Source organism: Schistocerca nitens, unplaced genomic scaffold (assembly GCF_023898315.1).
Source record: "Schistocerca nitens isolate TAMUIC-IGC-003100 unplaced genomic scaffold, iqSchNite1.1 HiC_scaffold_412, whole genome shotgun sequence".
In the NCBI taxonomy this organism is placed as follows: Eukaryota; Metazoa; Arthropoda; class Insecta; order Orthoptera; family Acrididae; genus Schistocerca; species Schistocerca nitens.
This window is the reverse complement of record NW_026045945.1, coordinates 117996-190084: the sequence shown is the minus strand read 5'-3', so window position 1 is coordinate 190084 and position 72089 is coordinate 117996.

Genomic DNA, 72089 nt, shown 5'->3' with positions numbered 1-72089 from the left:
GTCAGTACGCAATACACGTTTCGTCGTCTGTACTACGACGTTAATTCTTTTATAAGTGAAAAGCCGAGCCAACGCCTCTAAATAAGGAAGAAAAGTTAGTGATATAAGGTAAGGTGATAGGACAGTCAGCAGAATGTGTCCTGGCTACGAAGGAGACATTTTCTCCACCCTCATTCTCCGAGTCACGTACTGTATCTGATTAGAAGTTGTAGTGCTCTCTGACGGCAGTCGTTATGGATCTCTTACACTGACGAGGAATAAGCGTTCAGATGGGAGAGAGATGCAGTGTTGAACAACCAGAGACTTTCATCAGAGGTAGAGGTCGCTTGGTAGCTCCATGGTTTCTAGACGTTGTCTGGAAGATTTTGTTTTTCAGTCTTCCAGGTGAAACAAGCAAAAACCGAGTTTGAGGTAGTAGACAGTAGTCTTTAGTACATATATTCCCAGATCCATTGTTTGGAAACTACGAACAGTTACTTGCTGAACATAAGGCATCATAGTAAGAACAACTCCTCTGTCCTATCCTGCTACAGTGCAATTTTAGGTAGTCAAGGTGTAAATGAAGTCAGCTGCTTTACGTCAGTCGTTAGGTATCTCAGCTCCACAGAGAGCGTTCCCCGTACAACGGAGAGACATGAATGGCAGAATTATTCTTAGAAATGCATATAGCCAACATGGTGTCATAAAATTAATTACGTAATTGTTAAAGGTTGAGTATTCAAGCACTTTAAGCTGTAAAGAATACAGTCTTTAATAAAAGGGCCTACAGATAAAAATTTGATTAGAAACTTGGAACAACAGTTTTCTTAATGTAGCCAGATCTACTGCATAAAGCCAAATAATGAACTCCCGCTGAACAACTGCCTTCTGGAATAGGAAGGCGCTGCACAAATGCGAAGCAACTGGAAGCTAGAATACAAAAAACTTGAAACTCACCCATTAGAAGATGGTGAAGAGAGAATGCTGGCGAGCGGCAGCCCCAACTGTGAGTACTCAGCAGGGTGTCGATTAGTGAAGAGCTATTCTGCACATCGTACAAGGGCAACGTCAAGCAGCACTTTCCGTACGTAATGCTACAGTCAAGAGTAGTAACGTAATAACTCGAAAAAAATTGTATGACGTCCTAACAGCTGTGTAGGACATGGAAACAATCCAGGGCTGACCAGAGTACTTAAAACGAACTAGTCTATTGCCCACTTAAGAAAAAAAACGAAAGGCTTCGACAGCAACAAGCAGTACTACACCTTATGAAGTGGCTGGAGAATGGAGAGAGGGGCTTTAGTGACTGGTAGACGGTTGCGCTGAATACTTTCATTTTAAACCTTAACAGCAAGGTAAGTCCGCTCATGTCTTGGGGATCTCTACTTCCTGCTTTCTGGTCGCGGGCGACGACGCCACTGCACTGGTGGAAAGCAACCAAAGGACAGACGCAGTTTACGTAGAAACATCCAAGTAACGTGGCCTTACTAACTGTGAAACTATAGCATGGTTTTAACTGTGACAGGTGGCTAAATTTAAATATGAAGTATCCCCATAAAACAGGAAGGTAACCATGTCAACACCCGAGAAGGATAAATGAATACAGGTAAACGACAACAAGGTTTAGTTCACACGCAGCCTTTTCATTATGACTGCATTAATTAAATTTCTGATATCACCACCCAGTACCAAAAGCTTTGCTCCAAGATGACGCAACTAGTACTTATTCCATAGCGCATTTTACAGTTCGTAACTCAATAAAATACTGGTAAGCAGCCCCGTACTAGCCGTTTGTGGCTTGTTTTCACTTAGCCCACCTGGGACTCTCCCGCCTGTCCACAGGTACCATTAGCCTACTGTACTGGTATCTTCGTTACTTGTAGCGATTAGCCCCACTCTTCCCAAGATGATTTCAGCTTAAGTATTTCTTACGGTACAGATTCAATCGCAACTAGGCAGTTTTCTTACTAACGCTGCTCGCCACTGAAACGTTTTGCACGAAAGCGGGTATTACTTAAGATACATTGAGACGAACACGGTGATTATACAGTACACATTAATTCATGTCTTGCACACCAATCAACACAACAGACAAGAATTCCACCAAGAACTGAAGTATAGGAATAAAAGACTCGCATCTGAACAACGGCTTTTTCCATCCACTGGAGCTCAACAGCTCTTAAGATTTCTCAGCACAAGTGAAAATTGATAAGACAAATCGAAGCAGCAATCCAAGATACGTAAAACAGAATCCAAACAATGTCACGTACCTCACTCTTACTACTCGCATTGGACCTCGCCCAGGTGACAGACCAGAGCACACTTGCCAACAGTTCTGCGTCAACACTACGTCGCAAGTTTCTGAAATCAAGACGACCAATACTATCGTGACGCGGTTGTACAATGTGCAGGATACCTCTTCACCGATCGGCAGCCTGCTGAGTACTGACAGCGACCGTGATCGAGGAATAGAATACAGTTCCGATGCGAATGCCTACGATACGTGGTCAACAGCGGAGAGTACGAACTAACAGACAAATGCGACCAACGGAGAAACGCAACTTAGATTCTTTAGTCGGACAATAAATCACCGAAACTCAAGTCACATAACTGTGGAAATGACTCCATCTAAAGAACCCGATTTCCCAAAACATGATTTCACTGTGCTCCGGGACATGCACTCACGCGCACATCGACTGGCATGCGACCAAACTCGTGCAGTTGTGGAAATCACACCATTAAACAAACTTCCGAAGACGTGATCATACTGTGCTCCAGGAAAACCTACACAAGTACGCATTAACAGCCTTTACGTGGACTCCACCTCTGAAACATACCTCATCTATACAAGTCACAGCTCGCCGAAACCACCTTCGGACCCCTTCATACACATGCCTGGTTGTACTGAATCCGCAAGTGCACTCTCCTACATCTAACAGCACGTGGGAAATCAATCAGCACGACGTATACATATGCCACGGACGTCGTCAACGTTTAATCGTAAAGTACACGGCTCGGTAACGTGGAAAGCGATTTCGACTAACAGCCGCTTTCTCACCAGTCAGCAGGACAAGAGAGACTGGTGGGCTCTCTCTCGGTCCTTCTACCGCTCCAGGAAAAACGACCGCCATGGCTCGCCACAAATGTGAACAGCGCAGCGTTACAGCGCTACCAGATGCGGCGGGAATTCAAATCCTCTCAAATGCTGAGCACTGGGCCAGTACCAACGTCATATGTTGCAGCTGCTGCTATACCGGCACCGAAACCAACACCAAAAGACCAAATTAAATCCAATATACACTCCTGGAAATTGAAATAAGAACACCGTGAATTCATTGTCCCAGGAAGGGGAAACTTTATTGACACATTCCTGGGGTCAGATTTATCACATGATCACACTGACAGAACCACAGGCACATAGACACAGGCAACAGAGCATGCACAATGTCGGCACTGGTCAGTGTATATCCACCCTTCGCAGCAATGCAGGCTGCTATTCTCCCATGGAGACGATCGTAGAGATGCTGGATGTAGTCCTGTGGAACGGCTTGCCATGCCATTTCCACCTGGCGCCTCAGTTGGACCAGCGTTCGTGCTGGACGTGCAGACCGCGTGAGACGACGCTTCATCCAGTCCCAAACATGCTCAATGGGGGACAGATCCGGAGATCTTGCTGGCCAGCGTAGTTGACTTACACCTTCTACAGCACGTTGGGTGGCACGGGATACGTGCGGACGTGCATTGTCCTGTTGGAACAGCAAGTTCCCTTGCCGGTCTAGGAATGGTAGAACGATGGGTTCGATGACGGTTTGGATGTACCGTGCACTATTCAGTGTCCCCTCGACGATCACCAGTGGTGTACGGCCAGTGTAGGAGATCGCTCCCCACACCATGATGCCGGGTGTTGGCCCTGTGTGCCTCGGTCGTATGCAGTCCTGATTGTGGCGCTCACCTGCACGGCGCCAAACACGCATACGACCATCATTGGCACCAAGGCAGAAGCGACTCTCATCGCTGAAGACGACACGTCTCCATTCGTCCCTCCATTCACGCCTGTCGCGACACCACTGGAGGCGGGCTGCACGATGTTGGGGCGTGAGCGGAAGACGGCCTAACGGTGTGCGGGACCGTAGCCCAGCTTCATGGAGACGGTTGCGAATGGTCCTCGCCGATACCCCAGGAGCAACAGTGTCCCTAATTTGCTGGGAAGTGGCGGTGCGGTCCCCTACGGCACTGCGTAGGATCCTACGGTCTTGGCGTGGATCCATGCGTCGCTGCGGTCCGGTCCCAGGTCGACGGGCACGTGCACCTTCCGCCGACCACTGGCGACATCATCGATGTACTGTGGAGACCTCACGCCCCACGTGTTGAGTAATTCGGCGGTACGTCCACCCGGTCTCCCGCATGCCCACTATACGCCCTCGCTCAAAGTCCGTCAACTGCACATACGGTTCACGTCCACGCTGTCGCGGCGTGCTACCAGTGTTAAAGACTGCGATGGAGCTCCGTATGCCACGGCAAACTGGCTGACACTGACGGCGGCGGTGCACAAATGCTGCGCAGCTAGCGCCATTCGACGGCCAACACCGCGGTTCCTGGTGTGTCCGCTGAGCCGTGCGTGTGATCATTGCTTGTACAGCCCTCTCGCAGTGTCCGGAGCAAGTATGGAGGGTCTGACACACCGGTGTCAATGTGTTCTTTTTTCCATTTCTAGGAGTGTACAACGAAGTATACACATACTATTTACGAAACCAAGTAAATGCAATGATTAAAACAAATATCAATGATAATTCTGAAAAGAGTATTAACCAAAAAATTGACAATACATGAATCAACGGAATTCGTACTGCAAAAATTTACACTTTGTAGAAGATGAAAAACAACAAGACATTGAGAAGTTCTTGAACAGGACCAGAATAAAGGAGAAGTTAGCTTGTTAACTTAAGGGAAGCTTTGTTTGTGAACGTCCCAGAAAACGAATTTTAATGACAATATACGGTGTGATATTCTATGATGTCACTCCTCGCTGCAGTGGGTAAAAACTGAATTCTTATGTGTACATATAGCTACAAGTGACTAACCCTCGTACATTGTGCATTTACGAGCTGCTACATGATCTTCAGGAAGCAGAGGACCTCACTGAGTGCATTTTTAGTCAAAATAGTGAACAGAGCATGTCAACAAAACTGTGTAATACAATCAGAGTTATTATTTAAGTTAGGTTCAGCAGAACGGCATACAGTTCCCCATGCTGCCGAAATATATTGTGGCTACAGTACCATATTGATTTAACATCATGTAGCAGTTCCAAAATACACCATGTCTGTGGATTACTCAGATGTATCCAGGTGTTATCCAAATAAGATTTCAGTTTTTGCCCACTGCAACAAGGAGGGACATAATAGAAAAAAATGTCCTACTGCAACAAAACCACCAGACGGTCCATTGCAAAAAAAGAAAAGTATATGTAACACTATTGGCAGGCAGTTCCTCAAGTACACGATGTTTTTGGAGCGTCGAATACGAAGAAGCGATTATGGCAACTCTCAGTAAGATCTCCAAGTACATACCATCTAACAAGATGCAAAGGGACGCAGAGCGAAGGCAGAGGCTATTATCAACGCAGGACTTCGTTTCAGAGGTTCTCTCCCTGTCAGCGTTTCGGCGAAGATGGATAAAGACGTCGATCCGGTAGAGGGTCTATCCATCGCATGATTGTCGGTCGTGAAGGAAGACGTCGACAAGATAACATCCAGAGTAGGAGAGACATTAATATCTATAAACATAACTCCCTCATCCTCTGTTAGAAATATAGCAGATAATGCTTGTGAACTACGTAATAATTACTGCGTATGTGATGAGGTCATAAGAGTTTCTAAACTATGGATCCGCATCTATAACGGTCACACTTAGGAAACTTGTGCCGTCTGGGCATCCATGTGGCAGCAGTAGCACATCGCCATCTTTGAAGACGTACACGTGGACTGCATTCAGCTGGCATCGTCCAACGTGTCATGCAAGCATGAGGAGCCCCCCTGAGCCCTTGTTGAGATGTATGGCAGTGTATTGTTCGAAGGGTCGCAGCGTTGGCCCAATAACCATTACTACCCAAGGCATTCGTAATGGTTAATTCAAAGTAGGTTAGATTAATGTCAGAAGTTTCACGGTCGCACAAGAATTGAGTAAATAGGCAGATGACGAGGAGGAGGTTGATATCGCTGTCATGCAGTTGCCCAACGCATCCTTCGACAACATCTCTGGTCTTCATGTAACTGCAGAGGTAATTTCATGGGATAACATTCATTCAAATGTCTGCCGTAATAATTCTCAAAAAGTTCTTAAAACAATACTGTTTTTCACTGAACACGTAACTGTTGTTCAACCACATATCCATAACGCTATTTGGTACTGAATTAGCTTGTATTATCAGTTTAGATTACCAACAGGTGACTACTTAATTCATCTGCGTTGGGTTGTAAAAAGTTTAGCGAGAAAACACTCATTAATAACAATGGACAGTAACGCCAAGTCCCTCCTTTTTGGGGAGCATCCTCAGGGGCGACCGTAACATCGCCTCTGAAGACGTTTATAGAGTTACAGTTAGTTGTGGTCATTCAACCTCCAACTTACAGAAGAAGTCTGTGGCCTACACAAAACTCTGCTGTAATATTGCACGAAATGTACCAGACAAAATTTTGAATTGCAAAGATCTCGGTGGATGAACCACAAGTGACCATAAAATGACTCTGATGTATCTACTGATCGTCGACCTGCGCCCGAGGAGTGTGGGGGTGGCCCTCCACGAATTCCCCTCCTGCGCCAACCTCTATCTCAAATACTTCCGTTCCCTTCTGTTCTGGTTACCCCACTGTACATTATTCACTACCACACAATGCAGCGCTCTAAACGTATATTCTCACGAATCTGTCTCTCTAACTAATGTTTGTTGGTTGATTGGTTGAAGGGACCAGACTACAAAGCCATCGGTCCCTTTTCCCACGATCATGAAACACCCACAAAGAATAAAAAACAACTGAGATGACAAGGGACAACGCATCAAGAAAGACGTAGACAAAGACTAGAAAAGAGGAATTAAAAGCACAAAGAAGGTTACAGTGGTTAGCCGACCACAGAAAAACAAAAAGAAAAAGCCAACCACCAAGCGACACACTAAAAACCCCAATCGAAAACCGTAGGCCGAAGGCCAGGCGCAACACACAAAAGGACAAGCCCATCGAACCGTCGGTATAGACCACTTCAGAGCCGTGAAACGCGGCAAGGATGGAAAGAAAGCGGCGGTGGAGGTCTCAGGAGGGACTGAGCCCTTCAGGCCCTGAGCCACATCCAGCCGAATGCACGGACGGGGCGCACACCACGGGGGTATACGTATATGGGCCCTGAAAAGAGGTGGGAGAAGGAAAAATTCAAGCCCAAAGAGAAGATCTCTGACGTGAACCGCGATAGTACACCCTGAACTGGGCCGCCATTCTGGAAGATGGACGACCGAGTTGGGGAACAAGGGAAGGTAATCTGGATGCCCAGGCAAGCTACGAACATGTGCAGCATAAGCAGAACGTAGACGTAGGCACCGGATCCGCAATGGAAGGACACCAGCCTCCACAAGTATGCTGTTTACAGGGCTTGTGCGGAAAACTCCAGTTTCGAGTCGGATCCCGCATTGCAGTATGGGGTCAAGCAACCACAACGCAGAAGGCGATGCCGAACCATACGCCAGGCTCCTGTAATCGAGACGGAAGTGAATCCACGACTGATACAGTTGTAGAAGGGAAGACTGATCGGCACCAGAGCTAGTGTGACTCAAGCATCTAAGAGTGTTAAGATGGCACCGGCACGTTTGTTTAAGCTGCCTAATATAAGGGCACCAAGTCAACCGGATATCGTAAAGCAAGCCGAAAAACAGTGCGTCTCCACCACAGCAAGAGTTTCGTCACAAGATAAAGCCGTGGCTCAGGGTGAACAGTGCGACTCCGGCAGAATACATGACGCTGGCCTTGGCGGCCGAGAATTGGAAGCTGTGCGTGACGGCACAAGACTGCGCCCTGTGGATAGCGCCCTGTAGCTGCAGTTCAGCAGCCGCAATGCCAGTGGAGCTATAGTACAGCCAAAAGTCATCACCACACAAAGAAGCCAATACGGACGTTCCCGCAGCGGCAGCTAGCATATTGATAGCAACTAAAGACAGGCAGACACTCAAGACAGAGCCTTGCGGGACCCCATTCTTCTGAACTCAAGATGAACTATGGGAGGAACCACCCTGCATGTAGAAGGAACAAAGCGACAGAAAATTTTGAATAAAAATCGGGAGCAGGCCCCTAAGACCCCACCCACGAAGCGTGGTGATGATGTGGTGTCACCATGTGGTATCGTATGCCTTCCACATGTCCAAAAAATGGCAACAAGATGCTGATGGTGGGCAAAGGCCATACACATGGCAGACTCCAGGCACACCACATTATCGGTGGCAGAGTGGCCCTTACGAAACCCACCTTGAGACAGACACAGAAGGCCCAAAGACTCAGGTAGCCAACTCAATCTCTGGCTCACCATGCGTTTGAGCAACTTGTACGCAATGGTTGGTTGGTTTGTGAGATTAAAAGGACCAGACTGCTACGGTCATTGGTCATTTTTTCCAAAACTTGAAAAATCACCCACACAGAGTAAAAGCGAACAAGGAACAGATGGCAGATGACACAGGAAGACAAGAGAAACAGACAAACACCAGACAAAACGAATTACAATCACACAGAGTGTGACGGTTGGTTGGCCGACCAGTGAGAAAAAAAGGAAAAGCCAGTCACCGAGAAAAATGTTAAAAACTCAGTCTAAAACCGTAGGCCAGAAGACAGACTCAACACTAAATAATGAGAAATACATAAAGCAATGGTAAAAGCCCCTTGCCCGAATAAAATGCAAAACTAAGCCTGCCATAGCAAAGTCATCAGTTAAAAGGGCAGGGAGCGTATCAGGAAGCGCAAATGTCTGCCTGAGCAGAGTTAAAAGTGGACAGGCGAAAAAAATGTGGACCACCATCAAACCCGACCCGGAGTGACATAGGGGCGGGTCCGCATGGCTGTGTGTCAAGTGGGTGTGGCCAATTCGGAGCTGACAGAGGACTACTGAGTCCCTGCGAGTGGGCCGCATGGACGACCGCCACACATCCGTCGTCTCCTTGATAGGACGGAGTATGTCTGGTGCGGTCAGGTTGCGCCATTCAGTGTCTTATAGCTCGAAAATTTTGCGGCGTAAGATTGCCCGCAAATCAGTCGCCGGGAGGCCAATGTCCAGAGATGGTTTACTGGTGGCCTCTTTCGCCAGGCGGTCTACATGTTCATTGCCGGGTATCCCAACATGGCCTGGGGTCCACACAAAGACCACAGAGCGGCCGCAACGGGCAAGAGCATAGAGGGACTCCTGAATACCCATCACCAGACAAGAGCGAGGGAAACACTGGTCTATAGCTCGTAAACTGCTCAGGGAGTCGCTACTGATCAGGAGCGGATAAAATCTAGGGCACGAAAGATGGCGACCAGCTCAGCAGTGAAAATGCTGCAGCCAGCAGGCTAGGGTCGTTGTTCGTAATGGTCCCCTAGAGTTAGAGCATAACCGACATGACCAGCAACCATCGAACCGTCAGTGTAAAACACGCCAGAGCCCTGATATGTGGCTAGGATAGAATAAAAGCGGCGGCGAAGGCCTCCGGAGGGACTGAGTCCTACGGGCCCTGTGCCAATTCGAGCCAAAAGCATAGGTGGGGCACAAACCATGGGAGTGTATGCATAGCGGCCCGGAATGGAGGTGTAAGAGGGAAAACCCCAAGCCTGATGAGAAGCTCTCCGATGCAACCGCAATCGTACAACCCGACCGGGGCCAACGTTTTGGGAGATGGACGACCGATTGTGGAAACAGAAGACGATAGTTAGGATATCCGGGCAAGCTACAAACATGCGTAGCAAAGCGGCCAGTAAACGTTGGCGCCGTAACTGCAGTGGAAGGACACCTGCCCCCACAAGTATGCTGTCCATAGGGCTGGTGCAGAAATCACCAGTGGCAAGTCGAATCACGCTGTGAAGAATTGGGTCCAGCACCCGCAACACAGATCGCAGAGCATTTAGATGCTGCCAACACATCTGTTTAAGCTGCCGAATATGAGGCAGCCAAGTCAACCGGGCATCAAAAACCACACCCAAAAACCTATGTGACACCACCACAGCAAGAAGTTCGCCATCAAGGTAAAGACACGTCTCCGGATGAACAGTGCGTCGCCGGCAGAAATGCATAACGCTGGTCTTGGCTTCCGAAAACTGGAAGCCATGTGCTACAGCCCAAGACTGCGCCTTGCGGATAGCGCCCTGCAGCTGACGTTCAGGAGCTGCAATGCCATGAGAACTATAGTAAACGCAGAAGTCGTCAGCATCCGAAGACGCTGAGACAGACGTTCCCACCGCTGCAGCGATCCCGTTAATTGCTATTAAAAACAGGCAGACACTGAGCACAGATCCCTGTGACACCCCATTGTCCTGAGGTCGGGAGGAACTATGGGAGGCCGCGACTTGCACGCGGAAGGTTCGATGCGACACAATATTTCGTTGGAAAATCGGCAGTGGACCCGGAAGACCCCAACCATGAACCGTAGAGAGGATGTGATGACGCCATGTCGTATCATACGCCTTCGCCATGTCGAAAAAGACAGCTACCAGTTGCTGATGGCGGGCAAAGGCCTGACGAATGGCCGACTCCAGGCTCACCAGATTGTCGGTGGCAGAGCGGCCTTTTCGAAACCCACACTGAGACGGAGCCAGGAGTCCCCGTGACTCCAGTACCCAGGTCAACCGCCGGCTCACCATCCATTCAAGCAACTTGCAGACAACGTTGGTAAGGCTAATGGGACGGTAGCTGTCCACCTCCGAAGGGTTTTTCCCAGGTTTCAGAATGGGGATAACAATACTTTCCCGCCATTGCGACGGAAACTCACCCTCGACCCAAATACGGTTGTAAAGGTCGAGGAGCCGTCGCTGGCAGTCCACTGAAAGGTGTTTCAGCATCTCACAGTGGATGCGATCCGGGCCAGGAGCGGTAACACGACAATCAGCGAGGGCACTGTGAAATTCCCACTCACTGAATGGAACATTGTAGGATTCAGGATGGTGGTTCGAAAAGAAAGGCTCCGACGTTACATCCACTCTCTAATGGAGCGGAAGGCCAGAGGGTAATTCGCAGAAGCGGAACTCTGAGCAAAATGCTCCGCCAAACGGTATGCAATGACGTTGGAGTCAGTACAAAGTGCTCCATTCAGTGAGATCGCAGGGACGCTGACTGGGGTCCGGAAGCCATAGACGCGTCGAATCTTGGCCCAGACCTGCGATGGAGTAACATGGAGGCCAATGGTGGACACATACCGCTCCCAGCACTCCTGCTTGCCTTGGTGGATAAGGAGGCGGGCTCGCGCACGCAGGCGTTTGAAGGTGATGTGTTCTATGGAGGGATGTCGCTTGTGACGCTGGAGCACCTGCCGGCGATCTTTAATCGCTTCAGCGATCTCAGGCGACCACCAAGGCACAGTCCGCCGCCGAGGGGACCCAGAAGAACGAGGAATGGCAGAGTCGGCGGCAGTAACAATGCCCATGGTGACCGATTGAACCACCGCATCAATGTCATCACTAGAGAAGCTCGATAGCGGCAGTGGCGGAAAACAAGTCCCAGTCAGCCTTATTCATAGCCCACCTACAAGGGCGCAGAGAAGTCTGACGCTGTGGCAGTGACAGAAAGATCGGAAAGTGGTCACTACCACACAGGTCGTCATGCGCTCGCCATTGGACAGACGGTAAGAGGCTAGGGCTGCAGATGGAAAGGTCAATGGCGGAGTACGAGCTATGCGCCACGCTAAAGTGTGTGGAGGAACCATCATTTAAAAGCGAAAGATCGAGCTGTGCTAATAAATGCTCAATGGTGGCACCTCGACCTGTCGCCACTGACCCACCCCACAGAGGGTTATGGGCGTTGAAGTCGCCCAGTAGCAAGAAAGGCTGTGGCAACTGGGCTATCAGAGCAGCCAGGACATGCTGCGCGACAGACCATCCAGTGGTAGGTAAAGACTGCAGACGGTAACAGCCTGTGGCGTCCACACCCGAACAGCGACAGCCTCTAAAGGTGTTTGGAGAGGAACAGACTCGCTGTGCAGAGTGTGAAGGACAGAGGCAGACGCCACCAGACACCCTTTCATAAGCTGCTTGGTTCTTATAATAACCCCGATAGCCACGGAGGGCGGGGGTTCGCATTGCTGGAAACCAAGTTTCCTGAAGAGCAATGAAGAAGAAAGGGTCAAGGCTGATAAGTTGTCGGAGCTCAGCTAGATGGTGGAAGAAACCGCTGCAGTTCCACTGGAGGATGGTATTGTCCATGGCGGAGAAAGGCGTGACGGGACTAGGAAGGCAGATTACGCCACTGGGTCACCTGCTGCCTCCGATGGAGCACCCATGCTAGTGCTATCCATGGTGTCTGAGGGACTGGCGAGATCGAGGTCCTCAGCAGACGTCAGAATCTCCACCTCGTCCTCAGACGCAGGGCTGGAAGGTTGCTATAGGGTGGGTGCCACCCCTAGTTCCTTGGGCTTAGAGCTGCTCTTCTTAGGTTTCTCACGCTGCTCGTTGGGTTTCATGGGCTGGGAGGCCTTCACTGATTCCGTCTCAGAGACTGAGGAGGATCGCAAAGCTGTACGATCAGCTGATTGTGGGCACTTACGCCACTGTTGGTCGTCAGCCTTCCCGCTGGTGGAAACCTGGGAAGGGAGGGTTCCAAGGGACCCCTTGCGAGCGTGAGAAGCCGAAGAAGTTGGACACTTCTCTGGCGTAGAAGCGGGGACGGACGTCCACGATGGGTGGGATGGTGTTGCTCCTGAGGTAGGTGGCGCAGGAGCAACCCAGTGGGTAGAGCCCCCCACTGGCAAGGGGGCAGGGGGAGTTGTACCACTCGTCGATCCGGCCGGAATTCGCGAAACTAATGGGGCTAGCACAGGAGTTGCAGCAGCGGCGTAGGAAGATGTCATTCTCACAGGATGTGATCTGTCCTATTTCCTTTTGGCCTCAGCGTAGGTCAGTCGGCCCAGGGTCTTATATTCCATGATTTTGCGCTCTTTCTGGAAGATTCTGCAGTCTGGCGAGCAAGGTGAATGGTGCTCCCTGCGGTTGACAGATAGGAGGCGGGGTACATGGACTACTGGGATGTGATGGGCGTCCGCAATCTCGACATGTGAGGCTGGAAGTGTAGCGGGAAGACATATGGCCGAACGTGCACCACTTTAAGCACCGCATCGGGGAAGGGATATAGGGCTTGACGTCACATCGGTAGACCATCACCTTGGCCTTTTCCGGACATTTATCACCCTCGAAGGCCAAGATGAAGGCACTGGTAGTAATCTAATTTTCCTTCGGACCGCGATGAACGCGCCGGACGAAATGTACACCTAAGCGCTCTAAATTGGCGCGCAGCTCGTCATCAGATTGCAAAAGAAGATCCCTATGGTAAATAACTCCCTGGACCATATTTAAACTCTTATGGGGTGTGATCGTAACGGCAACATTCCCCAACCTGTCACAAGCAAGTAACCGTCGTGACTAGGCAGAGGATGCCGTTCGTATCAGCACTGACCCAGAGCGCATTTTGGACTAGCCCTCCACGTCCCCAAACTTGTCCTCTAAATGCTCGACGAAGAACTGAGGCTTTGTGGAGAGGAAAGACTCCCCATCAGCTCTCGTACAAACTAAGAATTGGGGGCGAATAACTGCTACTGCCATCCTGAGACATTTCTCCCACGGTGTTGCCAGGGAGGGGAACGTTTTCGGATCGTACTTCTGAGCATTAAATTGAGCCCCAGAACGCCTAGAGACTGCTGACTGCTGGCGGCTGGCCACCAGCGAGAGACGATGTACCACGCTTCATTGCGGGTCATCCGCCCTGATGCCACCTACTCCGACCAAGGGCCCTCCCCACGGGCGCCACCCAGCCGCAGCAAGAGCCACCTGGCAGGATGGCCGTTGCCGAAAGTCCCGATACCCCAGGAGGATAGGCACCTACTCCTTGGCATACGTGGGGATTTAATAGCGCAGGCCTAAGTAGAGCGATCCCTGTGTTGTCAGGGGGCTACAAACAGGGGTACATGGCTGCCCCACCACAACGGACTGGCTACCGTGCTGGATGTTAGGTAACATGTGGTCCATGGTCACCGTCAGTGCAGAAAGAGGCACCACACAGTGCAAGGTGTAAACTGCACGCAGGAACGTAGTCATGCCCAAGAGATGGAGAGCGGACAGGACTGCAATTCAACGACGAAGAAGATGGCGAAAGGTCTGATCGCAAGATGGACACAATGCACTAAGTAAGGCGTCCTTCCCCAATCGGCTCGCTCTTCGGAAAATTTTCAGAGATTGTGGTCAAACCCAACAGAGGACCATCACGTAAGGCCTAAAAGTTTGAGACTCCTTTTAGTCGCCTCTTACGACAGGCAGGAATACCGCGGGCCTATTCTAACCCCCGAACCCGCAGGGGGGGGGCTCTTCATGGTGGAGAACTGAGTCGGCACTTCAAAATCGAAAACAAATTACGGTGATGAGAGAACAATAAGGAAGAGTTGTCAGCGGAAAGATGAGAATGTGAGTGTCAATGTGGGTGTTTAGAGATTCTCAGTGGCGAGGTTGGGAACACCCTTACAAGTAGTAAGGCAGCCAGATGTGGTTAAAATGTTACCACACACCGAAGAGTAAACCGTCCCCGTCCCCCTCTCTCTGTCTCCGTCTCTCTCTGTCTCCACTCGTGCTGATCCACACACGCCATAGAAGAAAGCTATACTTGGGACAAAATATTCAGCAAAACGACAGACTACCTAGATTAACGGTACAGGAAAATGTGACTTGGTGACCATTTACAAAAGACAGGTAAGCCAGTCACCCTGTTAACATAGAAAGAAAGTCTCCCAATAATTTTACGAAACACGCTGGACATGTTACAAAACCCGCATGGTGTGGAGTGCCGTATCTAATCGTGACCTAATGCCAAAATGTATCACGTATTTATTCGAGACTGGTAAGAGCCAAGGTTTTCCCTCCAGCGTTAAAAACAATTTAGGTATGCTAGCTACATTTTTAAATAGCAATTAGCGCTGCAAAATGCAGCACAAGTGAAGTGGCTGGTAGCAACGTTTTCCATTGCAAAGTTTGAAATGTATGTACAGCGCTGTAGTTTGAACAATCACAGTAGCTAGAGCAGTAACTAACAGAAAACCATGCAATGTGAACTGTAAAAGGTGGACCTTTTTTTTTTTGCCGGATGGTCCCTCAAATGACGTACTTCATTGGGAAACGTGAGTGAATCCGAAAATTGTGGTTTTTTTATGCGAAAATTAAAAGCTCTTTTGCGAAACTAACTACACAGGTGGATGTAGCTTAGCTTCTTATACGTTACAGGTTTTTCCAGGTGAATCTGATGACTTTAAATTTCCCTCCGGGGTATGACTAAAGTTTTATGAAGCAACCGCATGCTTATGTTGCGCCGAATGATTTAGTAGACATACAGATCGGTGTTGTATCGCGACATTTTATTGTCAACCAATTATGTCGGTTCCATTAGGTTTTTGTGTATTCCGCCGATGCGGGTTGTGTACGCATTCTCTACCGCAGTTTTACTGCCTCAGTGTGAACAACGCCTTCAGGCTCAAATAGGTTAGTATTGATTTTCCAAGTTTACTGTAATGGATGCACAATGGAGTGGGGTACAAAATCGAGTAGAGCTGTAGGGGAATTAGTAAGGTTCGTCTACGTGAACACTATGTGCACGAATTCCCTACGACCTTACCCTTAAGTAAATGCTAACAATGGAAACTACTTTTCGCAACCCTCACAATTTAGTTGGTAGGTGGCCCAGTGAACAGCTCGTCAAAAACGGAACAGAACTAGTATGAAAACCAGAGGGTGCTCTGACCTAAAAAAAGTGGCGGAACAGAAACAGTGAATAGTCCAAGCTCAGGATGTGCAACAGCGCGAATCTCAAGAGCTACAGCGTTGACAAAATTGTGAACTGTCCCTCCGATCATATAAGTGTCTGTTCCCCCGACAGTGAAGAATCAGAGGTGGAATCTGTTGCAACGTAGCTGTCGAACAGGAATTAAACAATACTTCCACTGTCCCGAAGGTGATCACAAAGCTTTTCCCCTTAGTGTTGTAAGTGCTGATGTGTGAACAAATTAGGAGCCAACTTTTATTCAAATAAATTGAACTAATTTTAAATTATCCTTTCCCCCTCCAACTTCACTAAGGTGCTACTGGCGAACATCTTTCAACCCAGCTTCAGTACAAATGTCCCAATGAATACTGCCTGCAACACCTACGAGCAACTACAAATACATTGATTATTTTAGACAGTACCTGCACAATGACGTATTCCAACTAATTGCTGAGAAAACCTGTCTAACGTACACTAAAGTGAATGGAAGACCTTCGGGCTTAGATTTCATGTTTATTTTCGCATGCCTCGTCGTGAGCTGCTTACACTATCCTGTTATCTGTATGTATTGAGATAACAGATGGAGAATACCTGTCGTAAGTGATAACATGGCTACGAACAGATTCTTTGTAATGATGACCATTTTGAAAGCTGTGTTTGATGATGTCTAAAAACGAAGAAAAATAGACAGGCTATGGAAATTGCGCCAATTGATCACAGAAATTAGAGAAGTTAGTTTGGAGTAAGGAAAAAAGGCAGATGTGTCAGCAAGTGAGATGGTATGTTCTTGCAAATCACAATGGACTTGTGACAGACGTTACGTTTTATCAGAGGGAAACCACATACCGTGACTAATCAAGGATTTGGCTTAGGTGAAACGGCTGTAATCCAACTGATCGAAAGTGTTACCCCTGGACATACAATCTCTCGTGAGATTTTCTGCAGTCTGAAGCTGGTATGTGAGCTTCTGAATAGAGGTTTCACTTCATCAGGTACTATCCAGAAAAACAGAATACCCAAGGATGCAAGACTCTAAACCGACAAGGAACTTACTATTGCAGGCTGAGGGTCATCACATATGCCTGTCCATTATGACTGAAATGTGTATAATTAAATGCATGCATAGAAAGAGCAATGATTGTATCATCTGCCCATGGTATCAACCCATCAGACAAGTGCCTACGGTTCAGAAAAAAGGATAACACTCAGACTGAAGTCACCAGACCAATGGCCATCCAATCATAGAGTGCTATAATATGTGGGGGTGGGAGGCGAGGGGGGGGGGGGGGGGGAGTGGATCTTGGAAATATGGAGGTCAATCCCGAGAGGGGACCAACATATGTAGGCCGAATCGTTCGCAGCATAGAACAGTAATCCTGCAAGTTTACTAACTTATAGACGGATTCTTATGACCACTCATTAAACAGTTAATTACAGCGAGTGCCAGATCAAACAACTTCATAAATGAAAATTTAAAGCAAAATAGTTTTAACGACACTTTTCCTGTCAGTGCGTAACACACGTTTCGTCGTCTGTACAACGATGTTAATTCTTTTAGAAGTGAAGAGTCTAGCCAAAGCCTCCAAATAAGGATGAAAAAGTAGTGACTCAAGGTAAGTTGAAAGAACCGCCAGCAGAATGTGTCCTGGCTACGAAGGAGACATTTTCTCTATCCTCATTCTCTGAAGAGTCACTCCTGTACATAACGAGAAGCTGTAGTGCCATCTGACGGCAGTCAGTATGGAGCTCTTACACTGAGGAGGAATAAGCGTTCAGATGGGAGAGAGATGTTGCTGTTGCTCGTTTCAGTGTTGAACAACCAGAAACTTTCATCAGAGGTAGAGGTCGTTTGGTAGCTCCATGGTTTCTTGACGATGCTCTGTCTGGAAGAGTTTGTTTTTCAGCCTTCCAGGTGAAACAAGCAAAAACAGAGTTTGTGGTAGTAGAGAGTGGGCTATACTATATATATTCTCAGATCCATTATTTGTAAATTAAGAGGTTACTTGCTGAAATTAACGCACCATAGTAAGAACAACTCCTCTGTCCTATCCCGCTGTAGTGAAATTTTATATAGTCAAAGAGTAAATGAAGTCAGCTGATTTGTGTCAGCTGTCAGGTGCCTCAGCTCCAGAGATCGTGTTCTCCATACAACGGAGGGACATGAATCGAAGAATTATTCTTAGAAATGCATATAGCTAACATGGTGATGTAAAACTAATTACGTAATTGTTACAGGTTCAGTATTCAAGCTTTTTAAGCGGTATAGAATACAGCCATTAATGAAGAGAGGCCTACAGGTACAAATTTGATTACTAACTTGTTGTAACAGTTTTTTTAATGTAGACATATCTACAGCATTAAGCCAAATAGTGCACTCCCGCTGAACATCCGCCTTCTGGAGTAGGGAGGCGCTGCACAAATGCGAACTAACTGGAAGCGAGAATAGAAAATACTTGAAACTCACCCATTAGAAGATGGTGAGGAGACAATGCTGGCAGGCGGCAGGCAGAACTTACGCCACAGGACAGGCTGTGGGTCCTCAACTTCATTGTCGTAAAAAGGTCAGTGAGTTTCCTCCCTACGTCTAAGGGACCGGTGCAGAATCTCCGTTGTGTAGTGTTTTATAAAGAGTTCACAATTTCTTTATTTGAGAGGAAAATTTGTTAGGTCGAGATAATTAAATGACAACATCGACGCAGGTTTCCGTGGTCACTCATTAACAGGGTGACCTCGTTTTAGTAGTAGTGAATCGCCAATGCTAGTATGCATAAAAATCCTCCAATCAATCGTCATCTGACTTCGTGAATCATGAAAACCTAATGAAGGTCGGTTTTCTGATCATACAAATTCTGACATACGCAGCTATAATGATGGCCGATCAATCTGATCTGCGTATCGAAACTTCCATGTCGACTCGCCTTACGAATTGTAAAACCAAAACTGGATTAGGGAAAGGAAATTAAAAATGTTAGTAAACATTGTTCCATTTTAATGTGTAAATTGTCATAAAAAATACAAGAATAAGGAACAGGGCACCTCATTACGTTAGGTGTCAATGGAGGGGGTGGGAGGGGAAGGGGATGAGAGGTGGAGGGGGAGGGGGGAGGAGGGGGAGGGGGAGGGAGAGAGAGAGAGAGAGAGAGAGAGAGAGAGAGAGAGAGAGAGAGAGAGAGACTGAAGGATACGAAAGCTCTCACTAAGGAAATTAATGTTTGTTTCCAAGGTTACAACGTAGCGTTATTCCATATCCTGAATGATCGATAGTTGAGTAAATCTTGAAGAAAGAGGTATTACAGATGCGTGTCGCTGGTCACCTTTGTCATCATTGATAGTCGGACAAGGCGCTCATTTAGGATGCATTTGTCTCGCCCCATCCCTTCGGGTGGGGATGCGCTGCGCTGCGCTCACACCTGGCCGGAAGGGCGGTATGTAGGTGGGGCGTACCGACAGTACCATCGAGTCACTCGCGACCAGCACTTACTTCAATACTCCCGCTGCCGATTTGGGTTTTACTGCAGGGGTCGCCCGAGTAAATTTGTTGCCACACTGGCAAGACTTGGGCCCCTGCAGCCACGTGACTGTATCCATAGCCTGCAATGATTGGAGGGGTGTCAAGTGGTCTCCGCGTTGGTCCCATCATCTGGCTTAATAACAATCCGGTTTGAGAGACCTGAGTTTCTCCTGGCGTATACAACTTTCAAATAATGCCTTTTTACCTTACGTAGGAAACACGTCCAATAAGATCGGTCGTATTTTACGGAAATACGATATGAAATGTGTTTTCCGACCTCCATCTAAAATTAGAGCACTTTTGAGTTCCGTTAAGGATGATCTTGGATTGCGTAAGGCGGGTGTATATCGTATTCCCTGTAGCTGCGGTATGGCATATATTGGTCAAACTATCAGGACCGTGGAGGACAGATGTACTGAGCATAAACGGCACACACGATTACAGCAGCCAAATAGATCTGCTATTGCCGAACATTGCTTGGATACTGGTCACCCCATGTTATATAATAACACCGAGATATTGGCATGCACGTCCAGCTATTGGGACAGTGTCATTAGGGAGGCAGTTGAGATTAAACTAGCGAGCAACCTCGTTAACAGGGATGGAGGTTTCTGTTTAAACTCTGTTTGGAATCCGGCTCTCTCCCTTGTCAAAAAACAGAGGAACAGAGTCAATGCTGCCTCACCTGTGAATTCATAGTCTCACTATCGATAGCTCTGACTTTGGTCATCTTTGGTGGCACTAGTGTTCAGTGTGTGTGTTATCTTTCCTGCTTCTGTCGCAGAACCGAGGTATTAAATTTGCATGTACGCCGCCTGTCCGTTGCAGTTTGCCTTGAAAATGGCGGGGTGTTCTCCCGCCGAAATATCGGCGGTCGCTGAAAGTGTTACCTGGCTGAATTCCCGGAAGTTATTTGAATCCGGTTTGAGTTGGTATGTATCTACTTCAGTTTCTGTGTTTTGCAAGGCTTTGCATAAGAACCTATTGGGTGTCGCAGGGCACCGTTTTCATTCTTTTGCTGATTAGCTATGAAGGTTATTTCTGCGTACATCCGGACTGAAATTTGTGAGCATAACATATCTTACAGCGTCTCAATCGCCGTTTTTCAGTGGGCACAAGTCTTGTTGGAGGACTGTGTTTTTCTCCGTCGGCCAGCTGATTACTTCGTTATTTTATGACGCCCTTTCATTGTTTGATGAACGTCAGTTCTTGTCATTCCATATTTTGGTACCCTTCCCTTATGTTATTAATATTTAATAGGGTATGAGGCCGTAATTTGTGTATTTGGTACCTTATACTGTATTTGCGTATGACTCGGGACTTTTCTAGACGGGAGTTAGTAACCGTTTCTCGAGTATTAAGAGACATAATATTTAAAGTAAATGCATTAAAGGCATTCATTCTGCAATGTGGACCCAACTGGTCAAGCTACGACTGAGAAGATCCCTTCTGTGTGTTATTTGATTAATTTTTTCGTTTCCTTTTGTGTAATTATCTCTCAACCCCGAAACACCACTCCAAATTTAGTTCAGCTATGTTGGTAGCAGTGGGTAAGCAAGATAGTGGTAGGGACCTGCGCACCTCTGGGTGACGGGCTCCAGCACGTTTCCACAGGTGTTGCAATTGAGGCAGCAATGATTAGTGCAACAGCGATGGCAATGTAGACAGACCTGTCAACAGGTGGATGTGAAATAGGACCCCACTGCACTGTTGCCACGGAGTTGTGACCTGGATCTGTGGCACAAATGACAAAAAAGGAAACAGTGTTTGTGAAAACCATGGATGCCACGTTCCTGTCTTCGCTTCTTGTGCGATTTCTGACGCCACGATTCAACGTCCTGGCGTGCACACTAGTGGAACGGAGCCTCCTGAGGTGTCACGCCTTTGACGAGAAGGAAAGACATTGACGGATCATTCGTTAGCCACCGATCCGACTGTTTTGTACAAAGGTGAGGTTCCAGAGGAACACTGTACTACCAACAATGACGATTTTAAATGCGTTTATTACTGTTGCACTAGTTGCAGTGACTGTGCCAACAGATGCCTCGTTTCTGAAAGAACTAACTCACAGAGTAAGATCAAAGTCCTGCAAGACCAAATAATGTTCTTGACGGATCGTTATGAGTACTTCCTGAAACACTTTATGTCCCTTAAATGATAATCTAAAGCAAAATAGTAGTAACGAAAATTTTCTCTTCTGTACGCAACACACACGTACCCCATTTAGTGCTAAGATTTTGATTCTCTTCATGGTGGAGAACGGAATCAGCACTTCCAAATCGGAAAGAAAATACGGTAATGAGAGAACAATAAAGAAGAGTTGTGAACGGAGAGATGAGAATGTGAGTGTCAATTAGGGTAGTTTACATATTCTCTGTGGCAAGGTTGTGAAGTCCCTTACAAATAGTAAGGCAGCCAGATGTGGCGAAAATGGTTAATAATGTTATCACACAGTGAAGAGTAAACATACAAAATGGCTTTCACGCTCTCGCTCACCACTCGTGCTGATCGACACACGCCGTAGGAGAAGGAAGCTATACTTGGGACAAAATTTTAAGTAAAACGACAGACGAGCTACAATAACGGTATAGGAAAATGTGACCAGGAGACCATTTACAAAAGACAGGTAGGCCAGTCACCTTGTTAACATACAGGGAACGTCTCCCAATAATTTTACGAAACACGTTGGAAGTGTTATGACACCCGCACGGTGTGGAGTGTCATATCTAATCGCGGTCTAATGCCAAAATGTATCACGTATTTATTCGAGACTGGTAAGAGCTACAGTTTCCGGTCCAGCGTTAAAAACTATTTAGGTATGCTAGCTACATGTTTTAAATAGCAATAAGCGCTGCAAAATGCGGCACAAGTGAAGTGGCTGGTAGCAACGTTCTCCATTGCAAAATGTGGAATGTATGTACAGCGCTGTAGTTCGAACCATTACTGTAGCTAGAGCAGTAACTAACAGATAACCAGGCAATGTGAACTGTAAAAGGTGGAATTATGTTTTATATTTTTTGCAGCATCGTCTCCTCAAAATGAGATACTTTAGTGGGAAACCTGAGTGAATCCGAAAATAGTGGTTATTTTTTTTATGCGAAAATTAAAAGCTCTTCTGCCAAACTATCTACACAGGTGGATGTAGCTTAGCTTCTTATACGTTACAGTATTTTCGAGGCAAATCGGATGACTTGAAATTTCCCTCCAGGGAATGGCGGAAGTTGTATGACGCAAACGGATGCTTATGTTGCGTCGAATGATCTGGCAGACATACAGATCGGTGTTGTATCGCGACGTTCTATTGTGAACCAATTGCGTCGCTTCCATTATGTTTGTGTGCGCGCGTGCGCACTGACTGTGTGAACCACGCCTTCAGGCCCCAATATTTAAGTACTGGAGTTTCCTAGTTTACTGTAATGGACGCACAATGGCGGGGGGTACAAAATCGAGTAGAGCTGTAGGGAAATTACTAAAGGTCGTCTACGGGGAACCCTATATGCACGAATTCTCTACAACCTTACCCTTCAGTAACTGCTAACAAGTGAAACTACTTTCCGGAACCCTCACAATTTAGTTGGTAGATGGCCCAGTCAACAGCTCGCCAAAAACCAATCGCAAGACAAGCATGATAACCAGAAGGTGCTCTGACAACAAAAGAAAAAAAAAGAGGCAGATCAGAAACAGTGAATAGTCCAAGCTCAGGATGAGCATCATAGCGCGAATCTGAAGAGCTACGGCGTTTGAAGTTATGAACTGTCCCTCAGATCATTGACGAGTGTGTTACCGTGACAGTGAAGAATCAGAGGAGGAATGTGTTTTAACGAATCTGTAGAACAGGAATAAACAATACTTTCACTGTCCCGACGTATGCGCAAAGGTTTTCCTCTTCCTGTTGTAAGTGCTCATGTATGAACAGATTAGGAGCCAACTTTTACTCAAATCAATTGAATTAATTTTAAATTATATGTTCCTCCTTCGACTGCATTGAGGAGCTACTGACGAATATCTTTCAACCCCGCTTCAATAACAATTTCCCAGTCAATTATGACTGCAACACCCACTAGCAACTACAAATACGTTGATTATTTTAAACACTACCTACACGATGACATATTCGAACCAATAGCCGAGAGAACCTGTCAAACGTACGCTAAAATCAACGGAATGCCTTCGGGTTCAGATTTAACAACTGAAAATGTTTATTGGTGTATGCCTGGTGGTGAGCTGCTTACACTATCCTATTATCCGTATGTATTGAGGTAACAGACGGAGAATACCTGTGGTAAGTGATAACACGACTATGAACAGATTCTTCGTAATTAGGACTGGTTTGAAATCTGTATTTGATGATGTCTAAAAAGGAAGCAAAAATAGACGAGCTATGGCAATTACGCCAATTGATCACAAAAATTAAAGAAGTTTGTTTGAAGTAAGAAAAATGGCAGATGTGTCAGCAGGTGAGATGGTGTGTTCTTGCAAATCCCAATGTACTTGCGACAGACTTGGGTAGACAGAAGCTTCCGATCTCACGCGTCGGCTTTGACCCGTGACGTAAGGGTGTTGTGTGTTGTGTGTTACGTCATGACGGCGCGGAGTTTGGTTTGTGAGTGTGGCGTGTTTGTAGATGTCGTCGTGTTGTGGTTTGTTGTGCCCTCTTTTTTTGTTTTGATTTTAGGGTGCAAAACTGCTATGGTCATTAGCACCCGGTCCGTGACTTAGGAAACAGTAAAAAACCGAAAACGCAAACCAGCAGCAATGGGAACGAAAGTCAAAAAATTGGAGAAACTAAAAGCAGAAGGAAGGCTTAAAAATCCACTACAGAAATGGGTTGGTTGTCCCCAAAAAAAGCTTCAAGTGACTGACGTCATTTCACCGGCACTAATAAACTCGAGAACGCGATCGGCCGAGCGCGTGTCATCGGCTAAAATTAACGATATATCACGCGACAGCTGTAGACGGGCGCGTAACGGAGTTAAATAGGGGCACTCAATTAAAAGGTGTCTTACCGTCCACAGCTGACAGCAGTGGGGACAGAGTGGGGGAGGATCGCCGCTTAAAAGATGTCGATGGCTAAAAAGACAGTGCCCTATCCGGAGTCTAGCTAAAATCACCTCCTCCCGACGACGCGTTCGGGAGGAAGAGGTCCAAGCGCAAGGAAGGGCTTTCACTTCCCGCAATTTATTATGGGGAAGTGTTGACCAATGCGCATGCCATAAATGAGCAACTTTGCGACATAAACCGCTCCGTAGATCGGTGAAGGGAAGCGACTGAATAGCTGGCCGAGGAAGAGAGACTGCAGCCTTGGCCGCTATATCGGCCGCCTCATTCCCACAGATACTAGCGTGTCCCGGGAGCCAGAGGAACGCCACCGAGACGCCCCCCAGGTGGAGCAAGCGCAGAGAGTCCTGAATCCGGTGGACCAGAGGGTGAACACGGTAAAGAGCTTGGAGACTGAGGAGAGAGCTGAGAGAATCGGAGCAGATAACGTACTGTATCCGCCGATGGCGGCGGATGTAGTGGACAGCCTGGAGAACAGCGTAAAGCTCCGCAGTATACACCGAACACTGGTCAGGAAGCCGAAATTGATTTGGGGTGTCGCCAACAATATAGGCACTCCCTACACCTAACGATGTTTTCGAGCCGTCGGTGTAAATAAATGTGGCGTCCGTCATTTGTGCACATAGAGCAGCAAATTCTCGACGATAAACAAGTGTAGGGGTACCATCCTTGGGAAATCGACAAAGGTCACGGAGCAGGCAGATCCGGGGACGGAGCCAAGGCGGTGCTGTACCCAAAGTTGTCAAGAAGTTTTTAGGGAAGCGGAAGGAAAGAGAATGGAGCAGTTGACGAAAGGGGACTCCCGGTGGTAGTAGGGAGAAGGGGCGGCCTGCATACCCTACATCAAAGGAGGCGTCGAAAAATATGTAATGGGCTGGATTAGCAGGCATGGAATGCAGATGGCTAGCATAAAGACTCAGAAGGACTGCTCGCCGATTGGACAGCGGAGTTTCAGCAACAGCAGAAAGGCATTCCACACGGCTGGTGTAAAAAGCTCCAGATATTGAACGTAATCCACGGTGGTGGAGAGAGTCGAGACGCCGAAGAATAGACTGCCGAGCAGAGGAGTAGACTATGCTTCCATAGTCCAATTTCGAACGCACTAAGCCGCGATAGAGGCGGAGAAGGACCACTCGGTCCGCTCCCCAGGAGGTTCCATTCAGGAAACGGAGGGTGTTGAGGGATCGCAGACAGCGAGCCGAAAGACAAGAAACGTGGGAGGACCAGCACAACATAAGACCCAAGAATTTAGCGACGTCCGAAAACGGATGGTTGGCAGGTCCTAGATGTAAGGAGGGTGGAAGAAACTCCTTACGTCGCCAAAAATTAACACAAACGGTCTTACTGGCAGAAAAACGGAAGCCGGTTTCGATGCTCCAAGAGTGGAGGCGATCGAGACATCCTTGAAGACGTCGTTCAAGAAGGCTGGTCCGTTGAGAGCTGTAGTAGATCGCAAAATCATCCACAAAGAGGCAGCCCGAGACATCAGGAAGGAGATAATCCATAATTGGATTTATAGCGATGGCAAACAGTACAACACTCAGCATGGAGCCCTGGGGTACCCCGTTTTCTTGGGAGAAAGTACGGGAGAGAGTTGTGTTCACCCGCACTAACTGTGCGCTCTGCTATAAATCCGCAAAGAAAAAGGGGCAGCCGACCTCGAAAGCCCCAAGAGAACAGTGTGCGGAGGATGCCTGTCCTCCAACAGGTATCGTATGCGCTCTCCAGATCAAAAATATTGCTACTGTTTGGTGTTTCCGGAGAAAATTGTTGATGATACAAGTGGAGAGAGCAACAAGATGGTCAACTGAAGAACGATGCTTTCGGAATCCGCATTGGGCAGGTGTTAAAAGACTGCGGGACTCCAGCCACCAAGCTAAACAACAATTCACCATACGCTCCAAAACCTTACTTACAGTACTCGTGAGAGAAATGGGGCGATAGCTAGAGGGCAGACGTTTGTCCTTTCCAGGTTTCGGAACAGGAACGACGATAGCTTCCCGCCATCGTCTGGGAAAATTACTGTCGGTCCAAATTCGATTATAAAGGCGAAGGAGGTAACGCAGACTATGGGTTGATAAATGCAACAACATTTGGACATGGATACCATCCGGTCCTGGGGGCGGAGGAGCGAGAAGAAGAGAGTGCATGTTGGAGTTCCCGCATGGAGAAAACAGTATTGTAGCTTTCGCGATTTTGAGAGGAGAAAGCAAGAGGTCGCACTTCCGCTGCACGTTTCTTCGGGAGAAACGCTGGCGGGTAATTTGAAGAGCTCGAAATCTCAGCAAAGTGCTGACCCAATGAGTTAGAAATTGCGACGGGGACCACTAATGTATCATGCGCGACAGTGAGCCCAGAGACCGTGGAGAAACTAGGCCAGCCTGAGAACCGTCGAAGCCGACTCCAAACTTCCGAGGAGGAAGTGAAGGTGTTAAATGAGCTAATAAAGAATTTCCAGCTTGCCTTCTTGCTATCGCGGATGACGCGACGGCATCGCGCACGGAACTGCTTATAGCGGATACAGTTGGCCAAAGTAGGATGGTGGCGGAAAACGCGAAGAGCACGTCGCCGCTCACGTACTGCGTCACGGCACGCCTCGTTCCACCAAGGAACTGGGGGGCGCCGGGGCAATTCGGAGGTGCGTGATATTGAACGTTCCGCAGCCGTAAGAATAAGTGTGTGTGTGTGTGTGTGTGTGTGTGTGTGTGTGTGTGTGTGTGTGTTTGAGGTTTACGGGCGCTAAACAGCGGGGTCATCAGCGCCCAAACGCATAAAAACAGGAACACATGCAGTGGAGGGACTAAGACGGACAGCGAACAAGGAGTACGGCTAAAAGAGACAGACCTGACGCAGTTTCACATCCTCACATACAGAGGCAAAACAAGAGGAGAAGGAACACACGAAAAAGGAAGGGAAACAAGGAAAAGAGAACAGAAACCGAAGGGAAACAAGGAGGTAATCGTGACTGGCTGACCTCTTACCTAAAACCTGGGTGAGCCAGTCACCCAGCAGTACATTAAAACCCTCTCCCTAAAATCCGAGGCAACAAATTGGACAGGACACAAAACCGTAAGACCTTAAATACAGTAGTCGCGTCATCTTGTAAAATAGAGGGCAAATCCGGTGGCAAAGAAACCACCGCCCTCTGGTCAGAGAATAAAGTCAAGTAAAATGTGGCGGACAGTAATCTGGACGCCACAAGCACTGCAGATTGGGGGGTCCTCCCGCCGGAGTAAAAAACCATGCGTTAAGGGACTGTGCCCGATGCGGAGGCGAGTGAGGAGAACCTCATCCCGCCTGCATGACTGGTAGGACGTACGCCAGGGCCGCGTGGTGGCTTTGATCAGACGCAGCTTATTTTCACCGACTGCCAGCCACTCCTCTTCCCACTGACGCAGAACGCGAAAACGCACGAGGGAGGTAACAGCATGGAGGCGGACGGCACATGCAACAACGTGAGGGAGGGAACACGCATCTTTGGCAGCCACATCCGCCAGTTCGTTGCCCCTAATACCCACGTGCCCCGGCACCCAGCAGAAGGAAACCACCTTCCCCTGCCGTTGCAGGTGGAGTAGGGCATCATGGATGTTCTGGACGACCGTATCCGCTGGGTACAAGTGTTGCATGGTCTGAAGGGCACTCAGGGAGTCAGAACAGATGAGGAACTTACGACTGGGAACACATCTCATCTGCTCCAATGCCCGCAGGATCGCAAACAATTCGGCATCAAAGATGGTAAACGCCGCAGGAAGCCGTAACTTGACGACTCGATCAGGGAAAACAACAGCACAACCAACAGAGTCCCCCTGTTTAGAGCCATCCGTAAAAACTGGTACATGGTCGGGATGCTGGTTTAAAATATCATAAAATAAGGAGGTAAAAACAAACGCAGGAGTGCAGCTCCTCCGGTACTCCGACAAGTCTAAAAGGACGCTGGGCCTCTGGAGCAACCAGGGAGGCAGGCGAGTAAAACCTTGTCGTTGGGGGGCCACACGCTCCACACCAAGGGACTCAAGCAAATGCTTGGCACGAATCCCAAATGGTCTCGTTGCCCTGGGACGACTGGAAAAGAGACGTTCCATAGGCGGTCGGGCAACGGTAGGGTACGCAGGGGAGGTAGGACAGGCAAGGAATTGACACACCCGTCGCACCATGAGGAGTTTCCGCCGGATGGCGAGCGGCGGTTCCCCTGCCTCAGCACACAGGCTGGGGATGGGACTGGTACGGAAGGCACCAGTGGCCAGCCTGATACCCTCATGGTGTACTGCGTCAAGGATCTTCAGATACGAAGGCCGTGCGGACCCATACACGGTGCAACCATACTCAAGACGCGATCGGACGAAAGCCCTATAAAACTGCAGCAGACACGCCCGATCTGCTCCCCAGGACCGATGGCTCCGACACTTCAAAATATTCAGCGCCTTCAGGGCCCGCACCTTGAGGTCTTTAAGGTGAGGCAACCACGACAACTTGGAATCAAAAGTGAGGCCCAGGAACCTCACAGTGTCTCTAAAAGGAAGAATGGTGTCCCTCAGACGCAATTCAGGGGAGGTAAAAAGACGTCGAGAACGATTAAAATGAACACACACACATTTGTCTGCAGAAAAGGTAAAACCCGTCTTCGCAGTCCATGCCTCTAATCGCTGTATCGTAAGCTGCAACTGCCGACTAGCAGTGACGAGACTGGAGGAAGAACAGAAAACAGCAAAATCGTCCACAAACAACGAGCATTGGGCAGGACTCCGGACAGTGGACGTGATACTGTTAATGGCGACGTCAAAGAGGGTGACACTTAAAACGCTTCCCTGAGGAACACCATTCTCCTGCACATACAAAGCAGATAGCACGTTACCAACCCTATATCGAAAGAGGCGGTGGGAAAGAAAGGACCGAATGAAGATGGGGAGACGGCCACGAAAGCCCCACTCATGGAGTTGATTAAGGATAAGGCGGCGCCAAGTAGTGTCATACGCCTTATGAATGTCAAAGAAGACACCTAGACAATGCTGGTTACGCAGGAAGGCCTGCTGGATGGCCGCCTCAAGCAGGGTCAAGTTGTCGATAGTGGAACGACATCTCCGAAAGCCACACTGAGACGGGCTAAGGAGCTGCCTGGTCTCGAGCCGCCAAACCAGGCGACGGTGTACCATGCGTTCCAACGTCTTCCCGACACAGCTCGTCAAAGCAATACTCCGATAACTACTGGAATGCGTTCGGTCCTTCCCCGGTTTGAGGAGGGGGATCAAAATCGCCTCTCTCCACGAGTCAGGGTACATGCCAGATAACCAAATCATATTAAAAAAATTCAGGAGAACTTCCTTGGAAGGCAGTAACAAGTGCTGCAGCATGCTGTACCGGATTTGATCGTGGCCAGGCGCAGTATCATGAGCCTCAGACAGCGCCGAATCCAGTTCCCACATTGTGAAGGGGCAGTTGTAGGGCTCAGAATTTGGAGACCGGAAGTCCAAGTGAGCCCTCTCGATGGCAGTGCGGTAGCAGCAGAAATCTGGATCACAGTGAATAGTGGCGGTAGATGCCGCAAAATGCATGGCCAGTGTCTGGGCAATGTCTCTCGGCGCTGTGAGAAGAGTTCCCTGATGCAGCAATGCCGTGACAGGTAGTTGGCTGCGTTTCCCGGAAATCCTCCTGATGGCTTCCCATACTTTTGTAGAACTAGTGGAGCGGGAGATGGAGTTCAGGAACGATTGCCATGACCGTCGTTTGCTCTCTTTAATCACTCGCCGCGCCTTGGCCCTTGCCACCCGAAAGGCCGCAAGATTGTCAGCGGAGGGACGGCACTTGAAGCGGCGCAAAGCTGCACGGCGGGCTCGGATAGCTGAGCGGCACTCAGTGGTCCACCAAGGGACAGGACGCCTCTTCGGATGTCCGGATGACCGTGGGATGGACAATTCAGCAGCATGGGAGATCACGGCTGTAACATGGTCTACCCATTCCTGGACGCTGGCACGGTGTTCCAAAACAGCCAGTTGGCTGAAAAGTGTCCAGTCAGCTCGGCAGAGGTGCCACCTGGGCGGCACTGGTAATACCACAGCCTCATCCAGGAGGCGGATCCAAAGGGGGAAGTGGTCACTAGAATGGAGGTCTGCAGCAACCTCCCACAGAGCAGAATCGGCGAGTGCTGGAGAGCAAAAGGGAAGGTCAATAGCTGATGACGACCCAGAAGCAGTACTGAAATGAGTGGGAGCACCAGAGTTCAGGATGCACAGTTCTTCAGACATCATGAGGTTTTCCAGAATGCGACCCCTGGGGCAAGTAGTCGAAGAGCCCCATAAGACATTATGAGCATTGAAGTCCCCCAGAAGAAGAAATGGACGGGGGAGTTGGCTAATAAGGTCTGTGAGAGCCTCAGAGTCTATCGCAACCTGAGGTGGTAAATAAAGGGAACAGACTGTGAGCCTCCGACCCACAAGAAGGTCAACTGCAACTGCTTGCAAGTCTGTAACGAGAGGGAGCTCAGATGAGGGGTGCATGTCACGGACAAAAACCGCAACACCACCTTTCGCCCTTTCCCCCGTCAGATCATCTTTCCGATATACGGTATAGCCCCGTAAAGAAGGAGCATCAGTGGCCCGAAAATGTGTCTCTTGGAGACATAAGCACAAAGGGCACTCTCGTACAAGGAGTTGTAATTCGGCTACATGCGTCCTGAACCCATTCAGGTTCCACTGTAATATGGGAGCCAGTGATCAGGGTGGTTGAACTTTTACCCTGCCTCTGTGTTTTGGAGGAGAGCCCGTACTGGCCGGAGATTTATTCCTGGGGCGAGAAGATCGCCCCCGGTCGACATCAATGTCCATCAGCTCCGATGACGACCCACGGGAGATGTCAGACAGTACGATGGCCTCGTCATCGGACCGACCCTGACCAGTCTCCGCAGGTGGCAAAACCTTCACCTTCGGCGTCTTTGTCTTGGGGGGCTGAGAAGGCAGAGCCTTGGCAGCAGGTGGAGCTGTACCCGCCTTGGCAGAAGGCGCCATATGGGAAGAGGCAGGAAGTACCCCGATGTCAGCAACCACAGCCTTGTCCGACGTTGCGGGGAGAGCCGCAGGTTGCAAAACAACCGCAGCAGCACAAGTGCACTGGCAAACGCAGGTATTAGTGCTAACACTAGCAACCTCCGTTTGCGTAGCAACAGTGGCCATTTGTACCGGTTTTTTCAGAGCGGAAGCGAAAGATGTCGTAAACACAGGAGGTTGCATGGCCTTAAAGAGCTTCTTGGCCTCACCATAGGGGATGCGCTTAGATGTTTTGATCTCCTGGATCTTCCGTTCGTCGAGATAGACGGGGCAGACCCGGCTCCAGACAGGGTGACTCCCAGAGCAATTCACGCACTTCACAGGCGATGAACAATCAGCTCCTTCATGGGCAGGCTGACCACATTTACCACAAGTGGCTATCCCATTGCACCCCAACGTAGTATGCCCAAAGCGCTGACATTTAAAACAGCGCATTGGGTTGGGGAAATATGGCCTTACTGGCAAACGTAAGAACCCCGCTTTAACATGCTCTGGAGTCGTGGGCAACTGAACGTGAGAATAAACGAGTCGGATTTGACTAGGTCACCATCGACACGTTTCATAATATGCTGCACATCGACAATACCTTCTTCAGCCCACTCAGATTTCAACTCGTCCTTGGGGATATCCACCAAGTCCCTACATGTCACAACACCCTTACTATAGTTCAAAGTGGAGTGGAGCTCGGTCTCGATAGCGTACTCTCCGAGACAGGTTGCTTTCCTAAGAGAAGTGACTTGACAGGAACTAGAAGTTTCAACTAACAGAGTCCCATTGCGCAGACGCTTCACAGATTTCAGTGCTCCTGCAATTCCCTCAAGACCCTTGTGGATGTAAAAGGGTGAAACTCTCTCAAAGCTACCTTCCTTCCGTTTGACAATCAAAAACACATTCTGGATATCAGCATGTGCTCTGTTACGACAGTCTGATAAATCTCTAGTAACACCAGGCGCTGGAGGACTCCCAGCACGAAGTCGCTTTTTCGATTGGGTGTGTTTTCCTACCAGTGGCCCACCCAATCCACTGGTAGGGGGAAACATAGAGGTCGAAGGGTCCATTGTGGTCCCACGAGCAGCTAGGGAACTAAAGGTCCGCTCAGACAGAGCCCCGCGTGCCTGAGTAAGCCTTATACAACTGGGGTGCGGCAGGTGCCCCAGAGGTTGCCCGCTTGCGACTGTTCCACCCCAACAGCCATGCATCTCATAGGCGCGGAGCACACCGGAAGATTGAGGGGTTTTTATAGAGGTTGTCCTTCCTCGCAATCCAGGCGGTCAAGCCAAGATTACCATTCCCCGCAGCACACAACATTCCACTGCCGCGCCATACGGTGGTCGCTGAAGCATGTCCGGGGGTTACGGTGACAGGAGACTGGCGGCGCTGACCAGTCCCCAGCTCAGGCTCAGGACCCCGGGGTCGCCAAGCCCGTACTCAGCAATTGAATGCTGAGCCCCTGGGGGGCGTAAGAATAACTTCGGTAATATGTGTGACCTCATCGTCGACGCTGGGAAAGTGACGGTCATCGAATGTCGCTAGAGACGAGAAAAGTGACCAATCGGCTTGGGCAAACTTCCAGCGTCACGGGCGCATATAGGGCAGTTGAGGCTGCAGCCTAAGGACACATGGAAAGTGGTCACTCGAGTGTGTATCATCAAGGGCGAACCATTCAAAGCGCCGAGCAAGTGGAACAGTACCGACCGCAAGGTCCAAATGAGATAAATTTGTCGTGGAGGCAGACAAAAATGTAGGGACCCCAGTGTTGAGGCAAACTAGATCCGCTTGGTGGAAAACGTCTAGCAATAGTGAGCCACGTGGACAAAGATGTGGAGATCCCCCAAAGCGGGTGGTGGGCATTGAAGTCCCCAACCAGCAAATAGGGGGGTGGAAGCTGACCAAGAAGATGGAGATCAGCTCGTGCCATTGGTGTGGACGATGGAATGTATACAGTACAAAGAGAAAATGTATATCCAGAAAGGGAAAGACGGACAGCGACAGCTTGGAAGGAAGTGTTTAAGTGGATTGGGTGGTAATGGAGAGTTTCATGGAGAAGAATCACGAGTCCTCCATGGGCTGGAGTGCCTTCAACAGAGGGGAGATCAAATCGGATGGACTGAAAATTGGGGAGAGCAAATCGGTCATGGGGACGCAGTTTTGTTTCCTGACGACAGAAGATGACTGGCGAGTAGGATCGTAAGAAGATCGACAATTCATCCCGATTGGCTCGAATGCCGCGGATATTCCAGTGGATAATGGACATAGGGTGAACAGAAAATTGAGGAATGTGACCAAGTTTGCTGTCAACTCAACGACTGCTCAGAGCTTGCGACCGACAGCATGGAATGGCATTCAGCCGAAGGCAGAAGATCCTGATCCATAGGTTGTTCAGGAGCAGCTCCTGCCACCAGCGATCGGCCGGTTGATCGGCCGCCAGCAGTGCGCCTCGGCGACACAGAAGACGGCCGAGGGCGATTTCCGCCATGTGGTGCTGTAGATGAGACACGCCTTGGCGGAGAATGAGATGAACTGGGTTTCTTAGTAGCCTTCTTGGAAATATGATGTTTAGATGAAGGGGGAACCGATGGTTGTGAAGGTGGGGTACGTAAAAAAATCTTCACGAGTATGCTCTTTTTTCGAAGTGTTTCTGTCTGACTTTTGGGCTCGAGATTTAGCAGAACCAGATGAAGGGTGACCCGTAGTGTTGGTTAAAGTTCCGGCCTCTCAGGCCAGGGACGGTTATATGTGGCGCTGTCGGAAAGACGACATATGGCATTCCATACGGGGCGGTACCTGGTTCGAGAAGTCTAGGTTGGGCATGTGCAAGATTGTAGTTGTTACTTATTTTTGTTATAGATCCCCACAGAGTTTTTGCGCGCATGAGACTGGTGTGAGTGAGAGGAGCGTTCTGGACTGGTATTCGTTTTGTCGTGAAGTGTGTTCAGAATTTATTAAGTACAGGGTAAGTTGGGGTGGTTGTGGAGGTTGACGAGTCAAGGTTTGGGAAAAAGAAGAATGGGATTGGGAAGTCTGCGGCTAGTCTTTGGGTGTGGGGGGCTGCTGTTCCGGGGGGGGGGGGGGGTGTTCCGTATGTGTTTTTAGGGTTGTGGAAGGGAGGTCCAAGGCCGAATTAGTGGGGTTAATTGAGTATATAGAGCCAGGGTCCACAATCTGATGCTTTTTCTTCGTATAGCGGGTTGGGTGAGAGGAGATTTAATCATTTAGTAGTGAACCATAGTTTAGAGCTTAAGAATTAGGAGACAGGGGCTTGTACTAATACAATAGAGGGGATGTGGGGGGTGGGGCGGTAAAGTCAGTTCTTGGGAGGGGGAAGAGGCGCTCTTCCAACCCTCAGTCTCATTTAGATGAGTACTGTTGGCAGAAGAGTGTCCCAGAGGGCTATTGTGTTGTTTGGGTTTTCTTAAGGGCTGTAGGTACAACGTATAGGCCGGAAGTGGTTAGTTAGGGTGGTCTGGGTAGGTAGGGGGCTGGCTGCGGCTCAGGGTGGGGTGGGTGGTTTATTTTGTTGTAGAGTGTTTGTTAAGGTGGGGGGAGTGTGTTTTAGTTGTGGAGGATCTATTTTGTTGTGGAGGATCTATTTTGTTGTGGAGGATCTATTTTGTTGTGGAGGATCTATTTTGTTGTGGAGGATCTATTTTGTTGTGGAGGATCTATTTTGTTGTGGAGGATCTATTTTGTTGTGGAGGATCTATTTTGTTGTGGAGGATCTATTTTGTTGTGGAGGATCTATTTTGTTGTGGAGGATCTATTTTGTTGAAGTTTTTGTTAAGTTGTGTGTGGTTGAGATTTTTTATGTTTTTCGATGTATTTTCATCTTTTTAGTATGTAACGACTTTATATGCGCCATATTGGAATTGTCGTTTATGGTCGTTTCCGCCATATTTGTGACGTCATGGGTCAAAGCAGACGGGTGGGATTGGACGCTTCCGTATTTCCACATACTTTACATTTTATCAGAGGGAAACCACATACCGTGACTAATCAAGGATTTGGCGTAGGTGAAACGGCTGTAATCCAGCTGACCGAAAGTCTTACCCCTGGACATACAATCTATCGTGATATTTTCTGCAGTCTGAAGCTGGTAAGAAAAGAATACCCAAGGATGCAAGACTCAAAACTGACAAGGAACTTACTATGGCAGGCTGAGGGTCGTCACATATGCCTGTCCATTATGACAAATGTGTGTAATTAAATGGCTGCATAGAAAGAGCAATGGTGATGTCTTCTGGCCATGGTATCAACCCATCAGGTAAGTGCTTACGGTTCAGCAAAAAGGATAACACGTAGATTGAAGTCACCAGACCAATGGCCATCCAGTCACAGTGCTGTAATAAGGGACGGGGCGTTGGGGTGGAGGGTGGGGGGGGGCTTGGAGGGGAGTGGACCTTGGAAATATGGAGGTCATTCCTGAGGGGGGACCAACATATATAGGCCGAATCGTTCGCAGCATGGAACAGTAATCGCGCAAGTTTACTAACTTCTAGACGGATTCTTATGACCACTCAAACAGCGAGTGCCAGATCAAACAATTCCATAAACGAAAATTTAAACCAAAATAGTTTTCACGAAACTTTTCCTGTCAGTACGCTAAATACGTTTCGTCGTCTGTACAACGATGTTAATACTTTTACAAGTTAAGAGTCTAGCCAAAAGGAAGCAAAGGTAAGATGAAAGAACCGCCAACAGAATGTGTCCTGGCTACGAAGGAGACATTTTCTGCACCCTCATTCTCTGAAGAGTCACGTCCTGTACATAATGAGAACCTGTAGTGCTACATGACGGCAGTCAGTATGGTGCTCTTACACTGAGGAGGTATAAGCGTTCAGATGGGAGAGAGATGTTGCTGTTGCTCGTTTCAGTGTTGAACAACCAGAAACTTTCATCAGAGGTAGAGGTCGTTTGGTAGCTCCATGGTTTCTTGACGATGCTCTCTCTGGAAGATTTTGTTTTTCAGCCTTCCAGGTGAAACAAGCAAAAACAGAGTTTGTGGTAGTAGAGAGTAGGCTATACTATATATATTCTCAGATCCATTATTTGTAAATTAAGAGGTTACTTGAAATTAACGCACCATAGTAAGAACAACTCCTCTGACCTATCCTGCTGCAGTGAAATTTTCGATAGTCAAGTAGTAAATGAAGTCAGCTGCTTTACGTCAGCTGTCAGGTTTCTCCGCCCCACAGATCGCGTTCCCCATACAACGGAGGAACATGAATCGCAGAATTATTCTTAGAAATTCATATAGGTAACATGGAGTTTTAAAACTAATTACGTAATTGTTACAGGTTCAGTATCAAGCTTTTTAACCTGTATAGAATACAGCCTTTAATGAGGAGAGCCCTATAGGTAAAAATTTCATTAGAAACTTGGAACAACAGTTTTCTTAATGTAGCCAGATCTACGGCATTAAGCCAAATAGTGCACTCCCGCTGAACAACTGCCTTCTGGAACAGCGAGGCGCTGCACAAATTCGAAGCAACTGGAAGCTAGAATACAAAAAACTTGAAACTCACCCATTAGAAGATGGTGAAGAGAGAATGCTGGCAGGCGGCAGCCCTAACTGTGAGTACTCAGCGGGGTGTCGATTAGTGAAGAGGTATTCTGCACATCGTACAAGGGCAACGTCAAGCAGTACTTTCCGTACGTAATGCTACAGCAAGAGTAGTAACGTGATAACTCGAAAAAAATTGTATGACGTCCTATCAGCTGTGTAGGACATGGAAACAATCCAGGGCTGACCAGAGTACTTAAAACGAACTAGTCTATTGCCCACTTAAGAAAAACAACGAAAGCCTTCGACAGCAGCAAGCAGTACTGCATCATATTAAGTAGCTTGGGAATGGAGATGTGCTTTCGGGACTGGTAGACGGTTGCGCTGAATACTTTCATTTTAAACCTTAACAGCAAGGTAGGTCCGCCCATGTCTTGGGGATCTCAACTTCCTGCTTCCCGATCGCTCATCGTGGGCGACGACGCCACTGCAGTGGTGGAAAGCAACCACAGGAGAGACGCTGTTTACGTAGAAAGATACAAATAACATGGCCTTACTGTGAAACTACAGCACGGTTTTAAATGTGACACGTGGCTAAATTTAAATGTTAATTATCCCTACAAAACAGGCAGGGAACCAATATGTCAACAGCCGGGAAGAATTAATGAATACAGGGAAAAGATAAGGTTTGTTGACGCGCAGCCTTTTCATTATCACTGCAATAATTAAATTTCTGATCCCACCACCCAGCTCCAAAACCTTTGCTGCAAGATCACAATTAGTGCTTATTCCATAGCGCACTTCACAGTTCTTAACTGAGTAAAATATTGGTAAGCAGACCCGTGCTGGCCGCTTATGGCTAATTGGCTCCTAGCACTATGGGACTCAACATCTGAGGTGTTCAGTCCCCTAGAACTTACAACTACTTAAACCTAAGTAACCTAAAGACATCTCACACATCCATCCCCGAGGCAGAATTCGAACCTGCGACCGTAGCGGTCGCGCGGTTCCAGACTAGCGCCTAGAACCGCTCGGTCATATCGACCGGCCGTTTATGGCTAGTTTTCACTTAGCCCATCTGGGACTCTCCCGCCTGTCCTCAGATACCATTAGCCTACCGTACTGGTATTTTCGTTACTTGTAGCAATTAGCCCCTCTCTTCCCAACCAGATTTTAGCTCGAGTCACATATTTGTTACAGTACAACTTCAGTCGCAGCTAGGCAGTTTTATTACTAACGCTGCTCGACACAAACATTTTGCACTAAAGCGCGTACTACGTAACATACATTGAGACGAACACTATGATTATACACCACACAGTAATTCATGTCTTGCATACCAACCAACACAACAGACAAGAATTCCACCAAGAACTGAAGGATAGGAATAAAACAGTCTCATCTGAACAACGAATTTTTCCATCCACTGGCGCTCAGCACAAGTGAAATTTTATAAAACAAATCCAGGCATCAGTCCAAGATACTTACAACAGAATGCAAACAATATCACGTCCCTCATACGTACTACTCGCAATGGACCTTGCCTGGATGACAGACCGGAGCACACTTGCCAACAATCCCGTGACAACACAACGCCGCTACTTTCTGAAATAAAGACGACCAATACTATCATGAAGTTGCCCTTGTACGATGCGCAGGATACCTCTTCACCGATCTGCAGCCTGCTGAGTACTCACAGCGACGGTGATCGAGGAATAGAATACAGTTCTGATGCGACTGCCTACGATGCGTAGTCGACAGCGGAGAGTACAAACTAACAACTGCGACCAACGGAGAAATTCAACTTATAACAGATTCTTAAGTCGGACAATAAATCACCGAAACCCAAGTCACATAACTGTGGAAATGACACCAACTGAAGTACCCGATTTTCCAAAACATGATTTCACTGTGCTCCGCAACATGCACTCACGCGCACATCGACTGGCATGCGACGAAACTCGCGCAGTTGTGGAAATCACACCATTAAACAAACTACTTCCGAAGACGTGATCATACCGCGCTCCAGGAAAACTTACTGAAGTACGCATTAACAGCATCGACGTGGACTGCACCTCTGAAACATACCTCATGTACACAAGTCACTGCCCGCCGAAACCACCTTCGGAACCCTTCATGCACATGCCTGGTTCTACTGAATCCGCAAGTGCACTCTCCTACATCCAACAACACGTGGGAAATCCATCAGCACGACGTATACATATGCCACGGACGACGTCAACAGCTAATCGTAAAGTACACGGCTCGGTAACGTGGAAAGCAATTTCGAATAACAGCCGCTTTCACACCAGTCAGCAGGACAAGAGAGACTGGCCGGCTGTGTCTCGGTCCGTCTACAGCTCCAGGAAAACGACCGCCAGGGCTCGCCATAAATGTAAACAGCGCAGCGCTACAGCGCTACCTGTTGCGGTTGGAATTCAAATCCTTGCAAATGATGAACACTGGGCCAGCACCAACGTCATATGTTAAAGCTGCTGCTATACAGGCACCGAAACCAACGGCACAAGACCAAATTAAATCCAATATACAACGAAGTATATACATACTATTTCCGGAACCAAGTAAATGCGATGTTTCAAATAAAATATCAATGATAATTCTGGAAAGGGTGTTAACCAAAAAATTTACAATATATTAATCAAAGCAATTTGTACTGCAAAAATACACACTTCTTAGAAGCTGAAAAACAACAAGTCATTGAGAAATTATTGAACAGTACCACAATAGAGGAGAAGTTCGCTTGTGAACTTCCCACAAAACGAATTTTAATGACAGTATGGGTTGGTTGGTTGGTTGGTTTGTTTGGGGGATTAAAGGGACCGGACTGCCACGGCCATCGGTCCCTTGTTCCAAAATTTCAAACACCCACACAGAATAAAAAGGAACAATGGAAAAGACGACAGACGACACAGGATAAGAAAGACTTAGACACCAGACAAAAGGAATTGAAATTTCACAGAGTGTGACAGTGGTTGGCCGACCATGGAGACAAAGGAAAAGCGAACCATCGAGAAACACACTAAAAAATGAGACTAAAATCGCAGGCCACAGGCCAGAATCAACACAAGACAAACACTTACATTAAGCGATAAAAAGCCCCTGCCCGAATAAAACTCAAAACGAAATGACAATATACGGTATGACATTCTATGATGTCACTCCTCGCTGCACTGGGTAAAAACTGAATTGTGTGCACCACATATAGGTACAAGTGAGTAACCCTCGTACATTGCGCATTTTCGAGCTGCTACATGATCTTCAGGAAGCAGATGACCTCACTGAGTGCATTTATAGTCAAAATGGTGAACAGAGCATGTCAACAAAACTATAATACAATCAGAGTTATGGTTTAAGTTAAGGTCCAGCAGAACTGCACACAGTTCCCCATGTTGCCGAAATTCCAGACAATATCAGAAAACAAATAGTCAAGACTGGCAGAATATACAGTGGTTGCAGTACTGCATTTATTGAACAACATGTAGCAGTTCCAAAATAAACCATGTCTGAGGATTACTCACATGTACCCATGTGTGATCCAAATAAGATTTCAGTTTTTCCCACTGCAGCAAGGAGGGTCATTATAGAAAAACATGTCCTACTGCAAGAAAACCACCAGACGGACCTTTGTAGAAAAACTATATGTAATACTCTTGGCAAGCAGTTCCTCATGTACACAATGTTTTTGAAGCGATGAATACGAAGAAGCGATTATGGCAACGCTTAGGTGGTATGTACTTGAACATCTTACTAAGAAGGGGCAAAGGGACGCAGAACGAAGGCAGAGGCTACTGGATGGATGGATATGGTATTATGGGCGCTCAACCGTGTAGTCTTTAGCGCCCGAACGGAAACAACAATGGACGAGTGTCACTAAAATGCAGCAAGTGCAGAAATAGGACTAAAATCAAAGGTGACAGTCTACAGAGGCAGTGTGCACGTCAACAGTAGCAAAGTGGAAAGCAGCACGTAAAGAGGAGAACTGCAAGAGAACGTAGGGGAAGGGGTTAAAATGAAACACATACCACATGTTTGGAACAGGACTATTACACGAATAAAAAGGAGTGGTCAGTCACTCGGTTGGTTGGTTGGTTGGTTGGTTTGTGGGATTAAAGGGACCAGACTGCGACGGTCATCGGTCCCTTTTTCCAAAAAAAAAAAAAACCGCCCAAAGAGAACGAAAAACAAACAGCAGGAAAGACGTCAGACGACACAGGACGAGAAAGACTCCGACAGAGAACAGACAAAACAAAGTAAAACACACAGAGTGCGACGGTGGTTGGCCGACCATAGAGAGAAAAAAAAAGAGGAAAAGCCAACCACCAAGAACACATTAAAAACTCAGTTTAAAATCAGAGGCTAAAAGCCAGAATCAACGCTAAAAAACAAACACTCAGATTAAACTATAAAAAACCCCTGCCCGAATAAAACGCAAAACTAAGTCCACCATGGCAGAGTCATCTAGTAAAAGGGCAGGGAGCGTGTCAGGCAGTGCGAACGTCTGCCTGAGCACAGCTAAAAGCGGACACACTAATAAAATGTGCACCATAGATAAAACGGAGCCGCAGCGACACAGAGGTGAGTCCTCACGGTGCAACAAGTAGCCGTGCGTCAGCCTAGTGTGCCCAATGCGCAGCCGGCAGAGGACAACAGACTCCTGGCGGGAGACCCGAAGGGAAGACCGCCACACAGTCGTCGACGCCTTGATAAAACGGAGTTTGTTCGGTACGGGCAGGTTGCGCCATTCAGCGTCCCATAAATCGGAAATTTTGCGGCGTAATAGTGCCCGCAAATCAGTCTCTGGGAGGCCCATCTACAGAGGTGGTTGACCAGTGGCCTCTTTCGCCAGGCGGTCAACATTCTCATTCCCGGGGATCCCAACATGCCCTGGGGTCCAAACAAAGACCACAGAGCGGCCGCAACGGTCAAGAGTAGACAGGGACTCATCGATAGCCATCACCAGACGGGAACGAGGAAAACACTGGTCGAGAGCTCGTAAACTGCTCAGGGAATCGCTACAGATAACGAAGGACTCACCTGAGCAGGAGCGGATATACTCTAGGGCTCGAAAGATGGCGACCAGCTCAGCAGTGTAAACGCTGCAGCCAGCCGGCAAGGAACGTTGTTCGGAATGGTCCCCTAGAGTGAGCGCATAACCAACTCGACCAGCAACCATCGAGCCGTCGGTGTAAACAATTCCAGAGCCCTGATACGTGGCCACGAGGGAATGAAAGCGGCGGCGGAAGGCCTCTGGAGGGACTGAGTCCTTCGGGCACTGTGCCAAGTCGAGCCGAAGGCAAGGGCGACGAACACACCATGGGGGTGTATGCAAAGTAGCCCGGAAAGGAGGTGGAACAGTGCAAACCTGAAGCCCAGAGAGAAGCTCTTTGACGCGGACCGCTATTGTACAACCAGAGCGGGGCCGACGTTCTGGCAGACGGACGACCGATCGCGGGAGCAGGAGACGATAGTTAGGATGCCCTGGCGAGCTTAGAACATGGGCAGCATAAGCGGCCAGCAAACGTTGGCGTCGGAACCGCAGTGGAGGTACACCCGCCTCAACTAGTACGCTGTCCACAGGGCTGGTGCGGAAAGCACCAGTGGCAAGGCGTATCCCGCTGTGGAGAATTGGGTCCAGCACCCGTAACGCAGATGGGGATGCTGAGCCATAAGCCAGGCTCCCATAATCCAGGCGGGACTGGATTAACGCCTGGTAGAGCCGTAACAGGGTAGAGCGGTCGGCGCCCCAGCGGGTGTGGCTCAAACATCGCAGAGCATTGAGATGCCGCCAACACGCCTGTTTGAGCTGCCGGATATGAGGCAGCCAAGTCAACAGGGCATCGAAAACCACCCCCAAAAACCTGTGGGTCTCCACCACAGCAAGCAGTTCGTCGGCAAGATAAAGCCGCGGTTCAGGATGGACTGTTCGGCGCCGGCAGAAATGCATAACGCGGGTTTTGGCTGCCGAAAACTGAAACCCATGCGCTACAGCCCAACACTGCGCCTTACGGATAGCGCCCTGTAGCTGACGTTCAACAGCTGCAATGCCAGTAGAGCTGTAGTAAAGGCAGAAGTCGTCAGCATACAGGGAAGCGGAGACAGAATTTCCCACGGCCGCAGCAAGCCCGTTAATGGCTATTAAAAACAGACAGACACTTAAAACAGAACCCTGTGGCACACCGTTCTCCTGGACGTGGGAGGAACTATACGAGGCCGCGACATGCACGCGGAAGGTACGACACGACAGAAAATTGCGGATAAAAATCGGCAGAGGACCCCGAAGACCCCATCCATGAAGCGTAGAAAGGATGTGATGACGCCATGTCGTATCGTACGCCTTCCGCATGTCGAAAAAGACAGCGACCAGGTGCTGACGGCGGGCAAAGGCAGTACGGATGGCCGACTCCAGGCTCACCAGATTGTCGGTGGCGGAGCGGCCTTTACGGAACCCACCCTGAGCCGGAGCCAGAAGGCCCCGAGACTCCAGTACCCAATTCAAGCGCCGGCTCACCATCCGTTCAAGCAACTTGCAAAGAACGTTGGTGAGGCTAATGGGACGGTAGCTGTCCACCTCCAGAGGGTTCTTTCCAGGTTTCAGAACGGGGATGACAGTGCCTTCCCGCCATTGCGACGGAAACCCCCCTCGACCCAAAGACGGTTGTAAAGATCGAGAAGGCGCCGCTGGCAGTCCACTGAAAGGTGTTTCAGCATCTGACAGTGGATGCCATCTGGCCCAGGAGCGGTATCAGGGCAAGCAGCGAGGGCACTGCGAAATTCCCACTCACTAAATGGAGCATTGTAAGATTCTGGGTGGTTGGTGCGAAACGAAAGGCTCCGACGTTCCATCCGCTCTTTAATGGAGCGGAAGGCCTGGGGGTAATTCGCAGAAGCGGAACTCATAGCAAAATGCTCTGCTAAGCGATTTGCAATGACGTCGGAGTCAGTACAAACTGCTCCATTCAGTGAGAGCGCAGGGACGCTGACAGGTGGCCGATAGCCGTTGACGCGTCGAATCTTGGCACAGACCTGCGATGGAGTGACATGGAGGCCAATGGTGGATACATACCGCTCCCAGCACTCCTTCTTGCCTTGGCGGATAAGGAGGCGGGCCCGCGCACGCAGCCGTTTGAAGGCGATAAGGTGGTCGATGAAGGGATGTCGCTTGTGACGCTGGAGCGCCCGCCGGCGATCTTTAATCGCTTCAGCGATGTCAGGCGACCACCAAGACACAGTCCGCCGCCGAGGGGACCCACAGGAACGGGGAATGGCTGATTCGGCGGCAGTAACGATGCCGGCGGTGACCGATTGAACCACTGCATCAATGTCATCATTAGAGAGAGGCTCAAAAGCGGCAGTGGAGGAGAACAAGTCCCAGTCAGCCTTATTCATAGCCCATCTGCTAGGGCGCCAAGAAGAGTGGCGCCGTGGTAGTGACAAAAATATCGGAAAGTGGTCACTACCACACAGGTCGTCATGCACACTCCATTGGACAGACGGTAAGAGGCTATGGCTACAGATTGAAAGGTCAATGGCGGAGTAGGTGCCATGCGCCACACTGAAGTGTGTGAAGGCACCATCATTTAACAGCGAGAGATCGAGCTGCGACAATAAATGCTCAACGATGGCGCTTCGACCTGTTGCCACTGACCCACCCCACAGAGGGTTATGGGCGTTGAAGTCGCCCAATAGCAAGAAAGGTGGCGGCAATTGGGCGACCAGTGCAGCCAGGACATGCTGCGAGACATCACCATCCGGTGGAATGTAAAGGCTGCAGACGGTAACAGCCTGTGGCGTCCACACGCGTACAGCGACAGCCTCTAAAGGCGTCTGGAGAGGGACAGACTCGCTGTGCAGAGTGTGAAGGACATATATGCAGACGCCACCAGACACCCTTTCATAAGCTGCTCGGTTCTTATAACAACCCCGATAGCCACGGACGGCGGGGGTTCGCATTGCTGGAAACCATGTTTCCTGGAGAGCAATGCAGAAGAAAGGGTGAAGGCTGATAAGTTGGCGGAGCTCAGCTAGATGGTGGAAGAAACCGCTGCGGTTCCACTGGAGGATGGTATTGGCCATGGATGGGAAAGGCGTGAAGGGACTGGGGAGGCAGATTACGCCTCCGGGGCCCCTGCTGCTACTGAATCACCACCTGTACTACAGCCATCCATTGCGTCCGAGGGACTGGCGAGATCCAGGTCCTCAGCGGATGCCAGAATCTCCACCTCATCTTCGGACGCAGAGGGAGAAGGTTGCGGTGGGACAGGTGCCACCGCAATTTCAGGATTCTTGGGAGCCTTTTTCTTTGACTGCTTTGCTCGCTGTGCCTTTGGTGGTTCTGGCTGGGATGGCCTCACTGGGTCAGTCTCAGGGACTGAAGACGACCACGACGCCCTACGACCAGCAACCGGTGGTTTTTTGGCAAACTTGCGGGTGTCCGCTTTGGCACTGGGCAAAGCCTGGGATGGGAGGGCCCCAAGGGACCCCTTCCGGGCGAGAGGAGCCGAAGAAGGCTCCCGCTTCTCCGGCTGTGAAGGGGTAACAGATGTCCCCAGTGGTTGGGGTGGTGTTGCTCCTGAAGTAGATGGAGCAGGAGCAACAGGGAGTGAAGTGCCCCCCACAACCAAGGGGGCCGGTGAATTCGGACCGAGCTGAGTCCGAACTGTTGGGGACGACACTGAAGAGGTTCGAACAGGTGTTGCAGCAGCAGCATAGGTGGACGGCATGGTCACAGGATGTAGCCGTTCAAACTTCCGCCTTGCCTCGGTGTAGGTCAGGCGGTCCAGGGTCTTATATTCCATTATCTTCCTTTCCTTCTAGAAGATCCGACAGTCCGGCGAGCAGGGGGAATGGTGTTCCCCGCAGTTAACACAGAGAGGAGGCGGGGCACATGGAGTATCGGGATGAGATGGGCGTCCGCAGTCTCGACATGTGAGGCTGGAAGTGTAGCGGGAAGACATATGGCCGAACGTGCACCACTTTAAGCACCGCATCGGGGGAGGGATATAGGGCTTGACGTCACATCGGTAGACCATCACCTTGACCTTTTCCGGTAACGTATCACCCTCGAAGGCCAAGATGAAGGCACCGGTAGCAACCTGATTGTCCCTCGGACCCCGATGAACGCGCCGGACGAAATGTACGCCTCTACGTTCTAAGTTGGCGCGCAGCTCGTCATCAGACTGCAAAAGGAGGTCCCTATGGAAAATAACACCCTGGACCATATTTAAACTCTTATGCGGTGTGATCGTAACAGCAACATCCCCCAACTTGTCACAAGCAAGTAACCGCCGTGACTGGGCAGAGGATGCCGTTTGTATCAGGACCAATCCAGAGCGCATTTTTGACAAACCCTCCACCTCCCCAAACTTGTCCTCTAAATGCTCGACGAAGAACTGAGGCTTTGTGGAGAGAAAAGACTCCCCATCAGCTCTCGTACAAACTAAGAATCGGGGCGAATATTTGCTACTGCCATCCTGAGATTTACGTTGCTCCCACGGCGTGGCCAGATAGGGGAACGTTTTCGGATTGTACTTTTCAGCATTAAATTGAGCCCGAGAACGCTTACAGACTGCTGGCGGCTGGCCGCCAGCGAGAGATGATGTACCACGCTTCATTGCGGGTCATCCGCCCTGATGCCACCTACTCCGACCAAAGGCCCTCCCCACGGGCGCCACCCAGCCGCAGCAATAGCCACCTGGCAGGACGGCCATTGCCGGGAGTCCTGATGCCCCAAGGAGATGGGCATCTACTCCTTGGCATACGTGGGGAGTTAACGGCGCAGGCATCAGTAGAGCGATCCCTGTGTTGTCAGGGGGCTACAACCAAGAGGGTACATGGCGGCCCCACCACAACGGACTGGCTACCGTGCTGGATGTTAGGTGACATGTGGTCCATGGTCGCCGTCAGTGCAGAAAAGGGCCCTGCACAGTGTTTGGCAGAAAGGGTACGCAAGAGCGTAGCCATGCCCAAGCGATGGAGAGCGGGCAGGACTGCAATGCAACGACGAAGAAGATGGTGAAAGTTCTGAACACAACATGGACACAAGGCACCAAGTAAGGCGCCCTTCCCCAATTGGCTCGCTCTTCGGAATAATTTAGAAAGATGGAGGTCAAACCCGAGAGGGGACCATCACATTAGGCCGAAACAGTTGAGACTCCTTTTAGTCGCCTCGTACGACAGGCAGGAATACCGCAGGCCTATTCTTACCCCCAAACGGTCAGTCACTCGGCAGCCCACTAAAAATTCCAACCTAAAATTTTAGGCTGAAGCTCAGAAACAGCACAGTACCCTAAAACATTCTTGACACTCGCCTCGTCATCGGCTAAAATCGAGGGCAGATCCCCACTTATATTAACTTCCGCCCTGACGGAACGATATAAATGACACTCCACTAAAATGTGGCGTACAGTGATTCCTCCGCCACAGGCATCACACAGCGGGGGTTCCTCTCGTCGTAGTAAGAAGGCATGCGTAAGAGGACAGTGCCCTATGCGAAGACGTGTAAAGGTCACTTCGTCCCGCCTAGGTTGGTGGGTTTGGGAGATCAAAGGGACCAGACTGCGACGCTCATCGGTCCCTTGTTCCAAAAAATTAAAACCACCCGAAGAGAATAAAAACGAACCGCAGGAAAGACGCCAGATGACACGGGACAATAAATACTCCTACAGACATCAGACAACACAAATTAAGAATCACACAGTGTGTGACGGTGGTTGGCCGACCATAGAGGAAAAAAAAGGAAATCCAACCACCGAGAACACATTAAAAACTCAGTTTAAAATCGGAGGCCAAAATCCAGAATCAACACTAAAAAACAAACACTCAGAGTAAATGATAAAAAACCCCTGCCCGAATAAAACGCAAAACTAAGCCAGCCATAGCAGGGTCATCTGTTAGAAGGGCAGGGAGCGTGTCAGGCAGTGCGAATGCCTGCCTGAGCACAGCTAAAAGCGGACACTCCAATAAAATGTGCACCACAGATAAAACGGAGCCGCAGCGGCACAGACGTGGGTCCTCACGGCGCAATAAGTAGCCGTGTGTCAGCCGAGTGTGCCAAATGCGCAGCTGGCAGAGGACAACAGACTCCTGGCGGGAGACCCGAATGGACGACCGTAGCACAGTCTTCGTCGTCTTGATAGGGCGAATTATGTTGGGCATGGGCAGGTTGCGCCATTCAGTGTCCCAAAGGTCGAAAATATTGCGACATAATAGGGCCCGCAAATCAGTCGCCGGGAGACCAATACCCAGAGATGGTGCACTGGTGGCCTCTTTCGCCAGGCGGTCTACATTTTCATTGCTGGGTATCCCAGCATGGTTTGGGGTCCACACAAAGACCAGAGAGCGGCCGCAATTGGCAGGAGTATGCAGGGACTCCTGGATAGCGATCACCAGACGAGAACGAGGGAAACACTGGTCGAGAGCTCGTAGACTGCTCAGGGAATCGCTACAGATGACGAAGGACTCACCTGAGCAGGAGCGGATATACTCTAGGGCACGAAAGATGGCGACCAGCTCAGCAGTGTTTTTTTTTTTTTTTTTTTTTTTTTTGTGGTTTTCGGGCGCACAACTTCAATGGTCATTAGCGCCCTGACTACTCTAAGAATGCACCGCGAGGCAAAAGTTGACAACAACAACTAAAAGGGAAAACACAATAAAAGACAGACTGACAGGCATAGGATTAAAAAACATCATCAAATGTCCTTAGCGAGGTTTGTCAAATTGATAAAACAAAGAACACGAGCAGCTGCTCGTGGGTCATCCGCTAAAATGGCATCTAAAGTAGTAGGCAGGTTAAGATCGAGGCGCAGTCTTTTAAGATCGGGACAGGACAGTAAAATGTGACGAACTGTCAGCAAGTGCCCACATGGGCAGAACGGCGCCGGCGCAGCCGTCAGCAGATGGCGATGGCTGAACCGGCAGTGTCCAATTCTTAACCTTGCTAAAACGACCTCCTCCCGCCGAGAAGGGCGTGAGGAGGACGTCCAAGCCACGGGAAGAGGTTTTAAGGCCCGAAGCTTGTTGTCGGTAAGTGCAGCCCAATCGGCATGCCACAGCGACACAACGCGCCGACAAATGACCCTGCTAAAATCGGACGAAGGGACACAACAAGAAGCTGTCCGAGGCTGGAGGACCGCAGCCTTGGCCGCGGCATCTGCAGCTTCGTTCCCAGGGATACCGACATGGCCAGGAACCCACATAAAGCTAACCGGCGTACCGACGTCCACCAGCTGCTGAAGAGAGCGTTGGATCCGGTGTACGAAAGGGTGAACCGGGTACGGATCACTGAGGCTCTGGATGGCGCTCAGGGAATCTGAGCAGATGACATAAGCAGAATGTCGGTGGCGGCAGATGTACAGAACAGCCTGGTAGAGGGCAAAGAGCTCAGCTGTGAAGACCGAACAATGGCCATGGAGCCGGTATTGGAAACTTTGTGCCCCGACAATAAAGGAACACCCGACCCCGTCATTGGTCTTAGAGCCATCTGTATAAATGAAAGTCATGTTGTTGAACTTCGAACGAAGTTCCAAAAAACGGGAGTGGTAGACCGAACCGGGGGTGACCTCTTTTGGGAGCGAGCTGAGGTCGAGGTGAACGCGGACCTGAGCCTGGAGCCAAGGTGGCGTGCGGCTCTCGCCCACTCGAAAGGTTGCAGGGAGTGAAAAATGAAGGTGTTGAAGGAGGCGACGAAAGCGAACTCCAGGGGGTAGCAAGGCAGAGACATACAACCCGTATTGAAGGTCAAGAGAGTCGTCAAAAAAGGAACGATAAGAAGGATGGTCGGGCATTGACAGTAGCCGACAGGCATACCGACAAAGCAGTATATCGCGCCGGTAGGTGAGTGGCAATTCGCCAGCGTCAGCATGAAGACTCTCTACGGGACTGGTATAAAATGCTCCGATCGCAAGTCGTAAACCCCGATGTTGTATGGAGTTGAGGCGGCGTAAGATGGATGGCCGTGCAGAGGAGTATACGAAGCTCCCATAATCCAGCTTGGAGCGGACGATCGACCGATATAGACGAAGTAGGACGGTTCGATCCGCTCCCCACGACATACCACTGAGAACACGGAGGACATTTAAAGAACGGGTACAACGGGCGGCCAAATATGACACATGTGGAGACCAGCTAAGTTTCCTGTCAAAGGTAAGGCCTAAAAATTTGATTGTCTCCACGAGTGGGAGAGCAACGGGACCGAGTCGTAAGGACGGTGGGAGAAACTCTTTGTAGCGCCAGAAGTTAATACAGACCGTCTTCTCGGCAGAAAAACGGAAGCCATTGGCGACACTCCAGGAGTAAAGACGGTCAAGAGAACGCTGAAGACAGCGCTCCAAGACACGTGGACACTGCGCGCTGCAATAGATGGTAAAATCGTCCACGAAAAGGGAGCCTGATACATCAGCTGGGAGGCAATCCATTATTGGATTGATCGCGATGGCGAAGAGAGCGACGCTCAAAACTGAGCCCTGTGGCACCCCATTCTCCTGGCGAAAGGTGTCTGACAGGACAGAACCCACACGTACCCGAAACTGGCGATCCATTAAAAAGGAACGAATAAAAAGAGGGAGGCGACCGCGAAAGCCCCACGTATGCATGGTGCGGAGAATGCCCGCCCTCCAACAGGTGTCGTAAGCCTTCTCCAAATCAAAGAACACAGCCGCGGTCGGGCGCTTCCGCAAGAAGTTATTCATGATGAAGGTCGACAAGGTAACCAGATGGTCGACAGCAGAGCGGCGCCTTCGAAATCCACATTGTACATTGGTAAGTAGGCGTCGAGACTCGAGCAGCCAAACCAATCGAGAGTTAACCATTCGCTCCATCACTTTACAGACACAGCTGGTAAGCGAGATAGGTCGATAACTGGAAGGCAAGTGCTTGTCCTTCCCCGGCTTAGGAATCGGGACAACAATAGACTCGCGCCAGCATGCGGGAACATGTCCCTCAATCCAGATGCGATTGTATGTACGAAGAAGAAAACCTTTACCCGCAGGAGAAAGGTTCTTCAGCATCTGAATATGAATAGAATCAGGCCCTGGAGCGGAGGACCGTGATCGGCCAAGTGCGGTTTCGAGTTCCCGCATGGTGAATGGGGCATTATAACTTTCACAATTCGAGGAGCGGAAGTCACGTGGCCTAGCCTCCTCGGCCTGTTTGCGGGGGAGGAAGGCAGGGTGGTAATGAGCGGAGCTCGAAACCTCGGCGAAAAAGCGGCCGAAGGCATTGGAGACAGCCTCAGGGGCCACAAGGACTTCATTCGCGACCTTCAAGCCAGAAATTTGGGAGTGGACCTTAGTGCCAGATAGCCGGCGCAGGCTACCCCAGACAACAGAAGAAGGAGTAGAACTGTTGAAGGTGCTGGTGAAAGCAGCCCAGCTGGCTTTCTTGCTTTCTTTAATAATACGACGACACTGAGCACGTAATCGTTTATAATTAATACAATTCGCCACTGTAGGGTGGCGTTGAAAGGTGCGTAAAGCACGTCGACGAGCACGTATAGCGTCCCTACATGCTGCGGTCCACCAGGGGACCGGTACGCGACGTGGAGAAGAGGTAGGGTGAGGGATGGAATATTCAGCAGCAGCGAGAATGACTTCCGTGAGGTGTGCGACCTGACGATCGCAGCTTGTGAAGGTTTGATCCTGAAAGGTCGCCCTGGAAGAGAAGAGCCCCCAGTCTGCCTTGGAGATGGTCCAACGAGAGGAGCACGGAGAGGGAGTATGCTGCAGGAGATGGATAATACACGGGAAGTGGTCGCTCGAATATGTATCAGCAAGGGCATACCACTCAAACCGGCGTGCAAGTTGGGGAGTACATATAGAGAGGTCTAAATGGGAATAGGTATGAGATGTGTCCGAAAGAAAAGTAGGGGCGCCAGTATTGAGGCAGACAAGATTGAGCTGGTTGAAAAGGTCTGCTAACAAGGAGCCCCTCGGGCAGGATGCTGGAGAGCCCCAAAGAGGATGGTGGGCATTGAAGTCTCCAGTTAACAAAAATGGTGCAGGTAGCTGAGCAACAAGTTGCGTCATGTCTGCCCTGGTAACGGCAGATGACGATGGAGCGTAAACGGTACAAAAGGAAAACGTAAAAGTGGGGAGAGTAATGCGGATGGCAACTGCCTGCAGGCCGGTGTGCAACGTGATGGGATCGTAGTAAATATCATCCCGGACCAGCAACATAACCCCTCCATGAGCTGGGATACCTACCACAGGGGGTAGGTCAAAACGCACAGAGGTGTAGTGTGCCAAGGCAATTTGATCGCATGGGCGTAGCTTCGTTTCCTGGAGGGCTACGACGAGCGGACGATGCGAGCGGAGCAGCAACTTCAAGTCCTCTCGGTTGGAGCGAACGCTGCGAATATTCCAGTTAATAAGTGCCATCGGAAGAAAAGGAAGATGAGAGAAGGGGTCACCTCGAAGGCCGCTGAGGGCCTGGCTTCGAGCGAGCACTGCCGCCGCTATCAGTAGGCGGACAGTCATCGTCCATTGGTTCTATAGGTTCATCGGCCATCTTGGGAAGATGGCCGGGAGGGGGAGCTTCCTCCGCCGGTGAACGGCCAGATGTTCGGCTACCAGCGGTGCGGCCAGGCGAAAGGGATGACGGCCTGGGGCGGCAACCGCTGGGTGGCGCAGGAGAAGAAATGCGCCGTGGCGGAGAAGGAGAACTGTGCTTCCTATTAGCCTTCTTGGATGGTCGTTTGGTGGAAGTACCGGACGAAGGCTGGGAGGTCGAGGTACGTATGAAGTCTGCACGGGACGGTTCCTTCTTGAAGGCCCGTGCATCTGACTTCTGGGTCTTCGTCTTAGCAGAAGCTGATGAAGGGGCTGGTGTCTGTGGGGTGATGGGACGAAGAGGAGACGTCGACCGCGCGATCTTAGCACTGGCCGAACGGACGACCGTGGTGCTGAAGGTCAGATCGCATGTCTGGGTTGCTACCTCCCGGGTAGTCCGAGGAGAGGCGAGGACAGTGCTGTATTTCCCCGCTGGGAGCAGCGTGGGCTTCCTACTAGCCAATAGCTTGCGAGCAGCCGAGGTGGACACTTTCTCTTTGACTCGAATTTCCTGGATACAGCGTTCTTCCTTATAGACAGGACAGTCGCGGGAGGATGCGGCATGGTCACCCTGACAGTTCACACAACGAGGAGACGGAGGTGGACAGTCACCCTCATGGGCATCCCTGCCACAAGTGACACATTTAGCCGCATTGGAACAAGACTGTCGAGTGTGATTGAAACGCTGACACTGGTAGCAGCGCGTAGGTGTCGGGACATAGGGGCGAACAGAAATAACCTCGTAGCCCGCCTTGATGCGCGATGGCAGCTTAACACTATCGAAGGTTAAGAAAAGTGTCCGGGTCGGTACAAGGTCATTGTTGACCTTTTTCATGACCCGATGGACAGCCGTCACGCCCTGCTCAGCGAGGAAAGATTGAATCTCCTCGTCAGTCAAACCGTCGAGGGATCTAGTGTAGACCACACCACGAGACGAATTCAAAGTTCGGTGAGCCTCCACCCGGACAGGGAATGTGTACAGGAGTGTGGCCCGAAGCAGTTTTTGTGCCTGAAAGGCGCTCTCAGTTTCTAGTAATAAGGTACCGTTACGCAACCTGGTACAAGATTTGACAGATCCGGCTATGGCATCTACGCCCTTCTGGATAACGAAAGGGTTGACAGAGGAAAAATCCTTTCCGTCCTCAGATCGAGAAACTACGAGGAACTGTGGGGCAATCGGTAGTATTTTTGTCACTGTTGGCTGGTCACGTTTCCGTTTGTGGGTCGAAGTCGAAAGCGATGGAGTAGAATCCATTGCGGAGGAATCCCCCATGATTGCCAGCGTCTCCGATGGCGCGCTCCTTCCTTGTGGGGACCCTCTCAGAGGGCACTCCCGCCTTAGGTGAATGTTTACACCTCAGGTCACACCTCCCGAGAAACAGACGGAGGGACCAATCGGCATGGTCAGAAGGTATCAGCTCAGGCAATCACCCCTCCCCGGGCCTGGCCTTTACCAGGGGGTACGCGCGTGCCTTACATGTCTACCCAGGGCGGGGACTTACGCGTTACCCCGTCACCGGCTACGCGTGCGAACGCGTGGGTCGGCCTTCAGACACGCACAGGGAGGAAGGAAGAAGAGGAAAAAGAAGAGAGAGGGAGAAAGAGGACAGACTGTCTCAAACGCCGAGGCGGAGACCAGAGAAGGCAAGGAGAAGAAGGCAATGAGAAAGCAAGGAGAAGGAGGCAAGGAGAAGGCAAGGAGAAGAAGGCAATGAGAAGGCAAGGAGAAAAAGGCAATGAGAAGGCAAGGAGGAGTCAAGGGAAAGAGTAAGGAAGACAGTGAAGTGGAGAAGAGCAAAGAAAGGAACCAACAAAAGGAAGGAAGAAACGAGAAGTGAAAAACCAAAAAGACCACGATTATAGGTCGTGAAACCGTCCGTCTCCGGACGCAGGCGCTAACTACCCCCGTGAGGGGGATGGACTCCTTTTAGTCGCCTCTTACGACAGGCAGGAATACCTCGGGCCTATTCTAATCCCCGGACCCGCAGGGGGGGCTCAGCAGTGTAAACGCTGCAGCCAGCCGGCAAGGAACGTTGTTCGATGGTTCCCTAGAGTTAGCGCATAACCGACACGACCAGCAACCATCGAACCGTCAGTGTATACAACGCCAGAGCCCTGATACGTGGCCAGGACGGAATAAAAACAGAAGCGGAAGGCCTCTTGAGGGACTGAGTCCTTTGGGCCCTGTGCCAAGTCGAGCCGAAGGCAAGGGCGAGGAACACACCATGGGGGTGTACACAAAGTGGCCCAGAAAGGAGGTGGAACAGTGGAAACCTGAAGCCCAGAGAGAAGCTCTTGGACGCGGACCGCGATCGTACAACCGGACCGGGGCCGACGTTCTTGCAGCTGGATGACCGATTGCGGGAACAGGAGACGATAGTTTGGACGAACGGGCAAGCTAAAAACATGGGCAGCATAAGCGGTCAGCAAACGTTGGCGCCGTAACCGCAGGGGAGGGACACCTGCCTGCACTAGTAAGCTGTCCACAGGGCTGGTACGGAAAGCACCAGTGGCAAGGCGTATCCCGCTGTGGGGGATTGGGTCCAGCACCCACAACGCAGATGGGGATGCTGAGCCATAAGCCAGGCTCCCATAATCCAGACGGGATTGGATTAACGCCTCGTAGAGCCGTAATAAGGTAGATCGGTCGGCACCCCAGCGGGCGTGGCTCAAGCATCTCAGAGGATTTAGATGACGCCAACACGACTGTTTAAGCTGCCGAATATGAGGCAGCCAAGTCAACCGGGCGTCAAAAACTACACCCAAAAAGGTGTATGTATGCACCACAGCAAGAAGTTCGTCGTCAAGATAAAGCCGCGGTTCAGGATGGACTGATCGGCGCCGGCAGAAATGCATAACGCGGGTCTTGGCAGCCGAAAACTGAAACCCATGCGCTACAGCCCAAGACTGCGCCTTGCGGATAGCGCCCTGTAGCTGACGTTCAACATCTGCAATGCCAGTAGAGCTGTAGTAAAGGCAGAAGTCATCAGCATACACGGGAGCGGAGACAGAATTTCCCAATACTGCAGCGAGCCCGTTTATGGCAATTACAAAGAGGCTGACACTGAGGACAGAGCCCTGTGGTACCCCGTTCTCCTGGACTCTGGAGGAACTATGGGAGGCCGCCAATAGCACGCGGAAGGTACGACCCGACAGAAAATTGCGGATAAAGATCGGCAGAGAGCGCCGAAGACCCCATCCATGAAGCGTAGAAAGGATGTGATGACGCCACGTTGTATCGTACACCTTACGTATGTCGAAAAAGACAGCGACCAGGTGCTGACGGCGCGCAAAGGCAGTACGGATGGCCGACTCCAGGCTCACCAGATTGTCGGCAGCGGAGCGGCCTTTACGGAACCCACCCTGAGATGGAACCAGAAGGCCCCGAGACTCCAGTGCCCAATTCAAGCGCCGGCGCACCATCCGTTCAAGCAACTTGCAAAGAACGTTGGTGAGGCTAATGGGACAGTAGCTGTCCACCTCCAAAAGGTTCTTGTCCGGTTTCAGAATGGGGATGACAATACATTCCCGCCATTGCGACGGAAACTCACCCTCGACCCAAAGACGGTTGTAAAGGTCGTGGAGGCGTCCGTGGCAGTCCACTGAAAGGTGTTTCAGCATCTGACAGTGGATGCTATCTGGCCCAGGAGCGGTATCAGGACAAGCAGTGAGGGCACTGCGAAATTCCCACTCACTAAATGGAGCATTGTACGATTCTGGGTGGTGGGTGCGAAACGAAAGGCTCCGATGTTCCATCCGCTCTTTAATAGAGCGCAATGCCAGTGGGTAATTGGAAGAAGCGGAACTCTGAGCAAAATGCTCTGCCAAGCTGTTGGCAATTTCGTCGGAGTCTGTACAAACTGCTCCATTCAGTGACAGCGCAGGGACGCTGACAGGGATCCGATAGCCATAGAGGCGGCTTATTTTGGCCCAGACCTGCGATGGAGAGACATGGAGGCCAATGGTGGACACATACCGCTCCCAGCACTCCTGCTTGCTTTGGCAGATAAGCCGGCGGACCCGCGCACGCAGCCGTTTGAAGGTGATGAGGTGTTCAATGCAGAGATGTCGCTTGTGACGCTGTAGCGCTCGCCGGCGATCTTTAATCGCTGCAGCTATCTCAGGCGACCACCAAGGCACAGTCCGCCGCCGAGCGGACCCAGAGGAACGGGGAATGGCAATTCGGCGGCAGTAACGATGCCGGTGGTGACCGATTGAACCACCGCATCAATGTCATCAGTAGAGAGAGGCTCAATAGCGGCAGTGAAGGAGAACAAGTCCCAGTCAGCCTTATTCATAGGTCATCTGCTAGGGCGCCCTGAAGAGTGACGCTGTGGTAGTGACAAAGATCAGAAAGTGGCCACTACCACACAGGTCGTCATGCACACTCCATTGGACAGACGGTAAGAGGCTAGGGCTACAGATCGAAAGGTCAATGGCGGAGCATGTGCCATGCGCCACACTGAAGTGTGTGAAGGCACCATCATTTAAAACCGAGAGATCGAGTTGCGACAGTAAATGCTCAACGGTGGCGCCTCGACCTGTTGCCACTGACCCACCCCACAGAGGGTTATGGGCGTTGAAGTCGCCCAGTAGCATGAAAAGTGGCGGCAATTGGGCTATCAGCGCAGCCAGGACATGCTGCGAGACATCACCATCCGGTGGAAGGTAAAGACTGCAGACGGTAACAGCCTGTGGCGTCCACACGCGAACAGCGACAGCCTCTAAAGGTGTTTGGAGAGGGACAGACTCGCTGTGCAGAGTGTGAAGGACAGAGGCAGACGCCACCAGACACCCTTTCATAAGCTGCTTGGTTCTTATAATAACCCCGATAGCCACGGAGGGCGGGGGTTCGCATTGCTGGAAACCAAGTTTCCTGAAGAGCAATGCAGAAGAGAGGGTGAAGGCTGATAAGTTGTCGGAGCTCAGCTAGAAGGTGGAAGAAACCGCTGCAGTTCCATTGGAGGATGGTATTGTCCATGGCGGAGAAAGGCGTGACGGGACTAGGAAGGCAGATTACGCCACTGGGTCACCTGCTGCCTCCGATGGAGCACCCGTGCTAGTGCTATCCATGGTGTCTGAGGGACTGGCGAGATCGAGGTCCTCAGCAGACGTCAGAATCTCCACCTCGTCCTCAGACGCAGCGCTGGAAGGTTGCTATAGGGTGGGTGCCACCGCTAGTTCCTTGGGCTTAGAGCTGCTGCTCTTAGATTTCTCTCGCTGCTCGTTGGGTTTCATGGGCTGGGAGGCCTTCTCTGATTCCATCTCCGAGACTGAGGAGGATCGCAAAGCTGTACGAACAGCTGATTGTGGGCACTTACGCCACTGTTGGTCGTCAGCCTTCCCGCTGGTGGAAACCTGGGAAGGGAGGGTTCCAAGGGACCCCTTGCGAGCGTGAGAAGCCGAAGAAGTTGGATACTTGTCTGGCGTAGAAGCGGGGACGGACGTCCACGATGGGTGGGATGGTGTTGCTCCTGAGGTAGGTGGCGCAGGAGCAACCCAGTGGGAAGAGCCCCCCACTGGCAAGGGGGCAGGAGGAGTTGTACCACTCGTCGATCCGGCGAGAATTCGCGAAACTAATGGGGCTAGCACAGGTGTTGCAGCAGCGGCGCAGGAAGATGTCATTCTCACAGGATGTAATCTGTCGTATTTCCTTTTGGCCTCAGTGCAGGTCAGTCGGTCCAGGGTCTTACATTCCATGATTTTGCGCTCTTTCTGGAAGATTCTGCAGTCTGGCGAGCAAGGTGAATGGTGCTCCCTGCAGTTGACACAGATGGGAGGCGGGGTACATGGACTACTGGGATGTGATGGGCGTCCGCAATCTCGACATGTGAGGCTGGAAGTGTAGCGGGAAGACATATGGCCGAACGTGCACCATTTTAAGCACCGCATCGGGGAAGGGATATAGGGCTTGACTTCACATCGGTAGACCATCACCTTGGCCTTTTCCGGTCATTTATCACCCTCGAAGGCCAAGATGAAGGCACTGGTAGTAATCTAATTTTCCTTCGGACCGCGATGAACGCGCCGGACGAAATGTACACCTAAGCGCTCTAAATTGGCGCGAAGCTCGTCATCAGATTGCAAAAGAAGATCCCTATGGTAAATAACTCCCTGGATCATATTTAAACTCTTATGGGGTGTGATCGTAATGACAACATTCCCCAACTTGTCACAAGCAAGTAACCGTCGGGAATAGGCAGAGGATGCCGTTCGTATCAGCACTGACCCAGAGCGCATTTTGGACTAGCCCTCCACGACCCCAAACTTGTCCTCTAAATGCTCGACGAAGAACTGAGGCTTTGTGGAGAGAAAAGACTCCCCATCAGCTCTCGTACAAACTAAGAATTGGGGGCGAATAACTACTACTGCCATCCTGAGACATTTCTCCCACGGTGTTGCCAGGGAGGGGAACGTTTTCGGATCGTACTTTTGAGCATTAAATTGAGCCCGAGAACGCTTAGAGACTGCTGGCGGCTGGCCACCAGCGAGAGACGATGTACCACGCTTCATTGCGGGTCATCCGCCCTGATGCCACCTACTCCGACCAAGGGCCCTCCCCACGGGCGCCACCCAGTCGCAGCAAGAGCCACCTGGCAGGATGGCCGTTGCCGAAAGTCCCGACACCCCAGGAGGATAGGCACCTACTCCTTGGCATACGTGGGGATTTAATAGCGCAGGCCTCAGTAGAGCGATCCCTGTGTTGTCAGGGGGCTACAAACAGGGTACATGGCTGCCACACCACCACGGACTGGCTACCGTGCTGGATGTTAGGTAACATGTGGTCCATGGTCACCGTCAGTGCAGAAAGAGGCACCGAACAGTGCAAAGTGTAAACTGCACGCAGGAACGTAGTCATGCCCAAGAGATGGAGAGCGGGCAGGACTGCAATTCAACGACGAAGAAGCTGGCGAAAGGTCTGATCGCAAGATGGACACAATGCACCAAGTAAGGCGCCCTTCCCCAATCGGCTCGCTCTTCGGAAAATTTTCAGAGATTGTGGTCAAACCCAACAGAGGACCATCACGTAAGGCGTAAAAGTTTGAGACTCCTTTTAGTCGCCTCTTACGACAGGCAGGAATACCGTGGGCCTATTCTAACCCGCAGGGGGGGCTCTTCATGGTGGAGAACTGAGTTGGCACTTCAAAATTGAAAACAAATTACGGTGATGAGAGATCAATAAGGAAGAGTTGTCAGCGGAAAGATGAGAATGTGAGTGTCGATGTGGGTACTTACTGATTCTCAGTGGCGAGGTTGGGAACACCCTTACAAGTAGTAAGGCAGCCAGATGTGGTTAAAATGTTATCACACAGTGAAGAGTAAACCGTCCGTCCCTCTCCGTCTCCACTCGTGCTGATCCACACACGCCAAAAAGGAAGCTATACTTGGGACAAAATATTAAGCAAAACGACAGACTACCTAGAATAACGGTACAGGAATATGTGACTAGGTGACCATTTACAAAAGACAGGTAAGTCAGTCACCCTGTTAACATACAAAGAAAGTCTCCCAATAATTTTACGAAACACGCTGAACATGTTACAAAACCCGCATGGTGTGGAGTGCCGTATCTAATCGTGACCTAATGCCAAAATGTATCACGTATTTATTCGAGACTGGTAAGAGCCAAGGTTTTCCTTCCAGCGTTAAAAACAATTTAGGTATGCTAGCTACATTTTTAAATAGCAATTAGCGCTGCAAAATGCAGCACAAGTGAAGTGGCTGGTAGCAACGTTTTCCATTGCAGAGTTTGAAATGTATGTACAGCTCTGTAGTTTGAACAATCACAGTAGAAAGAGCAGTAACTAACGGAAAACCATGCAATGTGAACTGTAAAAGGTGGACTTTTTTTTTGCCCGATGGTCCCTCAAATGACATACTTCATAGTATGTGAGTGAATCCGAAAATTGTGGTTTTTTTTATGCGAAAATTAAAAGCTCTTTTGCGAAACTAACTACACAGGTGGATGTAGCTTAGCTTCTTATACGTTACAGGTTTTTCCAGGTGAATCTGATGACTTTAAATTTCCCTCCGGGGTATGACTAAAGTTTTATGAAGCAACCGCATGCTTATGTTGCGCCGAATGATTTAGTAGACATACAGATCGGTGTTGTATCGCGACATTTTATTGTCAACCAATTATGTCGGTTCCATTAGGTTTTTGTGTATTCCGCCGATGCGGGTTGTGTACGCATTCTCTACCGCAGTTTTACTGCCTCAGTGTGAACAACGCCTTCAGGCTCAAATAGGTTAGTATTGATTTTCCAAGTTTACTGTAATGGATGCACAATGGAGTGGGGTACAAAATCGAGTAGAGCTGTAGGGGAATTAGTAAGGTTCGTCTACGTGAACACTATGTGCACGAATTCCCTACGACCTTACCCTTAAGTAAATGCTAACAATGGAAACTACTTTTCGCAACCCTCACAATTTAGTTGGTAGGTGGCCCAGTGAACAGCTCGTCAAAAACGGAACAGAACTAGTATGAAAACCAGAGGGTGCTCTGACCTAAAAAAAGTGGCGGAACAGAAACAGTGAATAGTCCAAGCTCAGGATGTGCAACAGCGCGAATCTCAAGAGCTACAGCGTTGACAAAATTGTGAACTGTCCCTCCGATCATTGAAGTGTCTGTTCCCCCGACAGTGAATAATCAGAGGTGGAATCTGTTGCAACGTAGCTGTCGAACAGGAATTAAACAATACTTCCACTGTCCCGAAGGTGATCACAAAGCTTTTCCCCTTAGTGTTGTAAGTGCTGATGTGTGAACAAATTAGGAGCCAACTTTAATTCAAATAAATTGAACTAATTTTAAATTATCCTTTCCCCCTCCAACTTCACTAAGGTGCTACTGGCGAACATCTTTCAACCCAGCTTCAGTACAAATGTCCCAATGAATACTGCCTGCAACACCTACGAGCAACTACAAATACATTGATTATTTTAGACAGTACCTGCACTATGACGTATTCCAACTAATTGCTGAGAAAACCTGTCTAACGTACACTAAAGTGAATGGAAGACCTTCGGGCTTAGATTTCATGTTTATTTTCGCATGCCTCGTCGTGAGCTGCTTACACTATCCTGTTATCTGTATGTATTGAGATAACAGATGGAGAATACCTGTCGTAAGTGATAACATGGCTACGAACAGATTCTTTGTAATGATGACCATTTTGAAAGCTGTGTTTGATGATGTCTAAAAACGAAGGAAAAATAGACAGGCTATGGAAATTGCGCCAAGTGATCACAAAAATAAGAGAAGTTAGTTTGGAGTAAGAAAAAAGGCAGATGTGTCAGCAAGTGAGATGGTGTGTTCTTGCAAATCACAATGGACTTGTGACAGACGTTACGTTTTATCAGAGGCAAACCACATACCGTGACTAATCAAGGATTTGGCTTAGGTGAAACGGCTGTAATCCAACTGATCGAAAGTGTTACCCCTGGACATACAATCTCTCGTGAGATTTTCTGCAGTCTGAAGCTGGTATGTGAGCTTCTGAATAGAGGTTTCACTTCATCAGGTACTATCCAGAAAAACAGAATACCCAAGGATGCAAGACTAAACCGACAAGGAACTTACTATTGCAGGCTGAGGGTCGTCACTTATGCCTGTCCATTATGACTGAAATGTGTATAATTAAATGCATGCATAGAAAGAGCAATGATTGTATCTTCTGCCCATGGTATCAACCCATCAGACAAGTGCCTACGGTTCAGAAAAAAGGATAACACTCAGACTGAAGTCACCAGACCAATGGCCATCCAATCATACAGTGCTATAATATGTGGGGGTGGGAGGCGAGGGGGGGGGGGGGGAGTGGATCTTGGAAATATGGAGGTCAATCCCGAGAGGGGACCAACATATGTAGGCCGAATCGTTCGCAGCATAGAACAGTAATCCTGCAAGTTTACTAACTTATAGACGGATTCTTATGACCACTCATTAAACAGTTAATTACAGCGAGTGCCAGATCAAACAACTTCATAAATGAAAATTTTAAGCAAAATAGTTTTAACGACACTTTTCCTGTCAGTACGCAACACACGTTTCGTCGTCTGTACAACGATGTTAATTCTTTTAGAAGTGAAGAGTCTAGCCAAAGCCTCCAAATAAGGATGAAAAAGTAGTGACTCAAGGTAAGTTGAAAGAACCGCCAGCAGAATGTGTCCTGGCTACGAAGGAGACATTTTCTCTATCCTCATTCTCTGAAGAGTCACTCCTGTACATAACGAGAAGCTGTAGTGCCATCTGACGGCAGTCAGTATGGAGCTCTTACACTGAGGAGGAATAAGCGTTCAGATGGGAGAGAGATGTTGCTGTTGCTCGCTTCAGTGTTGAACAACCAGAAACTTTCATCAGAGGTAGAGGTCGTTTCGTAGCTCCATGGTTTCTTGACGATGCTCTGTCTGGAAGATTTTGTTTTTCAGCCTTCCAGGTGAAACAAGCAAAAACTGAGTTTGTGATAGTAGAGAGTGGGCTATACTATATATATTCTCAGATCCATTATTTGTAAATTAAGAGGTTACTTGCTGAAATTAACGCACCATAGTAAGAACAACTTCTCTGTCCTATGCTGCAGCAGTGAAATTTTAGATAGTGAAAGAGTAAATGAAGTCAGCTGATTTGTGTCAGCTGTCAGGTGCCTCAGCTCCAGAGATCGTGTTCTCCATACAACGGAGGGACATGAATCGCAGAATTATTCTTAGAAATGCATATATCTAACATGGTGGTGTAAAACTAATTACGTAATTGTTACAGGTTCAATATTCAAGCTTTTTAAGCTGTATAGAATACAGCCTTTAATGAAGAGAGGCCTACAGGTACAAATTTGATTACAAACTTGTAGTAACAGTTTTTTTTAATCTAGCCAGATCTACTGCATTAAGCCAAATAGTGCACTCCCGCTGAACATCTGCCTTCTGGAGTAGGGAGGCGCTGCACAAATGCGAACCAACTGGAAGCGAGAATAGAAAATACTTGAAACTCACCCATTATAAGATGGTGAGGAGACACAATGCTGGCAGGCGGGAAGCAGAACTTAGGCCACAGGACATGCTGTGGCTCCTGAACGTCATTGTCGTAAAAAGGTCAGTGAGTTTCCTCCCTACGTCTAAGGGACCGGTGCAGAATCTCCGTTGTGTAGTGTTTTATAAAGAGTTCACAATTTCTTTATTTGAGAGGAAAATTTGTTAGGTCGAGATAATTAAATATCATCGACGCAGGTTTCCGTGGTCACTCATTAACAGGGTGACCTCGTTTTAGTAGTAATGAATCGCCAGTGCTAGTATGCATAAAAATCCTCCAATAAATCGTCATCTGACTTCGTGAATCATGAAAACCTAACGAAGGTCGGTTTTCTGATCATACAAATTCTGACATACGCAGCTATAATGATGGCCGTTCAATCTGATCTGCGTATCGAAACTTCCATGTCGACTCGCCTTACGAATTGTAAAACAAAAACTGGTTTAGGGAAAGGAAATTAAAAATGTTAGTAAACATTGTTCCATTTTAATGTATAAATTGTCATAAAAAATACAAGAATAAGGAACAGGGCTCCTCATTACGTTAGGTGTTGGTTGGTTGGTTGGTTTGGGGGATCAAAGGGACCAGACTGCTACAGTCATCGGTCCCTTTTTCCAAAGACAAAGAACAGCCACAGAGAAGAAAAACGAGGAACAGAATAGAACACAGACGAAACAGAACAAGAGAAACTCAAAGACAAGACAAAACGAACTAAAACCACACAGAGTGTGACGGTGGTTGGCCGACCATAGAAATAAAAAAGGAAAAGTCAACCACTGAGATACACATTAAAAAAATCAGTTTAAAATCATAGGCCAAAGGCCAGAATCAACACAAAACAAAATAAAACAGAAACACTCAGATTAAATGATAAAATCCCCCTGCCCGAATAAAACGTAAAACTAAGTCAGCCATAGTGGAGTCGTCTGTTAAAAGGGCAGGGAGCGTATCAGGCAGCGCAAATGTCTGCCTGACCACAGCTAAAAGGGGGCAGGCCATCAAAATGTGGGCCACTGTCAAAGCAGCCCCACATCGACAAAGAGGAGGGTCCTCCCGGCGCAGTAAATAACTGTGTGTCAGCCGGGAGTGGCCAATGCGGAGCCGGCAAAGAACTACTGAGTCCCTGCGAGTGGCTCGCAGGGATGACCGCCACACAGCCGTCGTCTCCTTGACATCACGGAGTTTATTGCGCGTTGTCAGTTCGCGCCATTCATCGTCCCATAGCGCCAAGATGTTGCGGCGGAAGACTGCCCGCAAATCAGTCTCTGGGAGGCCAACGTCCAGAGATGGCTTACTGGTGGCCTCTTTCGCCAGGCGGTCAACATGTTCGTTACCCGGGATACCGACATGACCGGGGGTCCACACAAAGACCACAGAGCGGCCGCTACGGGCAAGAGTATGCAGAGACTCATGGATAGCCAGCACCAGACGAGTACGAGGGAAACACTGGTCGAGAGCTCGTAAACCGCTCAGGGAATCGCTACAGATAACGAAGGACTCACCTGAGCAGGAGCGGATATGGTCTAGGGCTAATGTACAACCAGACCGGGGCCGACGTTCTGGCAGACGGACGACCGATCGCGGGAACAGGAGACGATAGTTAGGATGCCCGGGCGAGCTTAGAACATGGGCAGTATAAGCGGCCAGCAAACATTGGCGTCGGAACCGCAGTGGAGGTTCACCTGCCTCCACTAGTACGCTGTCCACAGGGCTGGTGCGGAAAGCACCAGTGGCAAGGCGTATCCCGCTATGGAGAATTGGGTCCAGCACCCGTAACGCAGATGGGGATGCTGAGCCATAAGCCAGGCTCCCATAATCCAGGCGGGACTGGATGAGCGCCTGGTAGAGCCGTAACAGGGTAGAGCGGTCGGCGCCCCAGCGGGTGTGGCTCAAACAGCGCAGAGCATTGAGATGCCGCCAACATGCCTGTTTGAGCTGCCGGATATGAGGCAGCCAAGTCAACCGGGCATCGAAAACCACCCCCAAAAACCTGTGGGTCTCCACCACAGCAAGCAGTTCGTCGGCAAGATAAAGCTGCGGCTCAGGATGGACTGTTCGGCGCCGGCAGAAATGCATAACGCGGGTCTTGGCTGCCGAAAACTGAAACCCATGCGCTACAGCCCAAGACTGCGCCTTGCGGATAGCGCCCTGTAGCTGACGTTCAACCGCTGCAATGCCAGTAGAGCTGTAATAAAGGCAGAAGTCGTCAGCATACAGGGAAGCGGAGACAGAATTTCCCACGGCCGCAGCAAGCCCGTTAATGGCTATTAAAAACAGACAGACACTTAAAACAGAACCCTGTGGCACGCCGTTCTCCTGGACGTGGGAGGAACTATACGAGGCCGCGACTTGCACGCGGAAGGTACGACACGACAGAAAATTGCGGATAAAAATCGGCAGAGGACCCAGAAGACCCCATCCATGAAGCGTAGAAAGGATGTGACGACGCCATGTCGTATCGTACGCCTTCCGCATGTCGAAAAAGACAGCGACCAGGTGCTGACGGCGGGCAAAGGCAGTACGGATGGCCGACTCCAGGCTCACCAGATTGTCGGTGGCGGAGCGGCCTTTACGGAACCCACCCTGAGACGGAGCAAGAAGGCCCCGAGACTCCAGTACCCAATTCAAGCGCCGGCTCACCATCCGTTCAAGCAACTTGCAAAGAACGTTGGTGAGGCTAATGGGACGGTAGCTGTCCACCTCCAGAGGGTTCTTTCCAGGTTTCAAAACGGGGATGACAACGCCTTCCCGCCATTGCGACGGAAACTCCCCCTCGACCCAAAGACGGTTGTAAAGATCGAGAAGGCGCCGCTGGCAGTCCACTGAAAGGTGTTTCAGCATCTGACAGTGGATGCCATCTGGCCCAGGAGCGGTATCAGGGCAAGCAGCTAGGGCACTGCGAAATTCTCACTCACTAAATGGAGCATTGTAAGATTCTGGGTGGTTGGTGCGAAACGAAAAGCTCCGACGTTCCATCCGCTCTTTAATGGAGCGGAAGGCCTGGGGGTAATTCGCAGAGGCGGAACTCATAGCAAAATGCTCTGCTAAGCGATTTGCAATGACGTCGGAGTCAGTACAAACTGCTCCATTCAGTGAGAGCGCAGGGACGTTGGCAGGGGTCCGATGGCCGTAGACGCGTCGAATCTTGGCCCAGACCTGCGATGGAGTGACATGGAGGCCAATGGTGGATACATACCGCTCCCAGCACTCCTCCTTGCCTTGGCGGATAAGGAGGCGGGCCCGCGCACGCAGCCGTTTGAAGGCGATAAGGTGGTCGATGGAGGGATGTCGCTTGTGACGCTGGAGCGCCCGCCGGCGATCTTTAATCGCTTCAGCGATCTCAGGCGACCACCAAGGCACAGTCCGCCGCCGAGGGGACCCACAGGAACGGGGAATGGCTGATTCGGCGGCAGTAACGATGCCGGTGGTGACCGATTGAACCACCGCATCAATGTCATCAGTAGAGAGAGGCTCTAAAGCGGCAGAGGAGGAGAACAAGTCCCAGTCAGCCTTATTCATAGCCCATCTGCTAGGGCGCCCAGAAGAGTGGCGCTGTGGTAGTGACAAAAAGATCGGAAAGTGGTCACTACCACACAGGTCGTCATGCACACTCCATTGGACAGACGGTAAGAGGCTATGGCTACAGATTGAAAGGTCAATGGCGGAGTAGGTGCCATGCGCCACACTGAAGTGTGTGAAGGCACCATCATTTAACAGCGAGAGATCGAGCTGCGACAAGAAACCCTCAACGATGGCGCCTCGACCTGTTGCCACTGACCCACCCCACAGAGGGTTATGGGCGTTGAAGTCGCTGGGAAGGCAGATTACGCCGCTGGGTCACCTGCCACATCCGATGGAGCACCCGTGCAAGTGCTACCCATTGCGTCTGAGGGATCGGCGAGATCGAGGTCCTCAGCGGACGCAAGGATCTCCACCTCATCCTCAGATACAGAGCTTTTATGTAGCGGTGGAGTAGGTGCCACCGCAGGTGTCTTGGACTTACGGGTCTTCAGAGTCGTTTTCTCTCGCTGTTCCTTTGGTTGCCGTTGGTGAGAGGGCTTATTGGAGTCAGTCTCTGGGACCGAAGTGGAACGCGAAGCCCGTCGACCAGCGACCTGTGGCTGCTTCAGCCACTGACTGGTGTCTGCTGTGCCGCTGGTAGGAACCTGGGAAGGGAGTGACACAAGGGATCCCTTCCGAGCGAGAGAAGCCGAAGAAGACTTACGCTTCTCCGGCTGAGAAGGGTGGACTGGCGTCCCCGATGGTTTAGTGGGTGCTGCTCCCGAGGTAGATGGTGTGGGAACAACAGCAAGAGAAGGGGCCCCCATTGTCAAGGGGGCAGGTGAGGTCCTCTGACTCTGAGAGCTGACTGTATATCTTGCAGCTGAAGGAGCTGGAGCAGGAGTGACAGTGGAGGCATAAGATGATATCATGCGCACGGGATGTAGCCGTTCAAATTTCCGCTTGGCCTCAGTGTAAGTCAGTCGGTCCAGGGTCTTATATTCCATGATTTTGCGTTCTTTCTGTAGGACACTACAGTCCGGCGAGCAAGGGGAATGAGGCTCTCCACAGTTGACACAGACGGGAGGCGGAGCACATGGAGTATCGGGATGAGATGGGCGTCCACAATCTCGACATGTGAGGCTAGAAGTACAGCGAGAGGACATGTGACCGAACTTCCAGCACTTAAAGCACCGCATCGGGGGAGGGATATAGGGCTTGACGTCACATCGGTAGACCATCACCTTGACCTTTTCCGGTAACGTATCACCCTCGGAGGCCAAGATGAAGGCACCGGTAGCAACCTGATTGTCCCTCGGAACCCGATGAACGCGCCGGACGAAATGTACACCTCGTCGCTCTAAGTTGGCGCGCAGCTCGTAATCGGACTGTAAAAGGAGATCGCGGTGAAAAATAATTCCCTGAACCATATTTAAGCTTTTATGGGGGGTGATAGTGACGGAGACATCCCCCAGCTTAGTACAAGCGAGCAAGGCCCGCGACTGGGCGGAGGATGCCGTTTTTATCAACACCGATCCGGACCGCATCTTTGACAAGCCCTCCACCTCCCCAAACTTGTCCTCTAAATGCTCAAGAAAGAACTGAGGCTTCACGGATATAAAAGATTCCCCATCAGCTCTGGTACAGACAAGATATCTGGGCGAATACGTTTCACTTTCATTCAACGCCTTTCGTTCCTCCCATGGTGTGGCCAGGGATGGGAACGATTTGGGGTCATAAACATTACCCTTAAAATGAGCCCTCGAACGCTTAGAGACTGCTGACGGCTGGCCGCCAGCGAGAGATGATGTACCACGCTTCATTGCGGGTCATCCGCCCTGATGCCACCTACTCCGACCAAGGGCCCTCCCCACGGGCGCCACCCAGCCGCAGCAATAGCCACCTGGCAGGACGGCCATTGCCGGGAGTCCTGATGCCCCAAGGAGATGGGCATCTACTCCTTGGCATACGTGGGGAGTTAACGGCGCAGGCATCAGTAGAGCGATCCCTGTGTTGTCAGGGGGCTACAACCAAGAGGGTACATGGCGGCCCCACCACAACGGACTGGCTACCGTGCTGGATCTTAGGTGCAAAACTGACCAAGGTCGTCGTCGCAGATAAAAGAAACACTGCAGAGTGCAGCGTGGTAATCGCCCAAGAGATCGAAAACGAGCGGGACACCATTGCAACGACGAGAAAGCCGGCTAAAGGTCTAATTGCACGACGGATACAGTGCACCATGTAAGGCGCCCTTCCCCAATTGGCTCGCTCTTCGGAATAATTTAGAAAGATGGAGGTCAAACCCGAGAGGGGACCTGCACATAAGGCCGAAACATTTGAGACTCCTTTTAGTCGCCTCTTACGACAGGCAGGAATACCGCGGGCCTATTCTAACCCCCGAACCCGCAGGGGGATACGTTAGGTGTCAATGGTGAGGTGGAGAGGGGGAGAGGGGGAGGGGAGAGAGAGAGAGAGAGAGAGAGAGAGAGAGAGAGAGAGAGAGAGAGAGAGAGAGAGAGAGAGAGGGGGAGGGGAGAGAGAGAGAGAGAGAGAGAGAGGGGGAGGGGAGAGAGAGAGAGAGAGAGAGAGAGAGAGAGAGAGAGAGAGAGAGAGAGAGAGAGAGAGAGACTGAAGGATACGAAAGCTTTCACTAAGGAAATTGATGTTTGTTTCCAAGGTTACAACGTAGCGTTACTCCATATCCTGAATGATCGATAGTTGAGTAAATCTTGAAGAAAGAGGAATTACAGATGCGTGTCGCTGGTCACCTTTGTCATTATTGATAGTCGGACAAGGCGCTCATTTAGGATGCATTTGTCTCGACCCAAGCCCTTCGAGTGGGGATGCGCTGCGCTCACACCTGGCCGTAAGGGCGGTATGTAGGTGGGGCGTACCAACAGTACCATCGAGTCACTCGCGACCAGCACTTACTTCAATACTCCCGCTGCCGATTTGGGTTTTACTGCAGGGGTCACTCGAGTAAATTTGTTGCCACACTGTTAAGACTTGGGCCGCTGCAGCCACGTGACTGTATCCATAGCCTGCAATGATTGCAGGGGTGTCAAGTGGTCTCCGCGTTGGTCCCATCATCTGGCTTAATAACAATCTGGTTTGAGTTGGTATGTATCTACTTGAGTTTCTGTGTTTTGCAAGGCTTTGCATAAGAACCTCTTGGGTGTCGCAGGGCACCGTTTTCATTCTTTTGCTGATTAGCTATGAAGGTTATTTCTGCGTATATCCGGACTGAAATTTTTTTTAACTGATTAGTTCACCATAAGCAGTGAGCATAACATATCTTACAGCGTTTCAATTGCCGTTTTTCAGTGGGCACAAATCTTGTTGGAGGACTGTGTTTTTCTCCGTCGGCCAGCTGATTACTTCGTTATTTTATGACGCCCTTGCATTGTTTGATGAACGTCAGTTCTTGTCATTCCATATTTTGGTACCCTTCCTGTGGTGTCACCGCTAGACACCACACTTGCTAGGTGGTAACTTAAATCGGCCGCGGTCCTGTAGTACATGTCGGACCCGCGTGTCGCCACTGTGTATTCGCAAACGTAGCGCCACCACAGGGCAGGTCACAAGACACGGACTTGACCTCAGCCCAGTTGTACGGACGACATAGCTTGCGACCACACGTATCACGTCTTCCTCTCATTTGCCGAGAGACAGATTAAATAGCCTTCAGCTAGTCCATCGCTACTACCTAGCAAGGCGCCATGTGTATCATTGCTAATTGCTTACTTCTATGCAAGAGATGTATTTCAACAAGAACAAGACTACATTAAAGTTAAGTATATTAAAATCTCTCTTCTTTTCTTTATAGTTTTCATCCAGTCTCCTGTTTCAGAATTTACGCCCGTCTGCGTTAGTTTCGCGTGCACCTAGCCACTCATTGTGTCGAGACCTTAGGGAATCGACACAACAATATTTTGGCGACGAGGATGGGATGCCGCGCCCACGTTGCAGTCTTTGTGTTATACTTGCTCTAATTTGCTTGTGTCATGGCTTCGCCGCATTCTCCAGATGTACTGTCCGAATTTTTTCGCTTGCAGAATCAGCAGACGCAGGCGTTATTGGAAGCCCTTGGACAGCTCGTCCAGGGTCAACGTGCGCTGCAAACCGATGCGGCGGCAGCCGCTTCTTCGCTACCGCAGCCACACAACGCTGTCGCACCGCCATTTAGGCCCTTCGAGGCCACAACCGAAAGCTGGACGGAGTGGGCCGATCAGTTCAACTTCCACCTCACTGCTTATGGAATTCAAGGTAAAGAGCGGCAGCCGTTTTTGCTTTCTTGTGTCGGTGTGTCTACCTACCGGGTGATAGTGAAATTGTTTCCCCGACGCGACGTAGCAACTCTGACCTACGAGGAAATTTTGTCGGCTTTAGATGCCTATTTCAAAGAAACAGTTAATGTTGTTGCAAAACGGTATACGTTTTTTCGTACAAAACGTACCGCCGGTCAGACTAATAGGGAGTGGGTAGCAACTTTGCAAGGACTTACTAGAGACTGCGCGTTTGCCTGTGAATGTGGCCTCCCATAATCAGATACTATGGTGCGTGATGCAATTGCACAGAACGTTTCTGATGTTCGCATAAGGGAACAGATTTTGAAACTAGTTAATCCCTCCCTGCAACAAGTGATAGACATATTGGACAGGCAAGACACACTTGACTTTGCTCAGGCATCATTTGAAACTTCGCCAGCAGTGTGTCACATTAATCGGCCCGCCGGGCCCGCTGCACGGGACGCTAAGCGGCCCTCGCGCCCGACTTCGCTGCGGCCGCCTCGCTTGCAACCACGTGCGCCGCGTAAGCAAGCAAATGCAGTGAAATCTTGCCCGCGGTGTGCCACTAGACATTCGCGTGAACATTGCCCGTCACGCCAAGCTATTTGCTTTTA